General features: G+C 48.9%; 2 protein-coding genes across 8 annotated transcripts; one reads left to right on the top strand and one right to left on the bottom strand.

The window, feature by feature from the left end:
* Positions 1-35,053: 35,053 nt before the first annotated feature.
* SPSB3 (splA/ryanodine receptor domain and SOCS box containing 3) lies at positions 35,054-55,834 on the bottom strand. Of its 5 annotated transcripts, none has more exons than XM_039491916.1 (7): positions 55,703-55,834; positions 44,694-44,842; positions 42,014-42,191; positions 40,569-40,756; positions 37,780-37,897; positions 36,806-36,931; positions 35,054-36,101 (listed from the first exon to the last, which is right to left on the bottom strand). In XM_039491916.1, exons 2-7 carry the CDS (start codon positions 44,820-44,822, stop codon positions 35,749-35,751), a joined length of 1,092 nt encoding a protein of 363 aa, XP_039347850.1. In that variant the 5' UTR covers positions 44,823-44,842; positions 55,703-55,834; the 3' UTR covers positions 35,054-35,748. The 5 variants fall into 5 exon arrangements, with proteins under 5 accessions (XP_039347850.1, XP_039347849.1, XP_039347846.1 ...); XM_039491915.1 differs by lacking the exon at positions 55,703-55,834 and adding an exon at positions 55,479-55,625; XM_039491912.1 differs by lacking the exon at positions 55,703-55,834 and adding an exon at positions 52,359-52,379.
* Positions 55,835-55,844: 10 nt separating this feature from the next.
* On the top strand, positions 55,845-68,234 carry NUBP2 (nucleotide binding protein 2). 3 transcript variants are annotated; one of them, XM_039491918.1, is made up of 7 exons: positions 55,845-55,991; positions 62,116-62,234; positions 63,570-63,768; positions 65,360-65,514; positions 65,817-65,927; positions 66,408-66,477; positions 67,208-68,234. In XM_039491918.1, exons 1-7 carry the CDS (start codon positions 55,976-55,978, stop codon positions 67,351-67,353), a joined length of 816 nt encoding a protein of 271 aa, XP_039347852.1. In that variant the 5' UTR covers positions 55,845-55,975; the 3' UTR covers positions 67,354-68,234. The 3 variants fall into 3 exon arrangements, with proteins under 3 accessions (XP_039347852.1, XP_039347854.1, XP_039347853.1); XM_039491920.1 differs by lacking the exon at positions 55,845-55,991 and adding an exon at positions 60,311-60,329; XM_039491919.1 differs by lacking the exon at positions 55,845-55,991 and adding an exon at positions 60,470-60,540.
* The last annotated feature ends 1,559 nt before the right edge of the window (positions 68,235-69,793 follow it).

Here is a 69,793-nt window from a genome sequence, read left to right as displayed (position 1 = left end):
TGCTAAGGGTGCAGTCCACACCATCCTCCAGATCGTTAATGAAGATATTGAACAAAACCGGCCCCAGCACCAACCCTTGGGGCACTCCACTTGATACTGGCTGCCAACTTGACATGGAACCATTGATCACTACCCGTTGAGCCCAACCATCTAGCCAGTTTTCTATCCACATTACCGTCCATTCATCCAGCCCATACTTCTTTAACTTGCTGGCAAGAATACTGTGGGAGACTGTATCAAAAGCTTTGCTAAAGTCAAGAAATAGCACAATCACTGCTTTCCCCTCATCCACAGAGCCGGTTATCTCATCATAGAAGGCAATTAGATTAGTCAGGCATGACTTGCCCTTGGTGAATCCATGCTGACTGTTCCTGATCACTTTCCCCTCCTTTAAGTGGTTCAGAATTGATTCCTTGAGGACCTGCTCCATGATTTTTCCAGGGACTGAGGTGAGACTGACTGGCCTGTAGTTTCCTGGATCTTCCTTCTTCCCTTTTTTAAAGATGGGCACTACATTAGCTTTTTTCCAGTCATCCGGGACCTCCCCTGATTGCCATGATTTTTCAAAGATAATGGCCAATGGCTCTGCAATCTCATCGGCCAACTCCTTTAGCACCCTCGGATGCAGTGCATACAGCCCCATGGACTTGTGCTCGTCCAGCTTTTCTAAATAGTCCCGAACTACTTCTTTCTCCACAGAGAGCTGGTCACCTCCTCCCCATACCGTGCTGCAGAGTGCAGCTATCTGGGAGCTGAATGGTTCACTCTTAGCTCTGAAGTTTATTATAGTTGGCATTATGGAGGGTGTGACGGTGCCACCCATAAGGCTTTATGGAAATAGGCTTATGAATATATATATATAACTAGAACGTGTTTTATGCTACATATGCCATGTAACATATTTCTGTAAAGGTCATGATCTACTGAATGCATGTATGTATGCATGTATCATTTTTGTATTCAAAGTTATGAATATTGGCTGCATAGTTGTTTGATTCTAAGTAGGCTGTAGTGAAGCAGTTGGTCAGCTTCCTGAGAAAAGACTATTCTCCGTAAGTGCCCAATCAAGAAACACTTGAGCCAACAATGAACTTGGAGACACCAATCCACATCTGGGCTTTCCCAGGAATGTGGCTTGGCTGGTAAGGAACAAAGGACATGTGACTTGCCCAGGTGACTCTGGACTTTGCAGAGGAGAGAGGAGGGGGCCTTCACCCACAAGAGAAAGTCTATTTAAGCCCAGGGGAGATCCATCCAGGGGCGGCGAGTTATATGGGCCCGTGGGGCCCAGGCCCCACCAATAATCCAGGAGCTGGGCTCAGCCCCACCAATGTTTGGGCCCCAGGCCCTGTGCTGGGGTCCCCTTTAACCCGCTCCTCACACTCACGCAGCCGGCGCGGCAGCTCCCGGGAGGGGCCTCAGCGACTGGACTCCAGCCCATTGGCTGGGAACCCCAGCCAATGGGAGCTGCCGGGGGCGGTGCCGGAGCTGCCTGGCCGCGCCTCCACAGCAGGGAGGGGGAGCGAGCCACAGGCAGCGGCTGAGCCCTGGGCATTGTGAGCAGCAGCCAGACACAGACGGTGAGCTGTGGGGGCAGACAGACAGACAGACAGACACACACACACACGGTTGGTGGGGACAAACACACACAGCCAGGGGGTTGGGGGACAGACACACACGGGGGGGGGGACGGACAGACAGACACAGCCTGTGAGCTGTGGGGGCAGCCAGACACACACACACACAGCCGGGGAGGGGAGGGTTGGTGGGGACAAACACACACAGCTTGGGGGTTGTGGGACAGACACACACAGCGGGGAGCAGACAGACAGACACAGCCGGGGGGGGGGGGTTGGTGGGGACAAACAGACGGACACAGCCGGGGGAGATGTGGGGACAGACAGATGGAGTCGTGGGTGGGGAAAGGAGCAGCAATGGGCACCCCGGGGCTGGTATAAAATACACAGGATGGGGGGGGCTTCCTGAGGGGACTATAGCAACACCCCCCCGCAGAGCAGACCCAGGTTGCAGCTGGCTCCGCCCATCACAGCCCCCTGCCCCACAGAGACCCACACAACCCTCTGCCCCCTCGAGAGACTCCCAATGACCCCTGTGCCCCTGTCACTCCTCTCCAAAGAGCCCTCCCCTTTGTGCCAGCCCACTCCCCTCCCCCACTGCCTCCCCTCCTCCAAAGCTCCCTACAATCTCCCCTTTTGCCTTCCTCCCCCCAGCCCAGCCCATTCCATTGGCCGGGAGGCTCCCAGTCTAGTAGCTAGCAGGGCCCATGGGAGCTGCACCTGAGGCAGGGACAGCCCCATCCCCAGTGAGGCTATGGTGAGGGGTGGCAGCAGGGGAGGCCATACGTGATGGCAACCTCCCCCCTCGGTACCCACCATAGGGGAGCCGAGTGGGCCTTCTGGACCTGAGAGGGACCCTAGGAGCATGTGCAGTGAACTGCGGGGGAGAGGAGGGGTCCCTCCCCTGGAGCTTGCTGCTGCCAGGGAGGGTGGAGGGGAGTCCTCTTTGGCCCTAGCCCTGGGGCAGCCTGTCTGCACCCCAAGTTCCTTATCCCTAGCCCTGCCCCAGAGTACTCACCTGACCGGAAAAACGCAACTTAAATTTGGTGGTCAGTTTAGAGTATCATAGAATATCAGGGTTGGAAGGGGCCTCAGGAGGTCATAAGGTCCAACCCCCTGCTCAAAGCAGGACCAATTCCCAACTAAATCATCCCAGCCAGGGCTTTGTCAAGCCGGGCCTTAAAAACCTCTAAGGAAGGAGATTCCACCACCTCCCTACGTAACCCATTCCAGTGTTTCACCACCCTCCTAGTGAAAAAGTTTCTCTTAATATCCAACCTAAACCTCCCCCACTGCAACTTGAGATCATTACTCCTTGTTCTGTCCTCTGCTACCACTGAGAACAGTCTAGATCCATCCTCTTTGTAACCCCCTATCAGGTAGTTGAAAGCAGCTATCAAATCCTCCCTTATTCTTCTCTTCTGCAGACTAAACCATCCCAGTTCCCTCAGCCTCTCCTCAGAAGTCATGTGCTCCAGCCCCCTAATCATTTTTGTTGCCCTCCACTGGATTTTCCAATTTTTCCACATCCTTCTTGCAATGTGGGGCCCAAAATTGCACGTAGTACTCTAGATGAGGCCTCACCAATGTTGAATAGAGGAGAATGATCATGTCCCTCAATCTGCTGGCAATGCCCCTACTTATACAGCCCAAAATGATGTTAGCCTTCTTGACAAAGGCCAGAGGAGGGAGTGTTAGTGCCTGTGTGGACTTCTGAGAAGTGCATGGGGTGGAAGGAGATGCTGGGATGCTCTGGAACCACTCCTTCAAAGCCAGTCAGGACTCTGGGGGAGCCTCCTCTCTGAGCAGACTGTCTCCAGGGCAAGAAGCTTACACCTTCCTGGGTCTGACCTCAGAGCATTCAGCATGCCCTTCCACACCATGCACTTTCCGCAGTGAGTCCGCCCAGGCGGGGTCCTGGGGCAGCCAGAGGTCCCTGCACCCCAATTCGGCAGTCAGATGTGACTCTCAGCCAGACTGTAAAACAGAAGGTTTATTAGATGATGGGAACACAGTTTAAACAGAGCTTGTTGGTACAGAAAGAGAACCCTCGGTCAGGTCCATCTTATGGGTGGGGAGCCCAGAACCAAGTTCTGAGTCTCTCCCCATTTCCCCAGCCAGCTCCAAACTGACACTCCCTCCTCTGGCCTCTGTCTCTCTTCCAGACAAGGAGGCCACCTGATCTCTTTGTCCCCAACACCTTCAGTTGGCATCTTGCAGGGGAAACTGAGGCACCCACACAGTATTCAGAGAAAATATTAAGAACATTCCCACTTCATCACAACAGGTACAACAAAATATAATACTGTATATTGAAGTAGGCAAGTGCTGCTTCTGACTTTCCACTTTTAATTGACCCTTGTAATCTTGTGGCACTGACGCGTTGTAGCTTCATTTTATATCGGCTTACAAGGCGGGAGCGGGGGGGGGGCACCACCATTTTGGGCCCCACCAAAAATTATACAAACCTGCCGCCTATGGACCCATCCATTTTGTCTTCAGCTGGCTAAAGAAAGCCTCTCCACCCCCAAAGATACCTGAAAGAAACTGGAACAAAGAACAGTGACTGCAAGGGGTGTGAGTGATTGCTGGACCCAGACTAAAAGGAGATTAGTCTGTAAAAGGAAGCATTCTGGAACTGGTGAGGATTTTATCAGTATTCAGTTGGATTAGACATAGACTGGCGTGTTTTATTTTATTTCACTTGGTAATTCACTTTGTTCTGTCTGTTACTACTTGGAACCACTTAAATCCTACTTTCTGTATTTAATAAAATCACTTTTTACTTATTAATTAACCCAGAGTATGTATTAATACCTGGTGGGGGGGCACAAACAGCTGTGTATATCTCTCTATCAGTGTTATAGAGGGCGAACAATTTATGAGTTTACCCTGTATAAGCTTTATACAGGGTAAAACGGATTTACTTGGGTTTTAGACCCCATTGGGAGTTGGGCATCTGAATGTTAAAGACAAGAACGCTTCTGTAAGCTGCTTTCAGTTAAGTCTGCAGCTTCGGGGCAAGAAATTGAGACCCTGGGTCTGTGTTGCAGCAGACAGGTGTGTCTGGCTCAGCAACACAGGGTGCTGGGGTCCTGAGTTGGCAGGGAAAGCAGAGGCAGAGGTAGTCTTGGCACATCACGTGGCAGCTCCCAAGGCAGGTTCTGTGATCCAGAAGCAGAACTGCTTCCTAGCCATTCGGTCCCTAGTCTGTAACAGTGAATGGGATTCTTCCGTCCTAAGTGCAGGGCTCTGCACTTGTCCTTGTTGAACCTCATCAGGTTTCTTTTGGCCCAATCCTCTAATTTGTCTAGGTCCCTCTGTATCCTATCCCTACCCTCCAGCATATCTACCACTTCTCCCAGTTTAGTGTCATCTGCAAACTTGCTGAGAGTGCAGTCCACGCCATCCTCCAGATCATTAATAAAGATATTGAACAAAACCGGCCCCAGGACCAACCCTTGGGGCACTCTGCTTGATACTGGCTGCCAACTAGACATCGAGCTGTTGATCACTACCCATTGAGCCTGATGATCTAGCCAGCTTTCTATCCACCTTATAGTCCATTCATCCAGCCCATACTTCTTTAACTTCATGGCAGGAATACTGTGGGAGACCGTATCAAAAGCTTTGCTAAAGTCAAGGAATAACACATCCACTGCTATCCCCTCATCCACAGACCCAATTATCTCCTCATAGAAGGCAATTAGTTTAGTGAGGCATGACTTGCCCTTGGTGAGTCCATGCTGACTGTTCCTGATCACTTTCCTCTCCTCTAAGTGCTTCAGAATCGATTCCTTGAGGACCTGCTCCATGATTTTTCCAGGGACTGAGGTGAGGCTGACTGGCCTGTAGTTACCCAGATCCTCCGCCTTCCCTTTTTTAAAGATGGGCACTACATTAGCCTTTTTTCAGTCATCCGGGACCTCCCCCAATTGCCATGAGTTTTCAAATATAATGGCCAATGGCTCTGCAATCACATCGCCAACTCCTTTAGCACCCTTGGATGCAGCGCATCCGGCCCCATGGACTTGTGCTCGTCCAGTTTTTCTAAATAGTCCCAAACCACTTCTTTCTCCACAGAGGGCTGGTCACCTTTTCCGCATACTGTGCTGCCCTTGTCTGGGAGCTGACCTTGTTTGTGAAGACGGAGGCAAAAAAATCACTAAAAGCAGCAAAGAGTCCTGTGGCACCTTATAGACTAACAGACGTATTGGAGCATGAGCTTTCATGGGTGAATACCCACTTTATTGGATGCATGTAGTGGAAATTTCCAGAGGCAGGTATATATATGCAAGCAGGAATCAGGCTGGAGATACCAAGGTTAGTTCAATCAGGGAGGATGAGGCCCTCTTCTAGCAGTTGAGATGTGAACACCAAGGGAGGAGGAGGAGAAGGACCTCAGAGTATTGGTTGATCACAGGATGACTATGAGCCGCCAATGTGATATGACTGTTAAAAAAGCTAATGCGGTTTTAGGATGCATCAGGCAAGGTATTTCCAGCAAAGATAAGGAGGTGTTAGTACCATTATACAAGGCACTTGTGAGACCTCATCTGGAATACTTTGTGTGGTTCTGGTCTCCCATGTTTAAGAAGGATGAACTCAAACTGGAACAAGTACAGAGAAGGGCTACTAGGATGATCCGAGGAATGGAAAACCTGTCTTATGAAAGGAGACTCAAAGAACTTGGCTTGTTTAGCCTAACCAAAAGGAGGTTGAGGGGGGATATGATTGCTCTTTATAAATATATCAGAGGGATAAATATTAATGAGGGAGAAGAATTATTTAAGCTTAGTACCAATGTGGACACAAGAACAAATGGATATAAACTGGACACTAGGAAGTTTAGACTTGAAATTAGATGAAGGTTTCTAACCATTAGAGGAGTGAAATTCTGGAACAGCCTTCCAAGGGGAGTAGTGGGGGCAAAAGACATATCTGGCTTTAAGACTAAGCTTGATAAGTTTATGGAGGGGATGGTATGATGGAATAGCCTAATCTTGGCAATTAATTTGGCAATTGATCTTTGATTATTAGCAGGTAAGTATGCCCAGTGTTCTGTGATAGGATGTTAGATGGGGTGGGATCTGAGTTACTACAGATAATTCTTTCCTGGGTGCTGGCTGGTGAGTCTTGCCCACATGCTCAGTGTTTAACTGATCACCATATTTGGGGTCGGGAAGGAATTTTCCTCCAGGGCAGACTGGCAGAGGCCCTGGAGGTTTTTCGCCTTCCTCTGCAGCATGGGGCATGGGTCACTTGCTGGAGGATTCTCTGCAGCTTGAGGTCTTCAAACCACAATTTGAGGACTTCAATAACTCAGTCATAGGTTAGGGGTTTGTTACAGGAGTGGGTGGGTGAGATTCTGTGGCCTGCATTGTGCAGGAGGTCAGACTAGAAGATCATAATGGTCCCTTCTGACCTTGAAGTCTATGAGTCTATGAGTAAAAACTGCTTTTATAGTTGGCTAGCCATTCACAAATTGAGTATATTAGCTTTTTCCACATCCTTTGTCACTAGGTTGCCTCCCTCATTCAGTAAAGGGCCCACACTTTCCTTGACTTTCTTCTTGTTGCTAACATACCTGAAGAAACCCTTCTTGTTACTCTTAACATCTCTTGCTAGCTGCAACTCCAAGTGTGATTTGGCCTTCCTGATTTCACTCCTGCATGCCTGAGCAATATTTTTATACTCCTCCCTGGTCATATGTCCAATCTTCCACTTCTTGTAAGCTTCTTTTTTGCATTTAAAATCAGCAAGGATTTCACTGTTAAGCCAAGCTGGTCGCCTGCCATATTTACTATTCTTTCTACACATCGGGATGGTTTGTTCCTGCAACCTCAATAAGGATTCTTTAAAATACAGCCAGCTCTCCTGGACTCCTTTCCCCTCATGTTATTTTCCCAGGGGATTCTGCCCATCAGTTCCCTGAGGGAGTCAAAGTCTGCTTTTCTGAAGTCCAGTGTCCATATTCTGCTGCTCTCCTTTCTTCCTTGTGTCAGGATCCTGAACTCGACCATCTCATGGTCACTGCCTCCCAGGCAGGGGTGGCTCCAGACCCCAGCACGCCAAGTGCATGCTTGGGGCGGCATGCTGTGGGGGGCACTCTGCCAGTCACCGGGAGGGCGACAGGCGGCTCCGGTGGACCTCCCACAGGTGTGCCTGCGGAGGGTCCGCTGGTCCCGCGGCTCCAGTGGACCTCCCGCAGGCGTGCCTGCGGAGGGTCCGGTGGAGCCGCGGGACCAGCGGACCCTCCGCAGGCACGCCTGCGGGAGGTCCACCAGAGCCGTGGGACCAGTGACCGGCAGAGTGCCTCCCGCAGCATGCCACCCTGCTTGGGGCGGAGGAATGTCTAGAGCCGCGCCTGCTCCCAGGTTCCCATCCACTTTTGCTTCCCCTACTAATTCTTCACGGTTTGTGAGGAGCAGGTCTAGAAGAGCTCTGCCCCTAGTTGGTTCCTCCAGCACTTGCACTGGGAAATTGTCCCCTACACTTTCCAAAAACTTCCTGGATTGTCTGTGCACCGCTGTATTGCTCTCCCAGCAGATATCAGGGTGATTAAAGTCTCCCATGAGAACTAGGGCCTGAGATCTAGTAACTTCAGCTAGTTGCCGGAAGAAAGCCTCGTCCACCTCATCCCCCTGGTCTGGTGGTCTATAGCAGACTCCCACCATGACATCACCTTTGTTGCTCACACTTCTAAACTTAATCCAGAGACTCTCAGATTTTTCTGCAGTTTCATACCGGAACTCTGAGCAGTCATACTGCTCTCTTACATACAATGCAACTCCCCCACTTTTTCTGCCCTGCCTGTCCTTCCTGAACAGTTTATATCCATCCATGACAGTACTCCAGAGTTATTCCACCAAGTCTGTTATTCCAATCATATCACAATCATATTAGGCCAGTTCTTGATATAGTGCTCAAAACAGTCCACTACTGAGTTCCATCGCATGTCTTGTGGGCGAGTTAGCTTGGTTCCTCCCACTTTTTTCAGATCAGCTGCTGCAAATGGTTGTTACAGAAATATTTTGCAATTTCAACAACATTAGCCTTTATTTCTGGAACACTGAAGTCTTTGGCTAGGAGGTGCATCAAATAACCACTGCAACTGTATGTTATCAGCTTGGGGCTCTCTTCTAAATAATTTCTTCTCATCTTGGATACATTTGCAGCATTGTCTGTGACCAAGCTGCATACTAGACGTTTGAATTTTTTTTCAGTTTGTTATAGCTTTTACTGCTACTTCTTGTAAGTATTCTGTTGTGTGTGCATTTCCTGACGTATCAATTGTTTCTGTAAGGAAGATATTCCCTTCTTCTGTTCTCACACAAACACATACAACATGATCATTGTGGACATTGCTCCACCCATCAAGACTCAGGTTAACAATTTCACCCTCTAGACCTTTTGCACACTGCTCAATTTCCCTTTCATACACTTTATCCAGCAATTTGCCTGCGACATCTGCTCTGTTGGGTGGACTGTATCCTGGTCTTAATGACTGAACCATGTTAATGAAGTTTAGGTTCTCACTTCATCAATTACCTCTTTTTGTAATCTGCTGGTTCTTATCACAAATTTATCTATGGTCATTTCTGGATGATGGAGAATTTTTTTTCCTTTTTGCTACAGGTGGCTATATGATATACGTGATCAGGGCCATCCCTAGCTATTCTGGGGCCCTATGCAGCCCCCGGGGGGGCAGACCTCCACAGGGGGCTGGCTTAGGGGGATGGGGGGAACCACCCCGCAGCACTCACTGATGGCATGGCTGGGGCCGGGCCACTGCACTTCCCGCCGCCGGTGAGTGCAGGCCCAGCCCTGCTGCACTGCTCATGGGTGAAAAAAGGCAGGGCTGGGGCAAGGAAGGGGCGGGGCATGTGGGGGAAGAGGCAGGGGCTTTGGGGAAGGGGTGGAGTGGGGGCGGGGCTGGGGTTGGGGCTGGGGTGGAGCAGGGGCGGGAAGAGGTGGAGCAGGGATAGGGGCCATGGGTAAGAGCCATGGGGCTGGAGCAGCACGCAGCGGCGCAGGGCACTAGGAAATTTGGTGCCCCAAATTTCGTGGTGCCCTACGCAGCTGCATCCTTTGCGTATGGGTAAGTACAACCCTGTACATGATGTGACTGAAACACTATCACTGGCAGATAACTCTGAAACTATAGAAAATGATGGTGATCTTGAAGGTGGATAGTCTTCAGAATCCTGTATGTTCAGGATGGATTCTTCTAAATAAAATAAGTCAATGCAGTTATTTAATTATTATTACCATACTGCTCATTTAGTATTACTCATTGCATTCACTGACACTCAGTACTACTTTAAAGATGAAATTGTAAAAGGAAGATCTGCCTATTTCAGCTATTTATTTTTTATCACAACTGCATCTAAAATGATAGTACCATAGAGTAACAACTATATTTTTTGCTCAAACATGAGAATTCACGAATAGTCCAGAAGGAAGACAGGCAGTCCTTAAGAAAGAAATATGAAATAAAAAAGTTTACCAACCTGAAGATCCTGCATGTTCAGACATGTTCCTTTCATCATCTTAACGCAGCTTCCTCCTGAGAAGGAACACTTCTCATGATGTTGCTTCATTCAGGAAACAAGGCCTTGCATTTCTTTGTTGCACTGTTTGCATTTTGCATGCATGCCTGTCTTACCCACAGGTAGAGGAACTTCATTAAAATATTCCCAAACTGGGTCTCTTTTACGGTCTGCTGGGTATGGTAGGTCTCAAATTAATGAAGGCTATACTTACAAAGACCTCAAGACTTCTGGACTATGGTGCTCAAACAGTTTCACTTTTGTTTCTATTGCCTGTCCCTCCCTTTCACATTTATCTCCAGACTTCTCCTCCTTGTCCAGATCTATTCCGGCCCCAACAATCTTCATTGAACTTTTTGAAACTTTGCACTTTTAGAGAGGGGTAAGGGATTGACTCTTTGCACACAAATTTGCAGAGGGACAATAGGGTTGAGGTCTGTTATTTCTCACCTCTATATTTTATGTATTTATTTATTTAAACACATTTTTTGCTGTTAACAAGCATGTTATCGCTGGAGACACAAATCCACAGTTTGAGAACTGCAAAACTAAGCATCTCTGATGGTATCTTCTAGACTGAGCACTGAGTCCCATTGGGTAGATAGAAAGATTAACCTAAATAATCTATACAGAAGCCCCTGGAACCCCTTAAGAAGTCCTTAATCCATGAACTATCGGAACTCATTTACAAAATTTATCTTAAATATTACATGAATATATTGTTTCATAATATAGAATTGGAATTTATAATCTCTGTTCCATGATGAGATATCTTTGAGCTATAATGTATCTTAATTAAAACTGTCTTTAAATAGGTTTTTTTCCTCAAAAAACTTTTTATCAAAAATCGATTTAAATTAAATAAATCCGATTTTTTTTAAATCATTGTTTTTTATCCACCCTGGGAATAGCCAAAGCCTGCCTGAGCTTAGTGCACCCACTTGGGCTGAGTAGTGGAAGTTCTGACTCTTGATTTAAACCTGGGACAGACCATTGCTTTAGCGCAGGGGTAGGCAACCTATGGCACGCGTGCCGGAGGCGGCACACGAGCTGATTTTCAGTGGCACTCACACTGCCCGGGTCCTGGTCACCGGTCTGGTTTAAATTAAACTTCTTAAACATTTTATAAACCTTATTTACTTTACATACAACAATAGTTTAGTTATATATTATAAATGTATAGAAAGAGACCTTCTAAAAATGTTAAAATGTATGACTGTGTGGAAGCCAGTAAATAATTAACAAGGTTTTGAAGAGATCTTAATGAATGTTAGTTAGCATGAGTTAGGTTAACTGTGACCCTGGTGACGTGAGGAAGCAAGATAATGTAAGACAGAGTGAATTGTGTGAAAGTTATTACGACCTTGCAATATGCAGTCTTGCAGTCTTGTTTTTCTAGTGAGATAGCAGAAAAGCTTATGTATAAACAAAATGTATTTGTTGCTTTTTACTGTCTGTATTATTGCTAGAAATTGTCTGTAAAAGGTATAAAGGCTTGCTGTAATTGTTTACCAGTTGAGAGACCTGTCCAGGACCCTGTGTCCTATGGCACTCTCTCCCTCCATAGTAATTACTGGAGAAATAATAAAGTATTTAATTTTGCTGCACCCAAACAAAAAGCGAGAACTGAGTTTTCTTCGACAACTGGCACGCAAAGCCTTATATTAGAGTGAATAAATGAAGATTCGGCACACCACTCCTGAAAGGTTGCCAACCCCTGCTTTAGCGCCTTTGGGCAGTCTAGACCCATCGCTTTGTGTGTGTTAGTGTTTGAACACTCAGGGTTGCACTTCAAATATTTGTATGAAGGAAACCTTCAAAGAACACAGCCTGGAGAAGCACAAATGTTTGGAAGTAAAGAGATTTGCAGCTAGTTATTGACGCAGCTCTATATGGCCTTTTATTTATCTACCACTAGGAAGATAAGGCCCCTGCCCTGAGGAGTTGCAGATGCAATAGAAAATGAAAGATTAAGCTGGAGTAGGCAATGCCCAAGAATAGATCAGTGATGGAAGCATAAACAAAAAGATGACCAGGAGGCAGAAACTTGGGACTATGGGAACTGCAGCCAATGGGAGCTGCAGGAGTGGTGTCTACAGACAGGGCAGCGCACAGAACCGCCTGGCCATGCCTACATGTAGGAGCTGGAGGAGGGATGTGCCGCTGCTTCCGGGAGCTGTTTGAGGTAAGTGCCACCCAGAGCCTGCACCTCTGGCCCCTTCCCATGCCCCAAACCCCTGCCCCAGCCCTGATCCCGCTCCTGCCCTCAGAATGCCTCCCAGCCCAGAGTACCCTCCTGCATCCCAAACCTCTCATCTCCAGCCCCACTCCAGAGCCCATACCCCCAGCTGGAGCCCTCACCACCCCCCCTGCACCCCAACCTCCTGCCACAGCTCAGAGCCCCCTCTCGCACCCTGAACTCCTCATTTCTGGCCCCACCTCCGAGCCCTTACCCCCAGGCAGAGCACTTACCCCCTTTTGCCCCCCAACCCAAATTTCGTGAGCATTCATGGCCCACCATACGATTTCCACACGCAGATGTGGCCCTTGGACCAAAACATTTGCCCACCCCTAATGTACAGCCTAGCAGAGGAACACAATCATCTGTACATAATCAAGAGGTGACTCCTGGAGAGGGAGGGCCAGGGGAGAATGTGAGTGAGTGATGTGTGTCACTTCTACTTAGGTATAACCATAATCAGGACAAGCAGTGGACACTGAGACCCGGAGAACAGAGCAGACAGGAGGATCCCAGATTCCAGCCCAGAGCTGTCTACGACACAGCAGGAAATAGAGGAGGTGAAACTAAGGCCTTGGCTACACTTGAGAGTTACAGCACTGGTGGTGGCTTTAGAGTGCTGTAACTCACTCCCCGTCCACACTGGCAAGGCACATACAGCCCTATATCTCCCTGGCTACAGCGCTGCTTGTACTCCACTTTCACAAGAGGAATAAAGACTATAGCACTGCTGATGCAGCGCTGCCCCACCAGTGTGGCCACCAAAAGTGCTGTGATTGGCCTCCAGAAGTATTCGGCAGTATCCCAGAATGCCTGTTCTAGCCACTCTGCTCATCAGTTCGAACTCTACTGCCCTGGCCTCAGGTGACCAACTGTCAGACCCGCCCTCATCAGTGTTTAGAGGGAGGAAACTATGCAGTCTCAGCTGCGCTCCAGCCATAGGAATTACGATACCTTTGGGCAGGTATCAAGGGCCATGATGGAAAGGGGCCATGACCGGGATGCACTGCAGTGCAGGGTTAAAGTGAAGGAGCTGCGGAGTGCTTACTGCAAAGCCCGCGAGGGAAACCGCTGCTCCGGTGCTGCCCCCACGACCTTCCATTTCTACAAAGAGCTGGACGTGATACTTGAGGGTGACCCCACCTCCACTCCGAGGACCACCATGGACACTTCAGAGCTGGGGGGAGGAGGAGGAGGAAAGCGAGAGTGAGGGTACTCGGGTGGGGGGAGACACCCTGGATTCCCTGGAGGCATGCAGCCAGGAGCTCTTCTCGAGCCAGGAGAAAGATAGCCAGTCGCAGCAGCCAGTACTTGGTGGAGGACAAACAGAGGAGCAGGTTCCCGGTAAGCGGCTTTTATTTTCAGGATGGAAATTTTACAGGAGAGGAGGGAGGGTTAGCACTGCATGCATGCATGCCTAGATGCGGAATAGTGCATTGATGTGGTCTATCACGTCGTGGTAATCGGCCTCGGTAATCTCTTCAAAAGTCTCATCCAGAGCATGGGCAATGCACTTGCGCAGGTTTATTGGGAGAGCCACTGTGGTCCTTGTCCCAGTCAGGCTAACGCGTCCACGCCACTGTGCCGCGAGGGGTGGGGGGACCATTGCTGCACACAGGCAAGCTGCATAGGGGCCAGGGCGGAATCCGCATTGCAGTAGAAGACCCTCCTTTGCTTCCCAGGTGACCCTCAGCAGTGAGATATCTTCCAGGATAAACTCCTGTGGAAAATGTTGGGATAGTGTTCAGTGTACATGCATCTGACGAAGTGGGTATTCACCCACGAAAGCTCATGCTCCAAAATGTCTGTTAGTCTATAAGGTGCCACAGGACTCTTTGCTGCTTGTTCAATGTAGGTGCCCCTTGCAGCTGTTGGCTCTCCCCAGGGCACAGAAACCCAGAGGACAGTACAGCCCTGAAACAATCAATCAGTCCCCCTTACTCACCATTTCAGGGCTCCCGGGGGTTATGTGCACTCTCTTTGGGATGGGAAAATTATGCTGTTGTGAAGACTGTATGTGCCCTCCTTAAGTGTGGGGGAATTACTCTGTCTGGTATAAACAATGCTGCCTCTGTTAAGTGTTGCATTTTGCCTTTACAGATGCAACCTTGAGATCTCGGCTGTCCGTGTTATCACCAGCTGATAGACTGCAAAACCTCTGGAAGAGACCACAAAAAAGCAAAGACGACATGCTGCACGAAGTGATGCATCAAAATCTCACAGACAATCAAAAAGCGCAGGTGGAGGGAGAGGATCCGCAAGGAAAACGCAGCGCACCGGAAGCAAAGCACGGAGCGGCTGATAAGCATCCTGGAGCGCCAAGCGGACTCTATCCAGGCACTCGTAGCCATGCAGGTGGAGCACTACCGCCCCCGCCCTCCCCGCCCTCCTTGTCCCAAAGCTCTTTTCCTTGTGCCCCCACGTCAGCTCCAACCGCGCTTCCCCAACATCCGGGTTCTTACCACCACCAGCTGCCTCCAACACCTGTATGCTCACCAACCAGCCCTGAGAACTACGACCCTTACCCTCTGCACTCAACCCCCATCACCATGCAGTATATGCACCCTGAAGTGCAGCACTCATTGCACAGCACTCCAGACAGGACATATGCAAATCTGTGATTGTATAGTTCCCCATCCCACCCCCTTGCCCTTTCAGATTCCCAGAAAGTTGTGTTTCTTTCAATAAAGTAATTTTCTTTTCAATAAATGAATTTTTGGCTTTGAAAACAGTCTTTATTATTGCATAAAGTTAAAGATACCTTAGCCCAGGAAAGAAACAGGCACTGCAAATAAGCTTAGCAAACACAGATTCCTACTAACATTGTAACCACTGCACTTCACTCCCGTGCAGGGCACCAAACATTACTGTTGGTTTTCAGCCTCAAATTCCTCCCTCAAGGCATCCCTAATCCTTGCAGCCGTGTTCTGGGCCTCTCTAGTAGCCCTGCTCTCTGGCTGTGCAAATTCAGCCTCCAGGCATTGAACCTCGGAGGTCCATGCCTGACTGAATCTTTCACCCTTCCATTCACAAATATTATGGAGGGTACAGCACTCGGATATAACAGTGGGGATGCTGTTTTCGCCTAAGTCCAGCTTCCCATACAGAGATCGCCAGCGGCCTTTTAAACGTCCAAAAGCACACTCCACAGTCATTCGGCACCTGCTCAGCCTGTAGTTGAACTGTTCCTTGCTGCTGTCAAGGCTCCCTGTGTACAGTTTCATGAGCCACGGCATTAACGGATAAGCAGGGTCTCCAAGGATCACAATGGGCATTTCGACATCCCCTACTGTGATCTTTCGCTCTGGGAAAAAAGTTCTGGCTTGCAGCTTCCTGAACAGGCCAGTGTTCCGAAAGATGCGTGCATCATGCACCTTTCCAGGCCAGACTGCGTTAATGTCAATGAAACGCCCACAGTGATCCACAAGCGCCTGGAGAACCATAGAGAAATACCCCTTCCGATTAATGTACTCGGATGCTAGATGGGGTGGTACCAGAATAGGAATATGCGTCCCATCTATTGCCCCTCCACAGTTAGGGAAACCAATTTGTGCAAAGCCATCCACAATGTCCTGCACGTTCCCCAGAGTCATGGTTCTTCTTAGCAGGATGCAATTAATGGCCCTGCAAACGTGCATCAACACGATTCCAACGGTCGACTTTCCCACTCCAAACTGGTTCACGATCGATCAGTAGCTGTCTGGAGTTGCCAGCTTCCAGGTTGCAATAGCCACCTGCTTCTCCATCGGCAGGGCAGCTCTCAATCTCGTGTCCTTGCGCTGCAGGGTGGGGGTGAGCTCCTCACACAGTCCCATGAAAGTGGCTTTTCTCATCCGAAAGTTCTGCAGCCACTGCTCGTCATCCCAGACTTGCATGATGATGTAATCCCACCACTCAGTGCTTGTTTCCCGAGCCCAAAAGCAGCGTTCCACGGTGCTGAGCATGTCTGTGAATGCCACAAGCAATTTCGTGTTGTACGCATTACGCGATTCGCTATCATTGTCAGACTCCTCACTGTCACTTTGGATCTTAAGGAATAGCTCAACTGCCAAACGTGTTGTGCTGGCGAGACTCATCAGCATGTTCCTCAGCAGTTCGGGCTCCATTTCCCGCAGACTGAAATGGAACACAGAATCGCGCTGCACAGAAACCGTTGAAAGATGGCTCCAAATGTGGACGGAAACACAGGGATTGCTGGGATGTGAAGCGATGCATCATGGGGCGTTGAGACAGGAACCAGAATGCCCTGCCCCCTCCGCCCCCTTCCCACAACCCATGGCGCCAGAATGGGAAGAGATGCTCTGTGGGATAGCTGCCCATAATGCACCGCTCTCAATGCTGCTGCAAATGCTGCAAATGTGGCCATGACAGTGCGCTGGTAGCTGTCAGTGTGGTCAGACTGCAGCGCTTTCCCTACACAGCTGTACGAAGACAGGTTTAACTCCCAGCGCTGTACAGCTGCAAGTGTAGCCATACCCTGACTACAGGCCTTGACTCTAATGTTGCTTGAGGGCAAGGGAGCTGCAGCTATGGGGAGAGGAGGCACCTGTGGATGAGCACTCAGGCACATTGTATGCTAGGGGAGGTGACAGCTCACCTGAAACAGACATTCTTCTTCCCCTTAGAAAGCCCTTAGGTGTTATCAGCAAAGGGGTTAGGGAGGAACGGGGATACTTAGGAGATTGGTAGTGAGAATTTGGAGCTTCTGAGCCCTAAGACGCTGGCTCAGATCTAGTCCAGGTTGGTGGAGCGCACCCGGCCTCCCCCCAAATGGTATGCAGTGGCCTGTGTGAAAGGAATTGTTGGGCTCAGCCCAATACCTAGTGGCCAGGTGTGGCAGAGTGCTGCTAGTGAGGCTCCAGTCAGGAGGCTTGGACTGGGGCTGGGTAGATAGCCTGATGCTTGCCTGGTAACTGACCACATCTGCCAGTCTTGGTAGCAGGAGCTATAAGGCTGGGAGGAAGTGAGAGCAAAGGGAGGGCAGAGACCAGGAGGGGAAGGTCAGGTTCAGATTCAGAGGGTGGTGGGAGTCTCCTACTCTGTTGCTGGCCAGCCCCCATGGTAGGCCAAGCTGATGTAAAAAGCCTGTATATAGCTGGAAACTGGTGGTGGGGACTTGATCACAAATAAAGAGCACAGCTGTTGCACCAGCCTGAAGTTTCCCTGAGTCTCTGAAAAGAGGGGGAGAAGGGCTGAACCAGAGGGGCACGGCATGCGTCCCGTTACATGTGGGGGCTCATCCGGGATCCAAGGCCACTGCCAGTGCCTGGCTACCCGAAGATGGAGGGAACTGTGCAGTGGCTAGCTAAACAGCAAGAGTAGCTGCAGAAAACCCTGCAGGCCTTCCAGCAGTCCCACCAGGCAGAGCTGTAGGCCCTACTTGCCTTGCAGGCTGAACAACAGAAGACCCTTCAGGACTTCATCCGGGAGCAGGCCAGTGTACAGCAGCAGCTCCTGCACCAGTCAGTGAGTCCCCCTGGAGGTGATCGCAGTCGCGCACTAGGGTTGGGGCTCTATAAGATGGGCTCCACCAATGACCTCGACACCTTCCTGTGTATGTTTGAGTGGGTGGCCGCGAGCACTGGATGGGATAAGGCGACCTGGGCCCTAAGACTGACCCCCTATCTGGCCAGCAAGGCACAGGCTGCCTATATGGCCAGAAGTGACAAACAGGGCAAAGATTACAACGCAGTGAAAGCGGCTGTCCTAGACCGGATGGGACTGTTGGTGGAAAAGTACAGACAGAAGTTTCGGGCAGCCTGGTGGACAGGGGGTTTGTGGCTCCGAGCTTTTGCCCAGAAGCTCACGGACTGGGCCAGGCAGTGGTTGAGGCCGGACACCCAGATGGTCGGAGAGATGATGGACAGGGTGATTCTGGAACAATTTGTGCAAGGCCTCCCAGAAAACATGCGAGTCTGGGTCCTGCATCACCAGCCAAATACGGTAGAGGCCGCTGTCAGAGTGACCAAAGAATATGCAGAGGAAGATGTTCCTCGAAAGGAGAGTTGAACAGGCTGGGACCTGGACTCGGGGAAGAAACCCCAGGAAGCCCCAAGAAAAGAAAGGAGGAGATTAAGGGGGCCCCTAATTGCCCAGGACAGTTGGTCTGCTGGCCATGTGGGCGGCCAGGACATACACGCAGAGAGTGCCCAGAAATGGTGTGTGGGCTAGCTCAGTTTTGCGGTTGGACAAATGGTGGAGGGAGGAAGTAGGGGCGAACGCTGGCCATCATCCTGTGCAGGTGGGGAGGAAGTATTTTTTTCCCCACTGCTTGTTTCCTTTCCTCTGATAGACGTTGTGACGGGTTCAATCACAGAAACCCCCTTGGGACTGTCAACTGATGTGCTGAGACTACCTCTGAGCCTGTTTTCTCTGCCAGTTTGGGCCTTCAGAACCCTGCCTTGTTGAGCCAGACACACCAGTCTGCTCCAACACAGGCCCAGGGTCTGAACCACGCGCCCCAAAGCTGCAGACTTAACTGAAAACAGCTTAAGAAGTGCCCCTGTCTCTAGCACCCAGACACCCAGCTCCCAGTGGGATCCAAACCCCAAATGAATCCGTTTTACTCTGTATAAAGCTTATACAGGATAAACTCATAAATTGTCTGCCCTCTATAACACTGATAGAGAGATATGCACAGCTCCCCAGGTATTACTTACTTACTTTGGGTTAATTAATAAGCAAAATTGATTTTATTAAGTATAAAAAGTAGGATTTAAGTGATTCCAAGTAATAACAGACAGAACAAAGTAAGTTACCAAGCAAAATAAAACAAAACACGCAAGTCTAATCCTAATACATTAAGAAACTGATTACAGATAAAATCTCACCCTCAGAGATGTTCCAATAAGCTTCTTTCACAGACTGGGCTCCTTCCTAGTCTGATCTCAATCCTTTCCCCTGGTGCAGTTCTTGTTAGCTCCAGCTCAGGTGGTAACTAGAGGATTTTTCATGACTGGAACCTCCTTTGTTCTGTTCCACCCCCTTATATAGCTTTGGCACAAGGCAGGAATCTTTTGTCTCGCTGGGTCACCACCCCTCCTTCTAAATGGAAAAGCACCAGGTTTGAGATGGATTTTAGTACCAGGTGACATTGTCCCATGTCCCATGAGACCCCAAGCCTTCATTCTTTCTGGCCTGACTCACAGAAAGGCTTGCAAGTAAACAGGGCCCTTTACAACCAATTGTCCTAGTTGATGGGAGCCATCAAGAGTCCAAACCACCATTAATGGCCCCCACTTTGCATAATTACAATAGAACCTCAGAGTTATAGTTTATATTTCTAGTTTCAGATACAAGAATGATACATTTATGCAAATAGGATGACCACACTCAATAGATTATAAGCTTTCTAATGATACATTACAAGAGACCTTTTGCATGAAGCATATTCCAGTTACATTATATTCACACTCATTAGCAAGTTTTCATAAAATCATAATGAGTGCAATGTCACAGATGTATTTTCCCCTACTCCCCAGCCATGTCTGTAATGGAGCAGAAGTCAGCATTCATCTGTCTTGCTTATGGTGGTCCCTGTCAAAAAGCCAGCATTTGCTAGTGGTGATAGCATGCTTGTATCTAAGACAACCAAAACCTTTCTCCAGTGCTTACAATTGGAGATAGCTATGGTAATTGTTGGCGAATGTTGATTCTGTGATGGCCCTTGCTATACTTCTTTGTACCTGTGCCATGTTATTGAGGTGCAAGGTCAGATAATATGGTGTCTAGGAAGATATTTTGTGACTGGAGCTTGTGACTTTTCCATTACCGCCTCCAGGCCCCAGAGGGGATCAGAGCCCCATTGCACCCTGGACATATACAGAGCAAGAGTCAGTTCCTGCCCCAGCGAGCATACAATCTAAACCAGAGGTGGGCAAACTACGGCCTGCGGGCCACCAGGGCCGGTGCAACCACTAGGCAAACTAGGCGGCCACCTAGGGCGCCAAGATTTGAGGGCGCCAAAAAGTGGTGCCAGCTAAACATGTAACCCTCTTCCTGCCACTGTGTGAGGGGGCGCTGCAGCTTTGATCAGCTCTGGCCGTCAGGACGGGAAGTGATGTCATTCCTCCTCTGGCTGCCGGGGGGGGGGGGGCGCTGTGCTGCTCCGGCTCTGACACAGGGCCCCCACCCCTGCTCAGCCCCGCCCTGCCCCCACTCCCCGGAGCTCTGAAGCAGGGCCAGGCCTGCACTCATCGGCAGGGGGAAGTGCAGAGACCTGGCCCCAGCCACACCACCGGTGAGTGCTGGGGATGGTTCCCCCCTGCCCTCCAAGCCAGCCCTGCACCCCGGAGGCCTGCCCCCCCCCGCTCCCCCCACCCCCCCCACAGAGGCCTGGGGAACCACCACCGCCCCACAGGGGTGCTGCGTAGGGCCCCAGAATAGCTAGGGATGGCCCTACCTACCACCCTGCCCGCAGCCAGCGCCTGCTGCACACCTTGCTCTGCCTGCATCCAGCCCCACACCCCCTGCCCTGCCTGAAGCCAGCCCCACACCCCCTGTCTCCAGCCAGCCCCACATCCCCTGCCCTGCCCGCAGCCAGCCCCACAGTCCTTTGTCTCCAGCCAACCCCACACCTGCTGCCCTGCCTGCAGCTAGCCCCACACCCCCATCTCCAGCCAACCCCTGCCGCACCCCCCCTGCCCGGCCTCCAGCTAGCCCCACACCCCATCTCCAGCTAGCCCCTGCTGCATCCCCTGCCCAAAGCCAGCCAGCCCCACATCCCCTGTCTCCAGCCGACCCCTGCCGCACCCCTCTGCCTGAAGCCAGCCAGCCCCACACTCCACTGTCTCCAGCCAACCCCTGCCGCACCCCCTGCCCTGCCTCAAGCCAGCCCCACACCCCCTGTTTCCAGCCAGCCCTTGCTGCACCCCCTGCCCTGCCCGCAGCCAGCTCCACACCCCCTGTCTCCAGCCAGCACTGCACCCCATCTCCAACCAGCTCCGCATCCCCTGCCCTGTCCGAAGCCAGCCAGCCTCACACCCCAATCTCCAGCCAAGCCCTGCCGCACCCCTGTGCCTGAAGCCAGCTAGCCCCACACTCCCCTGTCTCCAGCCAGCCCCTGCTGCACCCCCCTGCCCAAAGCCAGCCAGCCCGACACCCTGTCAGGTTATTCATTTATTTTAATTAAATATGTAGACTAAATAATTAAATTAATAAATTTTCAAGACAAATCTGTATTAATTCTAACGAACAATGCAGTATTCATTTTTGAAAATTTATAATAAGCGATGCTCTGAGGGGAGGGGTGGGGGCGGGGGGGCGCAAGGTGGAAGTTTCACCTAGGGCACAAAATATCCTTGCACCAGCCCTGTGGGCCACATCTGGCCCACGGGGCTGTCCTGCCCAGCCCCTGAGCTCCTGGCTGACCCCGGCCTCTCCCCTGCTGTCCCCCTTCCCCTGCAGACTCAGCTCGCCGTGCTGGCAGTGCGGTGGCATGGCTGGTTCCAGCCGGGTGGCGTGGCTCAGGGGCAGATTTATAAGTGAACACAGGGTGCCCTGGCACAGGCCCCCCAACAACAGGGGACCCAGGGCTGGGCACTTGGGCAGCTCAGCACCGGCGCACCCCCCACGGGGCTGCACTGCAGGGGCAGGGGAGCAGGCAGGCGGTGCGGGTGGCAGGAGCACGGGGAACGCGGACAGAGGACTCAGGAGGAGCACTGGGCGGCCACGCAGCCGACCAGAGAGAAGCGGCACTTTGAAGGGGAAACTGCCGCTTCTCTCCGGCTGCGTGGCTGCCCCTGCTCCTCCTGCGTCCTCTGCCCATGTTCGCAGGGGCACATTCCAAAAAGGGCTGGGGGTGTGTGGATATGGGGTGAGGTCCCAGGGGGGTGGTTAGGGGGAGAGGGTCCTGGGAGGGGGCGGTCAGGGACAGGAATGGGGGTTGGATATGTGGTGGGGTCCTGGGGCGGTTAGAGGTGGGGATCCCGAGAGGGGTGATCAGGGGACAAGGAGCAGGGGGGGTTGGATGGGTCAGGGGTTCTGAGGGGGGCAGTCAGGGGGCAGGAAGTGGGAGGGGGCAGATAGAGGGTGGGGGGCAGGCTGTTTGGGGAGGCACAGCCTTCCGTACCCGGCCCTCCATACCATTTTGCAACCCCGATGTGGCCTTCAGGCCAAAAAGTTTGCCCACCCCTGATCTAAACAGAGCAGGCAGCCAAAGGGTAGGTGGGGTCTTAACTGCTGACCCACTTCTTGGTGGAAACCATGGCCACAGAATGGGTTTATAAATGTCTTGGTGATCAGGTATGCTCTTCTCTAATGAGAGACTTAGAATCAGAAGGTTCCTCACAAAACCTTGTCATTCCTGGGGCACTTGTCAGAGTCCCTTCAAATGAATTCCAGCCCTGCTGGAATATGCCCTGGAGGGGGTTATGACTCACTGGTTTACTGGGAACTAAGGGGATGAGCAGGTTTTACTGCTGAGCTGTGTAAACAGAGATAATGCACTTAGCCCATCCCTTCCAGCATAAGCTGGTGGAGGCCTTTGTTGTGCCCAGATGTATGTTTTCCTTCCTTGCTCCTCTTTCTCAGGGTCAGAGAGGGGCCTCTGAGAGGCTGACCCCTGCCAGTTGGAAGTCTGAGCAGGGTGAATGCCTTTGGTGAGGTGTGGTGAGGTGCCTGTGTCTGGCATGGACAAGCCTGCTCTCAGCTGCGGATTGCTTTGCTCTGTGTCATAGAATCATAGAATATTAGGGTTGGAAGAGACCTCGGGAGGTCATCTAGTTCAATCCCCTGCTCAAAGTAGGACCAATACCAACTAAATCAGCCCCGCCAGGGCTTTGTCAAGCCAAGCTTTAAAAATCTCTAAGGATGGAGATTCCACCACCTCCCTAGGTAATGCATTCCAGTGCTTCACCACCCTTCTAGTGAAATAGTGTTTCCTAATATCCAACCTAGACCTCCCCCATTGCAACTTGAAACCATTGCTGCTTGTTCTGTCATCTGCCACCACTGAGAACAGCCTAGCTCCATCTTCTTTGGAACCCGCCCCCTTTAGGTAGTTGAAGGCTGCTATCAAATCCCTCCTCACTCTTCTCTTCTGCAGACTAAATAACCCGTTCCCTCAGCCTCTCCTTGTAAATCATGTGCCCCAGCCCCCTAATCATTTTCGTTGCCCTCCGCTGAACTCTCTCCAATTTGTCCACATCCCTTCTGTAGTGTGGGGCCTGAAACTGGACACAATACTCCAAGTGTGGCCTCACCAGTGCTGAATAAAGGGGAATAATCACTTCCCTCGATCAGCTGGCAATGCTTCTACTAATACAGCCCAATATGCCATTGGCCTTCTTGGCAACAAGAGCACATTGCTGACTCATATCCAGCTTCTCATCCACTGTAATCCCTAGGTCCTTTTCTGCAGAACTGCTCCTTAGCCACTCAGTCCCCAGCCAGTAGCAGTGCAAGGGATTCTTCCTTCCTAAGTGCAGGACTCTGCACTTGTCCTCGTTGAACCTCATCAGATTTCTTTTGGCCCAATCCTCCAACTTGTCTAGGTCACTCTGGACCCTATTTCTACCCTCCAGCATATCTACCTCTCCCCACAGCTTAGTGTCATCTGCGAACTTGCTGAGGGTGTAATTCATCCCGTCATCCAGATCATTAATAAAGATGTTGAACAAAACTGGCCTCAGGACCGACCCCTGGGGCACTCTGCTTGATACTGGCTGCGAACTAGACATCAAGCCATTGATCACTACCCTTTGAGCCTGACGATCTAGCCAGATTTCTATCCACCTTATAGTCCATTCATCCAATTCATACTTCTTTAACTTGCTGGCAAGAATACTGTGGGAGACAATATCAAAAGCTTTGCTAAAGTCAAGATATATCACATCCACCGCTTTCCCCATATCCACAGAGTCAGTTATCTCACAGAAGGCAATCAGGTTGGTCAGGCATGACTTGCCCTTGATGAATCCATGTTGACTGTTCCTGGTCACCTTCCTCTCCTCCAAGTTTAACAGTGAAACAATGTAACAGTGACTTAGTGAAATCCTTGCTGATCTTAAACACAAAAAAGAAGCTTGCAAGAAGTGGAAGATTGGACAAATGACCAGGGAGGAGTATAAAAATATTGCTCAGGCATGTAGGAGTGAAATCAGGAAGGCCAAATCACACTTGGAGTTGCAACTAGCAAGGGATGTTAAGAGTAAGAAGAAGGGTTTCTACAGGTATGTTAGCAACCAAAAGAAGGTCAGGGAAAGTGTGGGCCCCTTACTGAATGGGGGAGGCAAACTAGTGACAGAGGATGTGGAAAAAGCTAATGTACTTGTTAGGGGGCTTATTCCTTCACCCTCTCACTTCCCTGGTCCTTCTCGCATGAACAGAGAGTAACAATACCCGAAGTCCAAAGGCGCAAACAATTCGATGTTTATTGGGGTGAACTTCCAGCAAGCATGATTCCAGTTTCCTTCCTTAGTGTCCCCCTTCCCAGCTCTGACACCACAGAGCCTTGCCTGTGTCCCTGTTCCTGTTCCCATCCCCTGTTCCCATTCTCCCCTTTAGCAAGACATGATTTTAATACCCCCATCCCCAGTCCCTGTTCCCATTCCCCCCCCCTTCCTGATTGACTGCAGACTATATAGTAAAACTTGAATTCTGCTTAGCTATACCTTAACCAATCATTTTACTGAAATTTAACTAACCAATCCTAACATATTGTAACATGATTATTTAACCAATTATACCCCACCACCTTAATTGGTTTACACCCAACAAAATTAATTATACAGTAGACAGAAACAATTACAGAACCAGACAGAGACCATGCAAATAAACATACAAAACAATACAGAAGTGAGGATTTCACAACTACATCTATACAGACATAAGGATTTTCCAGCTGTGTCTATTGATAAGTGAGTTCTTGCCAGACAGGATGCTATTAAACTAAGTTTCCTTTTACATCTTCTAGGCTCTACCCCTTCTCTGGAGGTAATAGGTATATCAGGACAGGATTGTATTCCTAATAGCCCAATAGCACCTTATTTCAATGTGACTAGTTTGGAATGTGAGGATGTGACCATACACTTCCCAGCTTATGGCTTCCTAACTACATCTTAGCTGAAGGTCTTAGCCTGTCACAGTAAGAGAAGGCCATTACACAGACAGTGATCTTGATTCTTTCTTTTATACCTCTATAACTAGCTAAGTGATAAGAATACACCTAAATTCTTAAAGTATAGGCCTTTGCAGACAGGCCTGAATGTCTATATGCTAACACTTGTATCCGAAGAAGTGGGTATTCACCCATGAAAGCTCATGCTGCAAAACGTCTGTTAGTCTATAAGGTGCCACAGGATTCTTTGTTGCTTTTATATGCTAACAGTAATCAATGCTTTTTTTTGCCTCTGTCTTCATGAACAAGGTCAGCTCCAAGACTATTGCACTGGGCAGCACAGTATGGGGAGGAGGTGACCAGCCCTCTGTGGAGAAAGACGTGGTTCAGGACTATTTAGAAAAGCTGGATGAGCACAAGTCCAAGGGGCCGGATGCCCTGCATCTGAGGGTGCTAAAGGAGTTGGCGGATGTGATTGCAGAGTCATTGGCCATTATCTTTGAAAACTCATGGCGATCAGGTAAAGCCCCGGATGACTGGAAAAAGGCTAATGTAGTGCCCATCTTTAAAAAAGAGAAGGAGGAAGATCCGGGGAACTACAGGCCAGTCAGCCTCACCTCAGTCCCTGGAAAAATTATGGAGCAGGTCCTCAAGTAATCTATTTTGAAGTACTTAGAGGAGAGGAAAATGATTAGGAACAATCAGCATGGATTCACCAAGGGCAAGTCATGCCTCACTAAACTAATTGTCTTCTATCATGAGATAACTGGGTCTGTGGATGAGAGGAAAGCAGTGGACGTGTTGTTCCTTGACTTTAGCAAACTTTTGATACGGTCTCCCACAGTATTCTTGCCATGAAGTTAAAGAAGTATGGGCTGGATGAATGGACTATAAGGTGGATAGAAAACTGGCTAGATCATCGGGCTCAACGGGTAGTGATCAACAGCTCCATGTCTACTTGGCAGCCGGTATCAAGCGGAGTGCCCCAAGGGCTGGTCCTGGGGCTGGTTTTGTTCAATATCTTCATTAATGATCTGGATGATGGGATTAATTAATTGCACCCTCAGCAAGTTTGCAGATGACATTAAACTGGGAGGAGTGGTAGATACGCTGGAGGGTAGGGATAGGATACAAAGGGACCAATACAAATTAGAGGATTGGGCCAAAAGAAATATGATGAGGTTCAACAAGGACAAGTACAGAGTCCTGCACTTAGGATGGAAGTTACAGACTAGGGACTGAGTGGCTAAGCAGCAGTTCTGCAGAAAAGGACCTAGGGGTTACAGTGGATGAGAAGCTGGATATGAGTCAACAGTGTGCCCTTGTTGCCAAGAAGGCTAATGGCATTTTGGGCTGTATAAGTAGGAGCGTTGCCTGCAGATCGAGAGATGTGATCATTCCCCTCTATTCAGCATTGGTGAGGCTCATCTGGAGTACTGTGCCCAGTTTTGGGCCCCACACTAAAAGAAGGATGTGGAAAAATTGGAAAGAGTCCAGTGGAGGGCAACAAAAATGATTAGGGGGCTGGAGCTCATGATTTATGAGGAGAGGCTGAAGGAACTGGGATTATTTTGTCTGCAGAAAAAAAGAATGAGGGGGATTCAACTTTGAGGGGATGCTTTCAGCTTCCTGAAAGGGGGTTCCAAAGAGGATGGATCTAGACTGTTCTCAGTTGTAACAGATAGCAGAACAAGGAGTAAGGGTCTGAAGTTGCAGTGGGGGAGGTTTAGGTTGGATATTAGGAAAAAAAATTCACTTGGAGGGTGGTGAAGCACTGGAATGGGTTACCTAGGGAGGTGGTGGAATCTCCTTCCTTAGAGGTTTTTAAGGTCAGGCTTGACAAAGCACTGGCTGGGATGATTTAGTTGGGGATTGGTCCTACTTTGAGCAGGAGGTTGGACTAGATGACCTCCTGAGGTCCCTTCCAACCATGATATTCTATGATTATAAGTGCTTCAAAATGGAATCCTTGAGGACCTGCTTCATGATTTTGCCAGGGACTGAAGTGAGGCTGTATGTCCCTGGGTTCTCTTTCTTCTCTTTTTTAAATATGGGCACTATATTTGCCTATTCCCAATCGTCTGGGACTTCCCCCGAGCACCACAAGTTTTCAAAGATAATGGCCAATGGCTCTGCAATCATATCAGCCAACTCCCTCAGTCCCCTTGGATGCATTAGATCTGGACCCATGGACTTTTGCATGTCCAACTTTTCTAAATAGTCCTTAATCTGTTCTTTCACCACTGATGGCTGCTCACCTCCTCCTCCTCCTCCCCATACTGTGTTGCCCAGTGCAGCAGTCTGAGAGCTGACCTTGTCTGTGACTGGCCCTGTATGGTTATTCGGCTCTTTCCCCTCCCCCATTGCCATTCACACTCTCAGTACACTGTGCACTGCCATCTAGGAATAACAGTGTTTGTGGGATAAGAGGTGTAGGCTGAGAAATAAGATCCGGTGAGGAATGTTAGGTGACAGTAGGACATGCCATCTTAGCAACAGGAGAGAGGTGACCTTTCTGAAGATGGAGAGGGATGTAAGCTAATGGAGGAAAAATACTGGTTCTGGAGGAACAGAGGTGGACTAGCCAGAAACCCTATTACAGAGGCTGCAGGTAAGATGTGATCTCCCAAACATGCACCACTGCATGTCCTATCCTTGCATCTGGCTTCCTGCAGGAAACAGCTGGAGACCCAACTATTCTCCTTCTGCATTGATGGGGGCTGGTCCAGTGGCATATGTGTTGAGAAGGATGGGTTTGGGACTGCAACAGGCGTGGAAAAGACAAATCCAACAGTTTAACAGAGTCAGCCCTGTTGCGGCAGCAGCAGCCATAGCAGCAGCATACCCTTTCCCCAAACCTACTGCTTCAGGTCAGCCCTTGAGCCACTCAGCAACATAAGAACATATATAAGAATGGCCATACTGGGTCAGATCAAAGGTCCATCTAGCCCAGTATCCTGTCTTCAGACAGTGGCCAATGCCAGGTGCCTCAGAGGGAATGAACAGAACAGGTAATCATCAAGTGATCCATCCCCCATCGCCCATTCCCAGCTTCTGGTGAACAGAGGCTAGGGACACCATCCCTGCCCATTCTTGTGTTATGAGGGGTAAATAACACTTCCTTAATTACTTTCTCCACACCAGTCATGATTTTATAGACCTCTATTATATCCCCCTTAGTTGTCTCTTTTCCAAGCTGAAAAGTCCCAGTCTTATTAATCTGTCCTCATATGGAAGCTGTTCCATACCCCTAATCATTTTAGTCACCCTTTTCTGAACCTTTTCCAATTCCAGTACACCTCTACCTTGATATAACGCTGTCCTTGGGAGCCAAAAAATCTTACCGCATTATAGGCGAAATCGGTTTATATCGAACTTGCTTTGATCCACCGGAGTGCATAGCCCCGCCCCTGGGAGCACAGCTTTACTGTGTTATATCGGGTCACATTATATCGGGGTAGAGGTGTATATCTTTTCTGAGATGGGGCTACCATATCTGCATGCAGTATTCAAGATGTGGGCGTACCATGGATTTATATAGAGGGAATATGATATTTTCTGTCTTATTATCTATCCCTTCCCTAATGGTTCCCAACATTCTGTTACCATTTTTGACTGCCACTGCACATTGAGTGGATGTTTTCAGAGAACTGTCCACAATGACTCCAAGATCTACTCCCTTCCTGTAGAAAAGCCCTGTCTGATGGAATGGGACCATCATCAATGGACAAGCTGCCCTTGTATAAAATATCTGTAGCTGCCTGCAAATAACAGGGTTTCATGGTCACACGAGGGAGACATTTCAGTAATTTCTACTATAAGATCTATTAGCTTGTCTAGTCCCCCCTGTGGCCCAGCTAGCCCAGGGCTCCCTTGCCTTTTGTCTAGTCCCCCACTTTGGCCTGGCTTGCTCAGGGAATCTTCCTGTGGTACATCCAATGCCTTTGTCTGGGCTGATTTTAAATGACTTAATCCCAAGCAAAGGAGATAGCAGGAATCAATATAGGCCTGTCAGACAGTCCGGGGAGTTGTGGAGGAGGAGAAGATAGCAGTAGAATTAGTGGATGTTTCCCTCACTGGTAAAATGCATGGTGTGAAATGTTAGGCTTCTGCTTAACACTTCTGTGGTTATTTTTGGTGGGAGACAAACACTTTCTACCAGGAAATACGGTTTCCTCGGCAGTTCAGAACTAATCACACACAAGCTTTGTCCCTTTGCCACCCAGTGAGGCAGAGCTTACAAATAAAAGCCTCACTAGTCCTTTGGCCAAATGCATACTCCCTCTCCCCTGCTCAGATCGCCATGGTTAGCATTCCCTCCATGGAGAGGTACCCATTTCCTTGGGAACAGGGAGGATCGAATACACATCAGTTGTGTGGGGGGGGGGGGCTGGGAGTGATTTGTGAGCAGAAATTCTTACTTCTGACTTTATCCTCTTAACCCAGCATGGCAGAAGAAGCACTGCACCTTCAGCTCCAGGTGGATCTAAGTCCTGTGCTGGAGATCGAATTTTAGTTGTATGGTGTCCACACCAATTTGTTCTCCTGTTTCTTCTAAGGCCTATCAATAGTGCAGCACAGACTCCTCCTGCTGAGTGACATTTGGGTAAAAGCAGAGGATAGCTTGGACCAGACTTATCCTGCTGAGTCTCTCTCTTCTTGACATCCACTAATCAAGACCTTGTTTTGGACTTAAGTGTGTAGTGGATTTTGGGAAATGATGGGGTTAGTCTGTCCAGATATACCAATCTCCTAGAGCTAGAAGGGACCTTGAAAGGTCATTGAGTCCAGCCCCCTGCCTTCACTAGCAGGACCAATTTTTGCCCTAGATCCCTAAGTGGCCTCCTCAAGGATTGAACTCACAACCCTGGGTTTAGCAGGCCAATGCTCAAACCACTGAGCTATCCCTCCCCTCTGGAGGGAGGATAATTGACCTGGAGCAGCTGTCATTTAATTATCTAGCAGGGCCTGAGCTATCATTAGCTTAGCAGTGCTGCTCTGAGTCCAGCCTCTTGAGGCAGTGGATTCTGCTTCAGAATGGAGACTTGTACTTCAAGACATTTCTCATTACAGATGCTTGCTCAGCCCCATGGCTCCAGTGTTGCTATTTAAATACCCTTCCTTGTGCATCCATGGGCAGAGCAGAGTAAAAGCTGGCAGTCTCAGAACACTACAGTGGAGCCAGGAGTACAGTGATCTCTCCCTGGGCAGCATGAGATCATCTCCTTTGCTGTGGGATATGCATGAGGGTTAGTCGTACTCCTGTGTCAGCCATGCAGCAAGACCTTGGCAGGCTTAGCCTCCCTTGACTGCTTTTATAGACCTGATTTGTAACCTCCCTGCTCCCCACAGGTCCTTGTGGGAGATGGTCTGGTTAGGCTCCTGCCTCCCAGCACCACCACCCTGGCTGTTGTCTCCTGAGTGTGGTAGAACTACTTTAAAGGGGAGGGGGCGGAATTAACCAGTGGTCTTGACTACCTGCTGGCCTAGAGGGGAGTAGCTTAGCTGTGAGAGAGCATACCGACTAAAATAATCTGCACTTGGATAGCTGGGCTCCCCAGCCCAGCTAATGCCAGACTAGCTAGAGAAAACTCTTGAACAAAAAGGGAGTGTGTATTATTCTCTCACTTCCCACCCAGAGATGTTAAGGACAACAGCTTTAAAAATGGCCTCTCGCTGCGTTCCCAAACTTTGACCACTAATGTTTGAATTTTGATAGGTACTTGGTACTCCCAGCTTCCCTTGACTCTAGGAACTGTGGGTTTTGAATGCTTCTGAAAATAAGGCCCTAGCTCTTTAAGTTTGGGTCTCTGTGTTGAAATGAGAATCCTCTCTTGCTTCAGTGGGTCTCCAGGTAGCATTGCTCACTTATTTGGAGGAGGGAAACTAGGAAGGGACAGCAGATGAATAAAAATCCTTGTTTTCAGTGGCTGTTCCATGGGGATACATTCTTCCAATAAACTAATTTAAGTAAACAAGCCAGCCAGGTCATTGTGTTGCCAGAGAAATTCCTTGTTCAACCACAGTAATGAGGTGTCCTAATACAGAAGAGCAAGTGGTTAAGCTTCTCATCTAACAGATGTTCCAGGTCCTGTGACTGGAAAAGCAAGTCCAGTTCTCATAATGATTTCATCACATTGGATGGTATTGGGCTCATCTCAGAGAATGCATGTAGCTAGTGTGGAAGTTTTAGAGGAGCATCACTGTATCATCTCTCCCAGTGAGAGTATTTCCAAATAGACACGTGGCTACTTCCTGCGTTTCCTCTCACAGCTGTTCTTAGAATGTTAAAGTGCATGCTGTAGTGCTTTCCCGACAGGGTTTGGCTATACTTGCAGCTGTACAGTGCTGGGAGTTAAAGCTGTCTTTGTAGAGCTGTGTAGGGAAAGCGCTGCAGTGTGGCCACACTGACAGCTACCAGCGCTGCAGTGTGGCCACATTTGCAGCATTTGCAGCGGTGTTGGGAGTGGTGCATTATGGGCAGGTATCCCAGCATTCAAGTGGCTGCAACATGCTTTTCAAAAGAGGTGGGTGGAGTGGAGTGTGACAGGGAAAGGTAATAATTGGAGATATACCAATCTCCTAGAGCTGGAAGGGATCTTGAAAGGTCATTGAGTCCAGCCCCCTGCCTTCACTAGCAGGACCAATTTTTGCCCCAGATCCCTAAGTGGCCTCCTCAAGGATTGAACTCACAACCCTGGGTTTAGCAGGCTAATGCTTAAACCACTGAGCTATCCCTCCCCTGGGAGCATGTGGGAGAGAGAGAGAGTAGATTTTTGGAGCTGACACTGTGTCAGCTCCCTACCTTACAAGTTCCGACCCCTTCCCCCACCCCTCTCTCATTCACTAAATGCCCTCTTTGTTTTTTTCCTCACAGACAAGATAAGCAGCTGCTCCGAAACAGACCCTCCCCCTCCCTCCCGCATGCCGTACTGCTTCTCTCCTCAAGAAAACATTCCAAAGGGATCCCTCTGCCTGCCTCTGCTCGAGCAAACAGTAGCTGTTTTTGTTTTTTAGATAAGCAGCTCCAGGAGCCCCGAGTTCACAACAAAACAAACAGAGGCATCACAACAAAACAAAGAGTGTTATCTTTACTTAAAAAGCATTATGGGAAGTTCTGGAGGTCAGTTACAGCGTAGTAAGATGAATCACTGTTTACAGTGGCACTCCAGCACTGCAGCACCAGCGCTGTTCTCTTTATTCCTCTTGTCGAGGTGGAGTACAACCAGCGCTGTAGCCAGGGAGATACAGCGCTGTATGTGCCTTGCCAGTGTGGACGGGGAGTAAGTTACAGTGCTGTAAAGCCACCACCAGCGCTGTAACTCTCAAGTGTAGCCAAGCCCTTAGTTCAGCAGCTGATATTGAAAGCTGAAGGTCTCAGCCTCCACCATATGCATGTAAACTCCTTCACTTCAGTGATAGCTCCAGTTCAGACAAGAGTCTTCCAAATCACTTGCATCTAGCTACTTCAGGGGTAAGATTAGAGCTCTGCAAGAGGAAGAACCTTAACCAGAAGTCATTTGCTAACTCAGCCCCCTCTGAGGAGAGGCTGGAAGTGAGAGGGAGTTCATTTCCTGCTGCCATTCAATACTCCTGAGGTGCAAGATTGTGGATAATGAAGCTGGCAGGCTCCATAGCTCTCACAGACAGGCATGAGAGGAAGGAGCATGCAAGTCTTTCTGGTGCTGTACCTCCTTATGTTTGGTAGGAGCAGGAAGAGTTCACTTGCACCAGCCTTGTGGCAGGTATGATGTTACTTTGTTACAGGGAGCATAAGTAATAGATAGCTGAAGAGAACCACTTACCAGTTCTATTTCAATCTAGCACCCTAATTGAGACCAGCTTTGTTATCTTAGTACCCTGAGCCAGTCAGTCCTTACAACTCTAGGCATATTACTGTTACAGGACATGTCTGGTATTTTACCATGTGTATCTGTTACATGTTCAATACCTGCTCCCACCACTTTGTGTCCTGACTTGCTAGTTACCAAGACTGTGCCTACAGTTACAAGGTAACAGGATACTTTTTTCTCAGTGATGTTTAAAGTCTTATAGATCAGGGTCACTTCTGAGCTGGGAAACAGGTTCTTCCCTGACTGAAGGTCAGCGAGAGCAGTTTCAGGCCCCAGATGGATTATTTTCTGCCGAAGGATCCAGCCCCTTATTTCTTTCTGAAACCCAGGAGAGGAATAGACTTTCTGGCTTGCTACAGTCAACATGCAAGTCTTGCATGATCATTATGCAAAATAACTGCTGATAAAGCTGTGTTGAGTTTCAAATCAGGTGCCTGGCACCAGGCCTGTCACAGTAATAGATCATGTGAGAGCTGTGTGGATACCACTGTATGACTTACTAGGAGCCCTGCATTACTCATCCATTCTTTGGGGCAATAAAACCAGAGTCTCAGTTATTAATTTGATTAACAAAGGAGGTAGCAAGTCAGACCCCACCTTTATCCTCTCCTTACATAAAAGGTGCACCTATTTAACCATGTAACTGCCATAGTGTATCAGGCCTGAGCTCCATCTAATCCAGTATCCTGACAATGGCCAGTATTAGATGCTTCAGAGGAAGAACTCCACAAGGCAGCTGTGGGATAATCTGCCCCCCACCATGTCTATGACATTACACCCCATATTCTTCATAAAAATAGTTATAATATGAATATGGCATAACTAAGATATTTTATGCAAGATGGGTCATATATCATTGGAAAGGTTATGATTTGCTGGTTATCCAATTTGTATGCATGTATCATTTCTGTATCTGAAGTTTGTTACATAGTCAATATTCCTATCACAACTGTGTGTGTACTTGGGGAATATTCACCAGACAGTATGCAATCAGCCTGAATGGCTCATTAGGAAGAATAAGACGACTTTGAAGATACTAATCTCCTGCTTTCCTGCAAAGCTTCCTGGGTTGCTGCTTTGACACTACAGGGTCAGGTGATTGTGTCACGTGGTACTAGACTTGGACTTTTAATATTTTTCCACTAAGAGGGTGTGGGGGGTCTGACTGAGAAACAAAAGATTCCCCACCATATGTAAATTCTATTTAAGGCTGGAGAGAGAGTTAATCATGGTCGCTGGTTCTTCACTGAATCCCTGCACAGGAGGACTGCTGTAAACACCTAAGACTGATCAGGGGAGAAGGACTAGGACCCAGGCTCAGAAAGGTCAGCCTCTGAAGGGTATACCTGGAGATTTAAGCTGCCAACAGTGCAGTTTACCTTCAAGAAACTCTGCAACCTGCATAAAACAATATTTACAGTGAGAAATTACTATTTTATTAAGCCTAGTTTGCGTGTTCTGTTTTATTTGCTCAGTGATCTGCTTTGATATGTTTGCTAGCATTTATAATCCCTTAAAATTTACCTTTTCTAGTTAATAAAGGGGCTTGAGAGGCCCCTGACAGCAACACAGTGCAAGGGAAACCCAGGCTGATAGGACAGGCGGCCTCAGTGGGACCCCAGCACATACAGTGGCATACCGAAAGGGGGGTACAACCTGTCACAGTCTCCTCCTGGTCTCTATTAGAGATTGGCTTAAACCCTGAAGCATGAGGTTTAATAGCCCTTTCAAGACTCATTATGATACTGTCAATATTCTTGAGAGCCACACTTTAGTTCATACCTTCACAGGCAGTTAAACAGTATGTTTATTACCATTTAATAGTCTTTGATACAGGAAAAGCAGCAGTAGCCAACATGCAAAGCAATTAAAGAAGTCACAGGACTCAAATGAGATCATTTACAATCAGCTCTAGCAAGTAACTGCTCATTCACTACAATGCCAACAGTAAAGCATATAGATGCAATTTTAAGAGCCCTTCTCTAAACTCTGCTGTTCTAGATCACATCCCAGTGACCCGATGCCTTCATTGCAGGCATAACAGTTAGGAGAGAGATGGAGTGGTAACTGATTGTCTTTTGATGGGAGTCAAGTAATTTATTGCACCATAAAGCCTGCTAGAAGAGACGCACATTCTGAAGCCAGGAAGCCGGTTTGAAAGCTTGCATCTCTGCTGGAACAGTCTATGCCCTAGAGATCAGCTAGTGATGGTGGCAGTGAGTAGGAGATGAAGCTAGGAAATTTTGCTGCAGGTTATCTGGGCTGCCTATTTCAAAGAAGTCACTCTCCTCAGTTGGGATAGGTATTCAATGCAAGTGGCTGATGCTTGTAGCTTAAAAGATTTCAAGAGGGTAGAAGTCTTTGCAAACTTGATTAGAAGTTGGTGTCCCGACGAACAGGTGTCTGGCCTGGATCACCCTCAGAGATAATGAAGGAAACCACCCCCCAAGGCAGTTTGTTTGAAAATAACTTATGTCCTCCTGCACCTCTTCCTTTGGCATGCCTCTGCATCCGAGCCACAGGTGCTATCTGAGTCACTTCCCGACAAGGAGGAAGAAGAGGTGGAAGGCTTCAATGTACTACAGTTCATACTCAGCACCCAGCCTAGTTTGTTGTGTAGAACTTGCTTAAGTCCTGGTGGCAATGGCAGCACTTCCAGCGTATCCACATAGTTGGGCAACAGCTGGCGGAGGCGATAACAGCAGAGGTACTGGAGGGACGTGTAGCTGGTGCATGAGCGGATCACCTTCATGCTGCTTTTGGCTGCAGTGGAACACACCATGGGGTAGAATTTCTTGTTCTGCAGTTTGGTAGCTGCAACTCCTGGGAGGATATACAGTCAAGGAGGCTGGTGTTAGTCATAGGCAAGGGCACAATTAGGTAATTGCCTATAATGCAGGGATACAGTTCCTAGGATGCCCTGTGATCTGAACTGTCACCCCTTCTCCCACCTAAATGTGGGGTCTACAAACTTATGGATAGAGATCTGGAAAGCAGGAGTTTTTTTAAGTCAGGCCTGTTGAAGGAGTAAATAGGTGTTTTAGAGATACTCTGCTTTATGCACTTAATCTTCCTATAGTTTGCCATTTAAGGAAGCCCACTAACTATCCCCATCTCCAAACAGTCAGATGGCACTGAGACTTCCAAGAGGCAGCAACAATCTGAAGACCCACCCAAAGGGTCAATGTTCCATAATTCATACACCCCTCCCTCCCTGCATGTTTTGACTCATCACTTTGTTGTGCTTAAGCAGGGGTTCTCAAACTGGGGGTCAGGACCCCTCAGGGGGTTGCAAGGTTATTACAGGGAGGGTCGTGAGCTGTGAGCCTCCACCGCAAACCGCACTTTGCCTCCAGCATTTATAATATAGTGTTAAATATATTAAAAAAGAGTGCTTATAGTTGATAAGGGGGGGTCTCAACTCTGAGGCTTGCTATGTGAAAGGGATCACCTGTACAAAAGTTTGAGAACCACTGTGCTTAAGGGTGGGTTTGGCTGGATGAAGGCCACCTTGTCCCAACTCTTACCTATGCATTTCCTGTTTTTGAAGAAAGTGAGAGTTCCATGCCATGTGTCCAAATGAACCCCAATGATGGAGCCTTGGCCAAACCTTGAGGAGAAGTTCATTTTATCTCCCCTGTGATGGAGTAATCCTTAGACAGACAGACAGCAGATTAAGAAGCAATCCTATACTCTTTAGATCCATCTCATCTTCCACAATCTCTTCCTAGTTTGTACAGACTGAAGGAGTCAGCCATTTAATTAAAAAACCCTGGATTTCCCCATGACCACCATTTGCTGCCCTCGATCCCAGAGCATGTGAAGGGTCTTTAGCAGCTCAGAAGACAGTCAATGGTGGAATACACTCTTGCCTCTAGATCCATGGTCAAGTATAGGCCAAACGTGTTAAAGTCTGAAAGTTATTGCCCCTCTGTGGTGTGACAGCCTAAGTGAAATGAGCTAGGTGTTCTCACCAAGGCGGTGGGGAGGGAGCCTCATTGGCAGCCTCAGCCATGGAGCAAATACAGAAAAACAGAGATTGGACTTCCTTCACTCCTTTTTTAGGTTGAGGCACTTTGGCGGTGGCAGCGGGGGGGGGGGGGGCAGTTTATGCTGTTATCTACAGAGGAGATGGGGCATGGACAAAGTTCAGCCTCTAGGTCAGTCTATGTATCCAGTTAAGGGAGTTACTTCACTGTATTAAAAAAAAAAATAAAAAACCCCGACTTTAAATGACAGAGGCAATCCTGATGGGAAAACAGGAACACTGGCAATATGCATGGATTCTCTCCACTGCCCAAATGAAAGGCTGGCTGTGGGCAGCAGTTTCAGTCCAAGTCCATTAGGGATATCAGAGCAGATTGACAGCCCAGGTCCCCATTTCAGTCTTATTCCCATCCCTCAGAGCACTTCCACAATTGCTAAGATTAGGTTTCTTCATATCCATGAGCCTTCCCCATGAACTCTAAAGGCAGCAGTCCCCCTCCCTATCCTGCATTACCTGTGTATGAGAGTCCCCAGCTGTCTTCATCCTTGCCCAGCAGACTACAGAATGTGTGGCGGTACTTGTCGAGATTCACATCTGAAGTCCCAATTCCCACCATCTGGACGGAGGTAGCCCATACCAAAGAAGAAAACAAGATCTTTGTTTCTGCCATGGAACCACTCAGGGCATTACGCACAGCATAGCAGTAAGACGCAATACAGGAGTGTGATGCTCTGTATCTTGGGGAAACATCTTACACTCCCATGTTCATCTTTATAAAATGATTGTGTGGTATCCAATGCAAAGTTTGTCATGTTGGGTGTCTTTGGCAGACTCATGATGCACTGAGCATTGCTCTTATAGTAATGTTATAGGTTATAACTTCATGTATGGCGGTACGAGGCTGAAAATGTGCCCTCATGGCTTAAAATAAGCCCAGGTAAAAACTCTCCAAGAGCAGAGAGGCAGTTCACACCTCATCAGGGCAGGTATGGGACAAACCCAGCCCAGCCTCACAGGAACAAAGGATGCTGGCCTAGGCAGCAACAAAAGAATCTGTTAGACTCTCGAGTGAGTCACCCCCCTTCCCTTGGTCAGTCTGGGACTGCGATGAGGTAATGCTCACCTGACTCTGAAGGGGGCAAAGCCAAGAGGGAAGAAAGGACATGATAAAAGGGAGAGACATTTGCCATGCTCTTCCTCCCTCTCTCTTCCAACTTCATCTACAGACACCACACCAAGCGACTGAAGCACTGATCAAAGGGGAGAGCCTGGCTGAAGAGCAACCAGCCAGCCTGTGGTGAGAAGCATCTAAGTTTGTAAGGGCACTGAAAGTGTTGAGATCAGCTTAGAACGCGTTTTGCTTTTATTTCATTTGACCAAATCTGACTTGTTATGCTTTGACTTATAATCACTTAAAATCTACCCTTATAGTTAATAAATCTGTTTCTTTATTCTACCTGAAGCAGTGCGTTTGGTTTGAAGTGTGTCAGAGACTCCTCTTGGGATAACAAGCCTGGTGCATATCAATTTTTTTGTTAAACTGACCAAATCATATAAGCTTGCAGCATCCAGTGGGCATAACTAGACACTGCAAGACAGAGGTTCCTAGGGTTGTGTCTGGGACCAGAAATATTGGCTAGTGTCATTCGCTTGTAAGTAGCTGGGAGCAGCTTACATGCCAGAGGCTATGTGCGAACAGCCCAGGAGTGGGGGTTCTCACAGCAGAGTAGGGTAAGTCTGGCTCCCAGAGTCAAGGATTGGAGTGACCTAGCAGATCACTGGTCCAGACAACACCAGAGGGGAACGTCACAAGGAGTTGCACCTTTGGGTCTCTCCCTCTGCTACTTTTATTAGTATGTCCCAGTAGGCTCCATCGGACTTTCTGGGCAAGTTACTGCGTTCTAGGAGTTTGCCCACCTCTTTTTGCAGACAAAAATAGTAAACCAGGAGATGGTCACATCAAAAGCCAGCATTACAACTCCAAAGGGGGACTGGAAAATGGTGATTGTTAGCTAAATACAGTAACTCCTCACTTAACGTCCTCCCGCTTAACAGTGTTTCAAAGTTACATCGCTGCTCAATTAGGGAACATGCTCTTTTAAAGTTGTACAATGCTTCCTTATAATGTCATTTGGCTGCCTGCTCTGTCCACTGCTTGTAAGATTCTGCAGAAGAGCAGAGACTTTACAAGGGAGCATTGCACAAGTTCCTCTTCTCCGCCTCCTCTCCCTCCCTCCCAGCGCTTCCCCCACTGCGTCTCCCACTCCTCCCACTCCCTCCCTCCCAGAAAGTCCTAAGCATGAAGCGCTGGGAGGGAGGGGGAGGAGCAGAGAAGCGCCACATCTCTGCTCCAGCCCCTCCCTCCCAGAAAGTCTTAGATCTTTCGGGGGGAGGGGAAAGGAGCGAGGATGCGGCATGCTCCGGAGAGGAGGTGGAGTTGGGGTGGGAAGAGGTGGGCCTGGAGTGGAGTGGGGACGGGAAGAGGTGGGCCTGCAGCATCCCCCAGCAAAGTCGGCACCTGTTCTTCTCCAGGGAAGCTGCTGCTGCGAAGGTGCTTCCTAGTGTCCTTGCCTGCAGTGGGCTGTGCCTGTGTGAGGTAAGCCTGGGTCACTTCCCAACCACAAATTTCCTTGGAACCTAACTCCCCGCATTTACATTAAATCTTATGGGAAAATTAGATTAATTTAACATCATTTCACTTAAAGGTGCATTTTTCAGGAACATAACTACGTTAAGTGAGGTGTTACTGTAGTAACTTCTTTATCTACATGCTCCAGTGCTGTTCCAGCATTCATCACACATTAGGAACTAGTCAGAAAAAGGTGCATCTCTGACTGGACAGGAATCTGGCATTTCTCTGCATTCTGTCACTTCAAGCACTGTGCGACAGGGCCCATCTCTCTATTTTGTCATGTTGAGACAACCACTGCTGACCTACAAATAATAATGTAACAAAAGGCATGAAAGAGAGCCAGGAGATGTAGGTCCTATACATGACCTCCACTGACTCTGTGAGATCTCAAGTAAGTCACTTAACTTCTCTGCTTCAGTCTAATTGAAATTCTTGGGCTCAATATAGGGGTATTGTGGTGAAATTTAATGGCCTGTGCCACACAGGTCAGAGCAGATGATCTAATGGTCCCTTCAGACATTAAACGGTTAGTTTCCCTGTCTGGTAGCTGAGGAGGATTCCAATTTTCGTGAAGTACTTTGAGAGCTATTGATGAGGCATGTACTGTTCTGTTAAAAGCTCGTCTATCTCTGTGCACCTACTTGTTCCTAAACAGCTTGTCTCAACATACCATGTCAGTGCCATAGACTGGAGAGGTCATCTTGATCTCCCAGAAGTGCTGCCCCTCTGCCAGCTCCTTGTTCCCACGGATAGCAGCAGTGCCACAGCTGTACTCTGTGTGGAAGTTCACCTTGCGGTTGTCACAGGTCAGGAGGGTTGCAGTCGATTTGTTCAGGTCATCCCACACCCACTCAAAGTCTGTTCAGAAGACAACAACATCTTTAGGAGATGGGGCTATACGAGATCGCACCAACCCAGAAACAGAACATTTTATCAGCCTTTAAGATTTTTTAAATACCAAGCTGGGTTAGTTGAACAGTCAGCTTGTATTCTGACTGGGGATGTCATGCCAGCGTGGTCCATCCTTAACCACGTCTGTCACCATCAACAAACAATGGTTCTCGTTTGGGGGTAACACCAGAGCTCAGATATGAAAGCAACTTGTCTTACAACTGCAGTTACCCAACACTGTCGCATACATAACTGCTGTCAGTTAGCATGTGAGGTTGGGATGGAATCCAGGCCATGAATGAGACAGAGTAATGTTGCCTTCAGTGTTTATTATAAACAGCAATGTCAATCTGAAAGACAAGCAAGAAACGACCCAGATGACGTCTAAGCTGGGAAAATGAGAACTTAAGAGACTTCTAGAGCATTCTTGATTTTTGGAGAATCCCATTTTTTTCCCCCTTAGGCTCATGAAATTACAGCCAGAGAATAAGCAGTGTGCTGGCTTCTCATTCCTCACCTATGAACACCCCCACCATCTGGCCAGGCCCAGATTTTATCTAGCTCTCCTAATGCACAATAAGCCTGATCTTCAATACTCCTTAATTCAGTACAATTAGCAAACTGGTCAAGTAGTGAGCTGAGTTTGATCCTCATTACATGTCCACTGCCCCACAGTCCAGACTACAGGTGTATGAACAGCAATGTGCACTGGATTACATTAATGTGAAGTAGGAACCATTCTGTTTGTACCTGCAGCATCCACATGGGGGAGTTACAGCACATTGGTGTGCACTGCTACTCACACGCCAGAAGTTCATGGCGGGGTAGTGCAGACATGCTCTGGGATGTAAACATGAAGGTCAATTTCACTTGTGTCCTAAGCCAGATTTGAAACCAGGCCCCCACAGGTGAGATCTGGTGCATTAACATCTTTAAAGTTTAGCCTGTGAATCATACAGGATTTAATATACTGGTTATCTTCCCAGTTTCCCTACAGGGTATGTCATAAGAACAAAATAGCACCCCATGCAGGAATAGCACAGATTATATTTTCCCCATTAAGAATGCAGTGGTGATCCCCCTCCCCATGCTTCTCTACAGATGAGCAAGGGGCACCATCATCTTCATAACATGAGGGGAACCTGAAACATACAGGCAAAGAGAAAGCAGCACAGTTCAAACCCTAGAGGAATAGCAAAAGCAGTTTAAGAGCTGCTTACTTACACTCATCCTCTTCACCGCACTGGCAGTCCTTGACGTGATGGATAGTGTGCAGACTGGAGCAGTAGGGAGTCTCATTCTGGTTCTCACAGTTGCAGTAGGACTCTCCTGTCACAGGGATGGCACTGGGGATGGAGGGCGAGAGGGAAGGAAACTCTGGCTCAGAGTCAGAGTCACTGTGCTGCCATGGAAAAGCAAAGGGACACCATCAGAAAGCTAAAATTTGAGGGCCATCCCATAGCTCCAGCAGTGCTTTACAAAGCCATGGCTTGACACTCCTTGTATTGCAGCAATACCCAAAGGTCCCAGCGGGCACATGCCCAAAAGAGCCCACACAGATGAGTGGATGGGGAAGGATGCAAAGTTCAAGCAAAGTGAAGGAGGCGGACAACAAGCACATTGCATTCCTGGTCTTGATTTTACAAAGGGAAAGCGAGGTTGGGCAGCGGAGGGATTGACGTGGAAAAAGGGGCTAGGATGCTACCAACAGTAGTACCGCAAGCAAGGGGGGAAAATGTACAGTGCTTTTCAGGAGTGAGGGAATGGTGGCTTCAAGCAGTAACTGCTGCCGCTCCTCATGTGGAGGAGACGACAACACTCCATGTTGGTGGCTGTCCTAGGGGACAGGTGATTGGAAGGCCTCACATACTTTCATTAAAAAGCTTTTGCTTACTGTGGTGTATGGGCACATAAGACATTTAGTTACAAAAGCACCTAAACATTATTACCCCTATATGCTAGCAGATCAAACAGCTGAACCTAAACTTGTATTTCAAGGTGCAGGGCCAGACTCTAATCTCAATGACTAGTAAATTACTCTAGATTTACACTGGTGTTAGATAATTATCCCAGTGTTTCCTATGTATTCCTGCTCCATTGTCCAGATTGAATGTCATACTTAAAGGCTGCAAGGACACTTGGAGATATTTGGACTTTGTACAACAATGGCTCATTTGTGCATAGCCCACCCAAGTGCTCTCCTCTCTTCAGCAAATTGTTTTGATGTTCAGGCCAAACATCTAGAAAGACACATTTCTGCCCTTTATTTTCCTCTTCTTTCCCCTCCACAGAAGTGACCTTGCAAGGGAGTTTAGCCTGTATAACAGGGGTCTCAAACACGCGGCCTGCGGGGTTATTTTCTGTGGTCCGCGAGCTCCTCGCGGCTTCCCCGCCCTCCCCCAGTGTTTACCTAGAGCAGCTCCGGCCTGATGTGCACCGGAGGAAGGGCAGGCTCCCTGCCTGTCCTGCCCTGCGCCGCTCTGGGAAGCAGACGGAACATGGGGAATGGGGGTAAAGGGGTCTGTGTGTTGCTTTTGCTTCAGGCAGCGCCCCCAGCAGCTCCCATTGGCCACGGTTCCCCATTCCTGGCCAATGGGAGCTGCTGGGGGCGGTGCCTGAAGCAACAGCAACACACAGACCCCTGTGCCCCTCCTCCCCCAGGTTCCAGCTGCTTCCCAGAGTGGCGTGGGGGCGGGGCGGGGCAGGCAGGGAGCCTGCCCTGCCCCCAGTGTGCACCAGGCCAGAGCCCGCCCCCCCAAACCCTTCCTGCAGCTGAACCCCTTACCACACCCCACACCGCTCCTGCACCCCAACCCCCTGACGTACCCCGCCTGCCCCCCAACCCCCTGCCCTGAACCCCCGCCGCACCCCACACCCTGACCCCCTGCCGCACCCCGACCCCCTGCCCTGAGCCCTTGCCACACCCCACACCCCTCCTGCCCCCCAAACCCCTGCCGCACCCCACGTGCAGCCCAACCCCCTGCTGCACCCAAAACCCCTGCCCTGAGCCGCACCCCACACCCTGACCCCCTGCCGTGAGCCCCCTGCCGCACCCCTTTTGCGGCCCAATCCCCTACCCTGAGCCCCTGCCGCAGCCCACACCCCTCCTGCACCTGAACCCCCGCCCTGAGCCTCCTGCCGCACCCCTCTTGCAGCCCAACCGCCTGCCCTAAGCCCCCTGCCGCACCCCAACCCCCTGCCCTGAGCCCTCTGCCACACCCCCACCCCAACCCCCTGCTGCACCCCTCACCCCAACTCCCTGCCCTGAGCCCCCGCCACACCCCTCCTGCAGCCCCTGGGGGCAGGGAGGGGGCAGAGTTAGGGTGGGGATTTCGGGGAAGGGGTTGGAATGGGGAGCAGGAAAGGGGTGGGAAGAGGCGGGGCAGGGGGGAGGTGTCAGTAATGCAGCCCTCGGGCCAATGTACTAGCTCCCACATGGCCCTTGTGGTCATTTGAGTTTGAGATCCCTGCTGTATAACTAGGAGTTGGGGGAAAGCAAGCTATTTTAATGTATCCCTTCTTACATGGTTCTATTTCTTTTCCTGCTTCATTCCCACCTTCCAACTCTTCTACATCAATTTATACCAGGTGAGCCAAATTCAGAGGTGGTGTGTTAAGGGGACTTGTAAGTTACAGGCTGGTAACTGGGTGAGAGTCCAAGTTCTCATAACATACACCGGGGGCAGAAAGTAATTTGCATCAGCTTAGATGCCCTATAAGCTTAGGCTACTAGCCTCTTGTCCAAATATGGCCCATTGTGCATGCTATTGCCACACTGGGCACCTAGCCCTCAAGCCACTAGTCACCTGCATTCTGGGAGGAAAAAAGGTTTCCTCAATGGGTGTTTAAAATATCCTCTTCTAAAGCATGTTTTAACTTTGGAAGCCTTAATATTCCAACCTACCTGCCCATCAGAGTCATAGCCCCACCCATGGGCTCCAGAGGCCAAAGCTACCGCCCGTGCATCTGCTTCCCGGCGTACCCCACTCAGGACAAAGTGCCAGGCCCTGCTGTTGCGTGTGCGTCGTGCCATGGTGTTTTGAGAGAGATAATCTGCAAAATGGAAAGGGAAGAAAATAAGATTACCCAGAGCAGCACAGTCAACTGGAAAGGATCTATTTGTGCACCACCTCCTTCCAGTGATAGGTTTCCCCAACTCCTTACAGCTGTCATCAAGCTCCAACCCCCTCTCCTGGCCACCTTGTGAATAGGTTTGGGATCGCCCAGGTCAGGTCAAACCTGGACCTTCACCATGACCTTATGGAACCATGCCTCACAAACTACTCTCTGGCTAGACTAGCAAGACACACACCTTTCATAGCATGGTCAATGCTATACCTGTTGGACAGCAGGGGTTGCTGCTGAGCAATACAAGCATAAACCTACCCTCAGGAGCCAAGCTCACCACCTCTGCAGAGCTCCCAGCCCAAATTAGCTGAAAGAAATACCAGGATCTACTTCACTTTGAACTGGGTTACCAGAAATACTCCTAGAAGCACAAAGGGGAGGTGGTGCCACCCTGCACTGGCATACAAGGGAGAACTGCTACTGCACGAACCACCCAACACCCTCACCTTTGTCCTGAAAAGAGATGAAGATCAACAATAATTGACATGCAGGCACCTGTGGGTCCAGTAACTACACTGTGCATAGCCAAGTTCTGATGCTAAACTATAATGGGAAGAGAAGATAGACCAACTTCTTGCTGTGCAGGGACAATGATCTTTTCAAGTATCAGAGGGGTAGCCGTGTTAGTCTGGATCTGTAAAAGCAGCAAACAGTCCTGGGGCACCTTATAGACTAACAGACGTATTGGAGCACGAGCTTTCGTGAGTGAATACCCACTTCGTTGGATGCAAATGATCTTTTCATCAGCTTGTCCTGAACAAAACTTCTTGTGTGTTTCTGAATCCTAGCCAGCTGCATCTCAGAGACCAGGTTTGGGGAGGTTCTATTTCCCCTAGAGAGACCAGAACAAGTTTCTAGCCATTACATCAACTCCTCACATAGGCCTGGTCTACACTATACGTTTAAACCGATTTTAGCAGCGTTAAACCGATTTAACGCCGCACCCGTCCACACTACGAGGCCCTTTATATCGATATAAAGGCCTCTTTAAACCGGTTTCTGTACTCCTCCCCGACGAGAGGAGTAGCGCTAATATCGGTATTACCATATCGGATTAGGGTTAGTGTGGCCGCAAATCGACGGTATTGGCCTCCGGGCGGTATCCCACAGTGCACCACTGTGACCGCTCTGGACAGCAATCTGAACTCGGATGCACTGGCCAGGTACACAGGAAAAGCCCCACGAACTTTTGAATTTTATTTCCTGCTTGCCCAGTGTGGAGAGCTCATCAGCACAGGTGACCACGGAGTCTCCTGAGAATCGAAAAAGAGCTCCAGCATGGGCTGCACGGGAGGTACTGGATCTGATCACTATATGGGGAGAGGATTCAGTGCTAACAGAACTGCGTTCCAAAAGACTAAATGAAAAAGTATTTGAAAGAATTTCCAAGGCTGTGATGGAAAAAGGCCATAGCAGGGACTCAGTGCAGTGCAGAGTGAAAGTTAAGGAGCTCAGACAAGCCTACCTGAAAACCAAAGAAGCAAACGGAAGGTCCGGTGCAGGGCCAAAAACATGCCGCTTCTACGCTGAGCTGCATGCAATTTTAGGGGGCTGCGCCACAACTACCCCACCCCTGTCCGTGGATTCCGAGGTGGGGGTTGTAATCTCAGCCATGGCTGAGGATTATGCGGACGGGGAAGATGACGATGAAGAAGGTGAGGAGGACAACCTTGCAGAGAGCACACAGCACTCCGTTAGCCCCAACAGCCAGGAGCTTTTTCTGACCCAGACGGAATTACCCTCCCAGCCCTCCCAAGCTACTATCCCAGACAATGAAGCCATGGAAGGGACCTCTGGTGAGTGTACCTTTGTAAATATAAAACATGGTTTAAAAGCAAGCGTTTTTTAATGATTGATTTGCCCTGAGGACTTGGGATGCATTCGCGGCCAGTAAAGTTACTTAGAAAAAAGTTTGTTAACATGTCTGGGGATTGAGCAAAAATCCTCCAGGGACATCTCCATGAAGCGCTCCTGGAGGTACTCCAAAAACCTTTGCAGAAGGTTTCTGGGCAAGGCAGCCTTGTTCTGTCCACCATGGTAGGACACTTTACCACGCCATGCATGTAGCGAGTAATCGGATATCATTGCATGACAAAGCATAGCTGCGTATGGTCCTGGTGATTGCTGGCATTCAAGAAACATCCGTTCTTTCTCTCTGTGTTATCCTCAGCAGAGTGATATCGTTCAGGGTAACCTGGTTGAAAACCAGGAATTTAATTAAGAGATGCCCATTTTCCTACTGGGTTCGTGGCCTGCTGCTTAAAAAAAATCCTTCCTTGCACCAAGCGGGGGGAGGGGAGGAGTGAAATAGCGATGAACTTTTTCGCGTTTGGCTAGCAGAGATCTTCCCAGCTACTAGCCACGCGGTGGGGGGGCCGAAGGGGGGTGATTAGCAGTGAGCTTTCATGATACCAGCCATGCGGTGGGGGCGAGGGGTAAAGCACTGTATATATGAAGGCTGCAGAAGCCGAAAGACAATGGCTTACCATGGCTGCATGCAAGCTGAATTCTGATGCCCGGACCTGCGTCTGTGAGATCTGTAACACCAGAGCCGCAGGCACTCAATATTAAGATGCAAAATGCGACCTTGTAGTGAAATCACATGTGCTATGTAAGGTGAATAGTGCTGTTCACTGTGAAAGAGTATACCCATAGTTCTGTAAAATGTATCTTTTTAAATACTTCTCTCCCTTTTTTCCCTCCCTCATGCAGCTGCAAATTTTTCAAGCCGTCACGAAGACTATCTCAGATAAGGCGGCGGAAAAAAAAAAAGACGCGAGAAGAAATATTTTCCAAAATCATGGAAGTGACCCGCAATGAAAGAGCGCATCTGAATGAGTGGAAGGACGTGGTAGCAAAGTACAGGAAAGATGCCAGTGACCGTGAGGACAGGAGGGACCAACGTAAGGATAGGAGGGACAGGAGAGACGCTCAAGATGAGAGGTGGCGGCAGGAAGATCAGCGGTGGTGGCAGGAAGATCAGCGGTGGCGGGATGCAACTCTGGGACTGCTGCGTGATCAAATTGACATGCTCCGGCGTCTGGTGGAGCTTCAGGAACGGCAGCATGATCACAGAGTGCCGCTGCAGCCCCTGTATAACCACCCTCCCCCCTCACCATGTTCCTTAGCCTCCTCACCCAGACGTGTAAGAACGCGTGGGGGGAGGCTCCGTGCACCCGCCCACTCCACCCCCGTGGACAGCCCAACCAAAAGGCTGTAATTAATGTGAAATTTTTAGTGTCCTTTTCCTCCCCTCCTATCCTCCTCCCAAACCACACCCGGGCTACCTTCTCAGTTCTCTCCCTCTTTTTATAATGAATTAATAAAGAATACATGATTTTTAAACGATAGTGACTTTATTTCCTTAAGCAAGCTGTAATCGAAGGGGAGGGTGGGTTGCTTACAGGGAATGAGTCAATCAAGGGGGGTGGGGGTTCATCAAGGGGAAACAAACAGCAGTCACACCCTACCCTGGCCAGTGATGAAGCTTGTTTTCAAAGCTTCTCTGATGCGCACCGCTTCCTGGTGTGCTCTTCTAATCTCCCTGGTGTCTGGCTGCGCGTAATCAGTGGCTAGGTGATTTGCCTCAGCCTCCCACCCCGCCATAAAGGTCTCCCCCTTACTCTCAGAGATTGTGGAGAACACAGCAAGCAGCAATAACAAAGGGGACATTGGTTTGGCTGAGGTCTGAGCGAGTCAGGAATGTGCGCCAGCGCGCCTTTAAACGGCCAAAGGCACATTCTACCACCATTCTGCACTTGCTCAGCCTGTAGTTGAACAGCTCCTGACCACTGTCCAGGCTGCCTGTGTATGGCTTCATAAGCCATGGCATCAAGGGGTAGGCTGGGTCCCCCAGGATAACGACAGGCATTTCAACATCCCCAACTGTTATTTTCTGGTCTGGGAAGTAATTCCCTTGCTGCAGCCGTTTAAACAGAGCAGTGCTTCTGAAGACGCGAGCGTCATGAACCCTTCCCGGCCATCCCACGTGGATGTTGGTGAAACGTCCCTTGTGATCCACCAGTGCTTGCAGCACCATTGAAAAGTACCCCTTGCGGTTTACGTACTGGGTGCCCTGGTACTCCGGTGCCAAGATAGGGATATGGGTCCCATCTACCGCCTCCCCACAGTTAGGGAATCCCATTGCAGCAAAGCCATCCACTATGGCCTGCACGTTTCCCAGAGTCACCACCTTTCGTAGCAGCAGCTTAATGATTGCTTTGGCTACTTGCATCACAGCAGCCCCCACAGTTGATTTGCCCACTCCAAATTGATTCCCGACTGACCGGTAGCTGTCTGGCGTTGCAAGCTTCCACAGGGCTATTGCCACTCGCTTCTCCACTGTGAGGGCTGCTCTCATCTTGGTATTCTGGCGTTTCAGGGCAGGGGAAGGCAAGTCAAAGTTCCATGAAAGTGCCCTTACGCATGCGAAAGTTTCGCAGCCACTGCGAATTGTCCCACACCTGCAAAACTATGCGGTCCCACCAGTCAGTGCTTGTTTCCCGGGCCCAAAATCGGCGTTCAATGGCTAGAACCTGCCCCATTACCATCAGGATCTCCTAAGCGCAGGGGGCCGCTGTTTGAGAGAATTCTGTGTCCATGTCCTCATCACTCTCATCGCCGCGCTGCCGTAGCTGCCTCCTCCTCGCCTGGCTTTGCAGGTCCTGGTTCAGCATAGACTGCACAAGAATGCGCGAAGTGTTTAAAATGTCCACGATTGCGGTATTGAGCTGAGCAGGGTCCATGCTTACCGTGCTATGGCGTCTGCACAGTTCACCCAGGAAAAAAGGCGCGAAACGGTTGTCTGCTGCTTTCACGGAGGGAGGGGTGAGGCTGTACCCAGAACCACCCGCGACAATGATTTTTGCCCCATCAGGCACTGGTACCTCACCCCAGAATTCCAAGGGGTGGGGGAGACTGCAGGAACTATGGGATAGCTACCCACAGTGCAACGCTCCAGAAATCCACGCTAGCCTCAGACCATGGACGCACACCGCCGAATTAATGTGCGTTGTGTGGCCGCATGCACTCGACTTTATACAATCTGTTTTACAAAACCAGTTTCTGTAAAATCGAAATAATCCCGTAGTGTAGACGTACCCATAAGGAAACAGAAGAGCCAATTCTTGCTGCTCAATCCTCTCCTTTCCCCCCTAGAATCTCCTTTTAGTAAGTCATACACAAAAACCCCCCTCCCTCCTCCTCAGAGCTTTCCATTAGGGTTCCACACATCTTCCAAACATCCCTTAAACCAGGGTTTCTCAAACTGGGGGTCGGGACCCCTCAACGGGTCGTGAGGTTATTACATGGGGGGTTGCCAGCTGTCAGCCTCCACCCCAAACCCCGTGTTTCCTCCAGCATTTATAATGAGGTGTTAAATATATAAAAATGTGTTTTTAATTTATAAGGGGAGGGTCGCACTCAGAGGCTTGCTATGTGAAAGGGGTCACCAGTACAAAAGTTTGAGAACCACTGCCTTAAACTCGTGTGCAAATCCCTCTAATTCTGAAAATGCCAAGTTCCCTCAGAGCAAACATGCTAGAGAGCGCCTTGCCCCACACAGCCCCGCTGTTGAGGGGTCTTCCTGGCCTATGCAGCTCTTAATTATTTTTGCTAATGAAATAAAAAGGCACTGGCCTAAGCCTGACACTTTATCATTCACTGTACTCTCCCATACCAATTCTAAGAGAAAAAGATCCATCTCTTAGCCTCTTTAAACAGATCTGTGGACAGGGTGCTGCCTGTATACTGTACTGCCACAGACTCCTCAGTTTTGAGTTAGAGGAAAGGCGGAAAGAAGAATAAGTGGTATTTACCAGCATTTTATGCAACACACACATCTGAGATTCATGTGATTTTCTGTTCTTCCCTATGACCCATTTCTACCTCCCTGTGGGATGCCCAGAGATTTGGTTCAGAGCACTGCTGACAGTGAGGGAACTGAAAACTATTGGTCTAGATAATAGTTAGTCCTGACATGAGTTCAGGGGACTGGAGTAGATGACCTTGCAAAGTCCCTTCCAGTCCTGCAATTCTGTGAGTCTATTCCCAGCCCACCCCTTCTGAAATGAATCAGTGTGTCTGTGTCTCATTCTATTCCTAAAGCAGGAAAGAAAGTGCTGAATCACACACCAGCCCTACCCCTGGAGACCCTGCGGAAACCCTTATGGTATAATACCAGCTTCCTACTCTTTCCACACACACCTGATTTAGGAGCAGCTCATATGGATTTGGAATCTGTGGCCAGAGTTCTAAATGGGAGGGGACACAGAGGTCAATGTTTTAATTCCTGAAAATCACTTCTAAGTGTAAATACCAGTCTGTTAACCCCTTAATTGCTGCCAGAACATATGCATGGGTCTCAGCAGAAGTTATCTGTGGAACATCACAAGATGCACAGATATGTTCATTTATGGCAGGTGGGGGAAGATACCATAGATAGTGCCAGTACTGCCTCACCAGTATGAAGACCTCTGTTTCCTTGACACTTTTCAATAGATTTTATATCGGATTTGGAGACTGTGCTGGTTTCATTAACAAACTGTCTTCTTTTAGCAGTGGATAAAGATAAAATGCCCATACCAATTATTTTAGCAGCAAAGAGTCTTGTGGCACCTTATAGACTAACAGACGTTTTGGAGCATGAGCTTTCGTGGGTGAATATCCACTTCGTCGGATGCATGATTTTAGATTCATCAGCAGCAGCCTTTGATACCACCAACCCCTGTAAGGATAGGCAGTCAGGCTCCAGTTGCTCCATTTGCCTGACAGGACCCAGATGACAGTACAGAGATTGCTCCTTCACTCCAAGGGCTCTCATGCTGGCTCCAAAGGATACTAATCTTGTAGCCCACCAGTTCAATCTGTACATTACCCTGTTAGTGAAGACAGTAAAATGTAGTACCACCAAGCTCTAAGGCCTGGTCTACACTTAAAAATTAGATCGACCTAGCTATGTCACTCAGAGCTGTGAAGAATTTTGCACCCCATGCAAAGTAGTTAGGTTGACTTAACCCCCTGTGTAGATACAGATAGGTCAATGGAAGAATTCTTCCATCAACACAGCTGTGGAGAGGTGGATCAGTTACATTGATGGAAAAATCTCTTCCATTGACGTAGGAAGCTGTGCTGCTGTAGGGGAGACATACAGTAAGTCTCCACTTTTCAGATCTGGATGGTGCAGTTCTGCTTTACCAGGGTCCAGCCAAGACTGGGGGCCAAAGATGAAAGAACTGGCTGAAGCTTAATTGGGATAAGACCAATAACAGTGATAAAATGGGGTGGGAGAAGTCAAAGAAAACAGGAGAGTTCATTTTTGGTGCTCAGGGAAAAAATAATAATAATAAAAAAAAATGTATCCCTCAACCAAAAGGGTAGTCTCATTATCAATAATTACTTGAACTATCTGCCACTCAAGTTTGCTATATTCTAGGAGTCTTACTTGGTGGCTGCTGCTGGGAGTTTCTTTTCATCTGTGCTTGGCCAGAGGTTGTGACTTTTCCCATCAGCCATGAGATCTCAGTGCAGGGCACACACCTTTGTCACCAGCTGAATGACTAATGGGGTTGCACCAATAAACTAAACTTTGGCAGACACATTCTGCACTATTTGGTTCCCAGTATCTCTTGCATGGACCATATCCCTAAGGTTCAGAGGCCAGCCTGGCTCCTTAATGCACTCTGGGTGCAGTTTGACATGGGTTGGGTCCTGGATATTTTACACAATTCTCACTTTGCTTTAATCCAGCAGCTGAGATCGGCTGGGACAATTGAGCCAGTAGTCCTTGTGATAATGCTTTCTGGAGCATGGGGTTCTTGAAGTGGAAACTGGCTTCCTTCCCTTGGGCTGAGGAGGCTGCATTTGATTGCCTTTCGGGGACTTTGCTAGACTTCCTCTTACCCAGGATTTCGCAGACAGGGAAAGCAGAGGTGGGCAAGAGGGAGGGTTTCTTAGTGTCTTGCCCCGCACTCCAGTTAACATTACAGAAGAACAGACCCGGCAAGAAAAGTACCTTAGAAAGCGGCATAAAAGAACACATACCCCGGGGAGGAGTAGGAACATAGAAACGGAGATTGACTCAATCTGTACCTCTAGACTGACACCCAATCAGGTTCCTTCGAAGGAGGGGAGAAAGAAGAGAATGTCCATATCCAAATGTGATTTACTTCTAGCCCAGGGAGACTGCAGGCAGCAGGAAGTACAAGAGTCAGACAAAGCCTAATTATTGACAAACAACCCCAAGAATCAGCTTAGTCTTTATTCAGCAGCTGACACTTGAGAACCATTCTCCTTCCTTTCCATAAGTTATAATTGGATCTAACCTGTGATGGGGAAGGGAGAGCAAGTCTCAGTCAGTGAGCAAAGATTAAAGGCCCAAACCTGCTGATGCTGAGGTCAAGAAGTTTTGCCAGTGGTTCATGTGGATACAGGATTGGACCCCAAATAGATTAATGGAAAACCTGCACCCAGGTTACTTGTCAAGCATCAGCAGAATGCCAAGTTGTTGAAACACTACTACATAGGAAGAGCAGATCAGAGATCTCCAGGGGAGAATGGAAAAGATTCATTATTGGTGCCCAAGCTGATAAGAGAGTAAAGTGTTAACTTGACACAAAAAAAGCTAGTCTGATCTTACATATCAGAAGTGAAACCTGTTTGAAGGCAGAGCCTGTGAGAAGGAGAAGAAAGATACTAGGGTAGGGCTAGAGGGCCAATAATGCAGAGGCAAGGATTTAGCCCATAGGTGAGAGAGAACTGTGGAGGTAATACACCCCAAAGAGGTACACAATGTTACTGGAGTGGGGTGATACTCCACAGGGAAGGGCAAAATTTTACTTCCAGTGGAAGAGACTAAAAATAGTACTTGTAAAGATACTGGGCAATTCAATATATTTTAAGCCACTGTATAAAGCATTAAAAGCCATAGTCATAAAAAGAGATAAATAGGAACAATTTGAGGCATCTCAGAAGCAGAAGTGAACAGTAAACAGCACAAGAGAGGTAAAGGTTAATACAGACTCAAGAGTGGCTATACTCAGTCATCTAGGAGGTAGGAAGAAAGGTTTAGACACATTTTTAAAAGTCACGCACAAAGGACTGAGAGTGATTTCAGGGAGGAGAAAGTCCCATGGCTGAGGGCCCATCACAGCACAGGTCCATTCTCACACTGACCCAAGACAGTGGGATCATCACAAGCCAGGCACGCATGATCACAGATATCTGGGGCAGTACGAGATCTGAGGAAGTCTAGAATGAAGCTTTAGCTGATTGCATGCAATGTGCCAAGGCCCAGCAGTACCAGTTTCAGGTCTATGTGGCACTTGATTGGCAGTTAACAAAAGATGATAGGATCAATATAATATGATGATGGTTGCTCAGAGCAGCAAGCAAATTATCTCCTGCAATCTGCTCAGCAAGTAAATGACAGAGCTACCCTGTCAGGAAGGAATTAGAATAACTGAGCTCATAGTCAGGAAGACAGGTGATGCTGCTGCTGCGAGGTCAGCATGGAATAAAGAAAGCAGCAGCCTGCACAACTACAAGAGCCATATTCAAGTCACACTCAACACACTGTGAGGGCAAAGAGTGATGCCATGCTGCGAAGTACCTCTGAGAAAGTTGCCCAAATGTGCAGGGACACTAAGGAAGAATGAGCAGCTCAATAACAATGACCCCTTCTACCTAGCTACACAGATTCTGTTCCCTCAGGATGCAAACAAGATAGCCATGGGGCTGCAGCTAGCAGAATCAGCCATTTGTCCAGGCCAGGGCTCTAACTGCAGAATTCCTGGGGCACAAGAGGGGGAGGGTGGTGTCACTAGTGTGCAACTGGCACTCAAGCCTGTGGGTTTTAAGAGTGACTTTGCCTAGAGCTCTCAGGTACAGACCAGCACCACAGACGGCAATTCTGCACTCCCGAGGTTCTTACACCAGACTCATCTCCATGGTATCCAAGGCAGCATGTCAATCCCTCAGTGATGACACAGAGGCCAGCAGTACAGATTGGCTCCTGTCTGCTAGAGATGGCTAGGACCAGACCCGTTCCAGACACCACCCCACTCCCTTATGCTTAAGGAAGCCCAGCCTGGCCAGAGAACACGACTGACCCCAATACAAACCCAGTAGGCATTCAGAGAACCAGGGACTGAGCCCATACTAGAATCTACCCTGGCTATGCCAGGCGAGGGGAATAGGGGTGGCTAGCGAGCAGTATGCGGCTCCCCTCGTCCCACACAGGACAAAGCCTGACCCCACAGAGGGGAACAGGTTTTAAAGGCTACAGATCCACACTCCTTCCTTAAGCACACACACAAATGTATTGCTCCTCCCACAGATAGCAGCCCTTTAACAGAGCACGGATCCCCCGCCCAGAAACAGGCTGCGGGCTCACTCTCCCTGCACAGATTCCCCTCCTCCCCGCCACCCAGGGACCGGCCGCAGGCTTATCTCCCGCGGCATAGATCCCCCTCCCCAGCCCGGGGACAGGTCGCAAATGCATCGTCCCCCCGCGCTCTTCACAGATTCCCCCGCCCCGGAAAGGCCGCAGCCTCATCCCGCCTACCTCTTAACTGCTCCGCAGCGGCTACCGCGACCCCGTCTCTCTTTCTGACCTACTTTTCCCCTCCCAAGATATAAACAATCCACGCTCCGCACCGCCCCTTCCGCGCCCATTGGCCGCGGCTTCTCCGGGAGACGGGGCCTCTCCTCATCCGACATTCTCAGTTGGACCGTGCTCCCCTCACTCACAGATCAGGGGGCGGGGATAAAATCATTAATTTCTCATACCATTGGTCACTTGGGCTGTCAGTCCTCAGAGGGCTGCGCCATGGAGGAAAGTTTCTAACGCAGCCACCGAGGCTCTTACAGCATGATCACGTAACAGGCACGAATCACAGAGGCCATTGGCTGAGAGGAACGTCAGTCAGCTAGGTCAGGTCGGGGCCAAAATTAGTTCACGGGGCAGGATGACAGCCAGAGCTCGGCTTCCCATTGGCCGCGGCGCTCCTCTGCGCGTGACCCCGGGGCAGGCGGAAGTGCAGGAGCAGTGCTTGAGGCAGCATGGAGGCTGTAGGGGGTGAGTAGTGCACGGACAGAAGGATCGAGGCTACTCTGCGGGGGATTGTAGGGAGGGCTCCCGCGGCGGCGTCCCAACTCCCCTCCCTAGCTGTGCTGCGACGAAGCGCGCGAGCCTCGCCAGGCTGGGAAAGCCCCGCGCCGTGGGGACTGCGAGGCTCAGCCGCTCACGATGGCCCCTGGTCTCTGCCCGACACTATGCGCGGGGAGCGATGGGCTCCCGGGAGCCGCCCCCAACGCAAGGGGCGTCGCTGAACAGCTGCTGCTTGGACCGTGTCTCTGGGGCACCCAGCGGCCACATGCGTGACTCGGAGCCGCTACTGACCAGGCCTGCCGTGCTCTCCTCCGCCAGCCATGGGTGGGGCGGGCTTTGGCCACGCTGGGACTGGGGGTGGCTCCCAGCCGGGGTCCATCGCTTCCCCGTGACAGCGAGTTTGGTCCCCAGTATAGTTACAACAGAGCCTTTCAGAGCAGATTGTGCCTAGCTGTATCTTGGGGACAACTATATCGTAGTCTAACACAGTAGGTGTTTGGGTTTTTGTAGTGTAGACAGTACCTAAAACAGCACAGCACCAGTTCCCATGTGGAAGGCTATCTTTCTCAACCCTACCACATGGACTTTGCTGAAACTGCCAAGAATTTGTGGTGTGACATAACCTAGCTCAGTCCTACTCCTGCTACATTTTCTCTTCTCCTGTGACCAGCAACTTGGGGTTAAATCCACAAAAGGGTTTAGATGTTGCAACATTGAGCATTGCAGTACCTAACCTTTAGGTGTCCTGTTGCCCAGTGGAATCCTCAGCCCAGAGTTAGGTGCCTAGCTATGGGGAAAGTTAGGCACCTAAGACTAGGACTGACAGAATGGGGCTTAGCATGCTAAACTTGAAACTGAATAAATAAACCAATCAAAAATGCCAAGCAAAGGGGTGGGATGTAAACAAAACATCAATAGGTACCTACTGTGGTCCAGAGGGAGGCACAGATCTCCAGTTGGGATTCACAGCTGTCTTCCTGCTCCTGGATTTAGGCACCTAAGGGCTAGTCTACACTAGAAAATTAGAAGGATCCAGCTACGTTCCCGAGGGGTGTCAAAAATCCACATTCCTGAGTGATGTAGTTAAACTAGCCTAAGTCCCTATGTAGACAGGTTGACGGAAGAAATAGATTACATATGCTGGATTGCGTACTCTAGAAAGGAGGTGGATTACATATGCTGATGGGAGAACCCCTTTCGTCGGTGTAGGTAGCGTCTACAATATAGCATTATGGCTGTATCGCTGCAGCATTTCAAGTATAGATAAGCTCTAAGTCAGGTCAGCCCCCGTCTCTGTTTTGCTCAGGTGTACTTGCATGAGAGATGGAGACTGATAGTAGCCCCATCATAACCAATAGCCCAGAGGTTAGGGCACTCACTTGGAAGGTGGAGGACCCATTTTCAAATCCCTGTTCTGATGGACTTGGGCATCCATCCCTGGGGTGGATTGACCCCCATGCTACTGTGTGTTTTGGGGTGGGTCTCTCTCAGTCTCTCTGGTTGGAACTGTTCCATTTTGTATAAATCATTAAATGTTCATTGGAGCAGGAACGAATTTGGGGCTCCCACATCCTGGGTGAGTGACCTAACCACTAGGTTGTAGAATCAATCTCTTTCTGGCCCAGTGAATAGTTAATTAGCCATACAAAGTGGTCCAGTTCCAACAGGAGTGGCTGTGGGAGACCTGCCCCAGAACACCCCATCACATGCAGATGGGCACTTTCCTGGAATATGAGTGATCCCAATTCAGGTCCTTGCCATTTCCCACGTGAGAGTCCTGACCACTGGGTTATCGGGCATTCTTCTGCATGCCCCCCACCTGTCTCTTGTGTGAGGGCTTCAGAGAACACCTGCTGGATCAGGCCCTGCAAGTGAGATGGGAGGGAAGGGCACCTAGCTTGTGAATTACATTGGGGCTTATGATAAGATGATCTCTTGAGGTCCCTTCCAGCCCTAATAATCTATGATTCTATAAATGAAGGGGGGTGGGGGGGAATAGCTCCCTTTTATGGACAGCCAGTTAGCTATTAAATCTCTCTTGGTAGCTGTTTTCTATTTGCTTTATCTGTCATTCATTCATTCATGCCCGTCACCCCAACCGGGGTATGGGCCGCCAACCACAGATCTCCAGAGTCTTCTATCCTGGGCCATTCGCTCTAGCTGGTTCCAGGTATAGCCCATTTTTTTGCTATCAACCTGAAGGTCGCGTCGCCAGGTATTTCTTGGGCGGCCTCTTTTCCGCTTGCCTTGGGGGTTCCACCGCAGTGCCTGTCTGGTGATGTTGGTTGGCTGCTTGCGTAGTGTATGTCCTATCCAGCCCCACCTTCTCCTTCTAATTTCTTCCTCTGCTGGGAGTTGACGGGTCCTCTCCAAGAGGTGGATGTTACTGATGGTGTCTGGCCAGCGGATCTGGAGAATCCTTCTGAGGCAGCTATTAATGCGTCCATCTTGTCTCGCTAATGCCTAGTAGGGTCAGGTTGTTGCTCCTCATCTCTGCTGCAACCTGCGCCGTCTTTCCTGACTCGTACATGGTCCTCACGTTCCATGTGCCGATGGTAATCCTCCTGGTTGTAAGAAGGGTGATCGGCTTAGTGGCTTCCTCGCGGCTTTCACCACCCAGCGTCATGCGTCTTCGAGTTGAAGACCCTTCTTTTTCCAGGCTAAAAGTCTCTGTTAACTCTATTGTTGGCGTTTCTGTAGCAAGCTGATTTTTACGGGGTGGAGTTGCTAGCCCCACGCCCAACCCTCCTCCTTTACCCTGACTTGGGACAGGCAGATGGCCCCAAAGGACCTCTCTGGTGGAGTTGCTTTATCTGTAAAGGGTTAAAAAGTTTGACTGCATGCATAGGTAAAAAGAAGTGAGTGGACACCTGGCTAAAAGAGCTAATGAGAAGGCTAGAGCTTTTTAAAATTGAAACAAGATTCCCCTTTTGTCTGTCTGTGGTGGGTCTCGTGGAGAGCAGGAACAGGGCTGGACTATGCTGTAAAAGCTTGCGCCAGGTATGAAAAATCATTAAATCATACCTAGAAACTACTCACTTGAAACCCCAGATATGCAAGTAGATCAGGAAATGTCTAGGAAGATGTGATTAGGTTTATCTTTCTTATTTCTTTATGGCTTGTGGACTTCTCTGTGCTAACCCCCAAATGCTTTTGTTTTGCATGTAACCATTAAGCTGGACCTCAAGAAAACTATTCTTGATGCTTAATTATGTTTGCTCTTTTAAAATCTAGCAATAGCCTAAGTTCCAGATGTATTTTTTTTCTTTTTGTTTTTAATAAAATTTACCTTTTCTAAGAACAGGATTAGGATTTTTGTTGTTTAATTAGCTGGTGGCAACAGCTGATTTCCTTTGGTTTTCTTTCTCAGCTCTTCCTCGAGGGGGGCTTGAGGATACCCCAGAGGAAGGAATTCCCAAGTGTGCCTTTCTGGGTTCTCAAAAAGGGGGTTTTGCACTTGGGTGGTGGTAGCATCTACCCATCCAAAGTCAGAGAAAAGTCTTAACCTTGGGAGTTTAATGCAAGCCTGGAGTGGCCAGTATTAATTTTTAGAATCCTTGCGGGCCCCCACCTTCTGCACTCGAAGTGCCAGAATGGGGAATCAGCTTTGACAGAACTTAAGCATGACCTAGGGCACTGAGCAGCTTGGCGATGTCAGGACCACAGTGGTTTTGTGTGCTTCCCCCAGGAGGGATGTAGGCACCTATGGGATTAGACAGCAGCTGAATAGAGGGTTTGAGGATCTGAGTCCTCCCATTCATATGTTAGCTTTAGGTACCTAAAATGGCAGTTATGTCCTTTTGTGGATCTTTGGAACTCTCTGCTTTCTCTCATCCTTGGCCCCTTTGAGAGAACAATAACAATGCTACCCCTGTAAATGCCACCTAATATGCTCCCCAACAATATGACAATCAGACAATCAATCTGTATACAACCAAAGAGGTTTTAAAAATTATGGGAGAGAGAGAACCTACATAAAAGGATGTTAGATATTAAACACCTGTGGAAATGTCTTGCGATTTCTTCCTTTCATTACAAAGGAGAAAGAGAGCAGAGATCTGTGCTATGTGTTACCTTTGATTGAGTTCCTGATTACTTCTCCCATGGTAAAAGCAGGCTCCATCTCAGGATGAAGTCTGTTTTTCTCACTCAGCTTGTTCTTCAGTAAAATGGAGTCTTCCTCTTCCTTGATTGCTATTTTATATTCCCTAAAACACTGGAAAACCCCTCCGAAGCAGGAGACCACATCTTCCTCTCAAGTGCTGCTTCTGATGGTTCAGATTCAGGGAACAGAACCAGTGTGAGGTACACCCCACTTTGATATGTGAAGCTTCGGGAAATTCCTTGATGACTCAATGTTAACTATTCCTAGCTATTCCTGTTTTTTTCTGGACTTAATAAGCATTGTGTTTACCTTTATGTCTGAGTCCTTAGGGGTTCCAGGATGTGTTACTGACCATTCAGGAATGTGAGGAGCCATTGGAATTCAAATAGTCCTCTGTTATCTCTGAGTCAGGTGAGGGAGTTCTCCACTGGACACCTGGTCCCACTAGTGCAGAAGTACAGATAATGATTTAGCTATAATTAGGGCCTTAGAAAAAATCTTCAGGAAGTTGTGCCAGATTTGCAAATCACAGCAGAGGGTGCTGATCTTAACTTTGTTTATGAAACACTTAAAGTAACAATCCATAACAAAACATACCTAAAACAAAATTAGGTGACACTCTTGCTGTAAAATCAGGTTACTCTCATTGATCCCTTGCTTCTTTCCCCTGCTCCCACATAACAATCCAGATTTGATTTTTAGCAGTAAAGGCCTTTGCTGGAACACAAGATCCCAGAGATGAATTCTATCTGCCTTTGGAAAGATGGGTTTATTGAAAACCTGTGGTATATAAGCTTTGTTTCTGGTGGTTCATGAGACATTAGTCCTTAAAATTGTCAGTGATCTTTGGTCCTGGAGGTACAGCAAGTTCCAGCCCTCTGATAAATATAGCATGTGAGTTCAGAAACTAACCAAGGTCCCTAATTTGCCATGAGGCAGCGTCATTTGCCCTGAGCTCCAGAACCTTGTAACAATACCCATCCTCCTCCTCCCTCATGCATAAAGCTGGTCCCTTTGGGTCAAAGTTGAATTCCATTGGTGAGGAATCTCGCACTGCCACTTATCTGTGCTGTGACTCAATACAGAACTTCAGTCTTGGGATGGTTCAAAGGTGTAATCCTCCCCCCCACTTGGTGTCATTACAGGAGTGAAATGAGTGTGTTAATGCAGGTCTGCTGGGGCTTTCAAGGGATTTATCTCGATTTTGAATTTTTCTTGCGTTCAGAGCTGTGTAGTTCTTGTCTCTAGACGGATCTTTAGATCACAGATTTCGGATTTTCTCCCACCTCTGCCAGTACCCCTTGAGGCCCTCTAGCTATACTCCATTTAAAGAATCTCAGAAGAATGTGTTCACAGCCCTTCCCTGGGGACTGAAAGCACACTGTATATGAGTCATAAACAGAAATTGTTTAGACCAGAGCAAACACTGACTGTGCAGCAAGCAAACTGAAGAAAATTTAAAACAAGAAACTGACACATCCAGAAAAACAAGATCTACACAGCACAGAAAGGAGGAAACTCCTAGGGGACTGGACGGCTGAGGAGAGGGAAGGCCCAGAGCTTTTCAAATTGCAATCTGGCCCAGAGCAGTAGTGACAAAAGCATTTAAGCATGTGCTTAAGTCCCACTGAGGTCAGTTTAAGTGCTTTGCTGAATCAGAGCTAAAGTCCTTACCACCCACTGGCTGTATGTTGAGCTGATGAGTCACAGCTGTGTTCCTAGTGGATAATTGTCTACTCAAAATCAACCACATTTTGACTCAGGTTGCCCCACTATTTTTAAACACTCTGCAACACCTTAGCCAAAATGTCTTTTCTGTACGTTACATGGTGATAGCTCCTTTAGTGGGAATGATGTCCTAGCTGTGAAATGTGAGGATTCACTCAGCTGGCAGCCTATGGCATTGCTATTCATACATCCTTAGTGCAGCATGATGCTGTGTAGAGGCGCAGGGATGCCTCAGTGTTGTTCTGTTGTCCTTCACAGAGAGAGGTAACCTGGCTGGGGTTGGACACGTCCTTCTAGTGCTCTCAGGAAAAGGAGGCGTGGGAAAAAGCACCATCTCCACCGAGCTGGCTTTGGCTTTACGGCATGTTGGGAAGAAGGTGAGCAAGCTTCCATGTGGCAGTCATGAGTGTATTCTCCTTCCCCATGTGCACCCAAGATTCTAGTCTGGGGTTTTACGCTCATAATCTAGGTATTAAGCATCTTGTAGCATTTTTTATTTAGTCATTAAGATCCTGCTGAGATTGAGCAAAAGTTATTTTTACTACAAGATTTCTGATTTTTATGCATTTATTTGACCAAAAAAGCTGCAGTGTGCAGCTTTAAGGTCCTCCGATAAAGATAATATATATGTGCAAAATATTATGAAAGCGCTGTGCAAAACTTGTTCATTATAATTGTCCACCTTATGCTAATAGGGAAATAGGCACAGAGTGGAGAAGTGACTTGTCTAAAGTCACACAATGAGACAGTGGAAGAACCGGGAGTAGATAGCTCAGTCGTTTGAGCATTGGCCTGCTAAACCCAGGGTTGTGAGTTCAGTCCTTGAGGGGGGCCATTTAGGGATCTGGGGCAAAAATCTGTCTGGGGATTGGTCCTGCTTTGAGCAGGGGGTTGGACTAGGTGACCTCCTGAGGTCCCTTCCAACCCTGATATTCTATTTAAAAAAAAAAAAAACAAAAAAACCCCTCAGGTTCCTTGACACCTGGACCTCAATGGAATTGCTAGGCTATGTTGCCTCCCTTTCCTAAGTAATGTCTCCCCTGGGCTTGGCGGGCTTTAATATACTATGCTCTGTGTTAAAAGCTACTGGGATATTCTTACTTGCTGTGTGGATGGAGACCATGAGGATTGGGTCCTTGACCTTTGCTGTTATTGCTCTCCAAGGCCTCCTGTTGTCTTGCCTGTCCTGTTTCAGGGGAGCTGTTGTGTGAGCAATGCCGAGTTATAGGGCATGAGTATGAGTAGGAAAAAGAAAGGGGAGGCAAAATCCCTCTAAAAGTTTCTAGGGGTCTGAGAGGACATTGGGCTTTGCCTATGGAGAAGGGAGGGACAGCCACTCAGCACAACAATAGTGGTAGTGGGGAATTGTGGCTGAGGACACAGGGCAAACAAAATGCCCCAAAGGCTCTCTAAAGTCCTGCAGAGCAGATGGGCCATGGTTTTTAAGGTCTCATTTGAAAGATCTCTGTCCAGAAGTTCAGTGACAACACACTGATCTCCCTTGGAAAGGGGAAAGGCTGTGTGAACTCATCTGGGATTTGAACATGTGGTTCCTGTGTATTTCAAATATGATGTGTAGGCTTCTAAGCCATCCTTTCCATAAGGTCTGGGCTGTAGAAATCAGTGAAGAGTTATGTTTTGCCACTGTGGTGGCCCTCTGTGCTGTCTTAGTGTAAGGGATTGTCTGAATGGTTCCCCGTATTCACTGGCAGGTGGGAATTCTGGATGTGGACCTATGTGGCCCCAGCATCCCTCAAATGCTCAAAGTCCAGGGCAAGGGCGTGCACCAGTGTGACAGTGGCTGGGTGCCTGTCTTCGTCGACCAGGACAAAAGCATCTCTCTCATGTCGATTGGCTTCTTGCTGGAGAAGCCAGATGATGCTGTGGTTTGGAGAGGACCCAAGAAAAACGGTACAGAATGCTTTTACTCTTGGTAGTGACCTTACAGCAATGGTGCCCAAACTTTTCCTGTTGTGCCCCCTCTCCATTACTGCACAGCCAAGGCTTCCATCCCCAGTGAAGGAGCTTGGGCTGAAGCAGAGCTGGGGGCAGAACTTGGTGGGAGACGCGGGGACAAAGCTGGGGCAAGAGGTGGAACTGGCCTGGGGGCAGGGTGGAGCTGCAGCTGGGACCAGAGCTGGGCTGGGGGCAGAGCAGGGGGCAGAGCAGGGGGCAGAGTAAAGTTGTGGCTGGGGGTGGAACAGGGCTCCAGGCCCGGCTTGGAGGGGCACACCCCACAGTTTGGGGACCACTGTCCTACAGCAAGGGCACCTCCTGCAAAGATGAAACTCGTTGAAACACCTGCTTGCCTTACTTACAGGCTGGTCTCATCTTGCATATGGCTCATTATCCCCTTGTGCTTAGGCATGGGTTGCAGTCTGTAGTTCTTGCCACATTTGAGCAGGCGAACTAGAGCTGGATAACAGACTAGATGTAGGTAGCCGTTGACCTCTAAGTTGTTGCTTTCAGTCTAGGCCTGGTCATCATCTGAAGCTCCCATTCCCTTTCTGGCTTCTTCCCCTGGCTCCCAGCTGGGATCGGGGTCCGAAGCCGCCCTGGGCTTTTTATCTCAACTCCCTGCCAGGAGCATGGCTCCTGCCGTGAAATTGACAAGACAGCCGATGTAAGGGACACAGTGTCTACAGCAGTGGTCCCCAACGTTTTTCGTCTGGCAGGCGCCAGACAAAGAGCCATGGAGGATCGTGGCGGCAGACGAGCATCTGCCAAAATGCCGCTGACAAGCGGCAACGTCAATAGGTGTCACCGCCGAAATACTGCTGACAAGCAACGTCATCCAGAGGCGTCGCCGCCGAAATGCCACTGATTTTTGGCGGCATTTTGGCGGCAACGCCTCTGGATGATGCTGCTTGTCGGCAGCATTTTGGCGGATGCTCGTCCGCCGGCTGGTACGTGGGCACACTTAGACGCCCTGGCGGGCGCCATGGCACCCGCGGGCACCGCGTTGGGGACCCCTGGTCTACAGAGACACTGCGTTGCCCTAACTACACTGATATAAGCCTTATGCCTCTCGTGGAGGTGAAGCTATTATGTCGGTGTAATGGGGCTCTTACATCTGCAGGAGCACGGCTGTAGTGTGAAAATTAGGTTGACATAAGCTGCCTTATGTTGATCTAACTGTGTAGTGTAAATCAGCCCTGGGGAATGAGATGGTAGATCTGTCCTGTGCTCTCTGGACAGGTGTCTATAATGATCGCTATTGTTGGCGCACAGAACAGAATCTTGATGGCCTTGGAGACTGAACTATCCCCTTGCCACCTATATGCATTCCCTGTAGGGCAGGATAGAGACCCTGAGGGAAGATGGCACTGCCACTGCTTCTGTTGATGCAGGGCTTCTCTTCCTACTGAAGTCTATTCTTTTGCACCTGTCTGTTTACACAATGTGGTGATCTGATATCTAACAACTGCTGCTACCACACTGTTGAGATTACAGACCACACCTCAACTGAAAGCAAAGATTTTCCTCCATTTTGTTTTGGCAGCTTTGATAAAGCAATTTATCTCCGACGTGACCTGGGGAGATCTTGACTTCCTCATTGTGGATACGCCTCCGGGGACCTCGGATGAGCACATCTCTACGGTAGAATCCCTTCGCCCATATAAGCCTCTCGGGGCAGTCCTGGTCACGACACCACAGGTATGTGATGCTTGCTGGGGCAGATGTTTCCACACCCTGCCCTGGGTCATGCCAAACTAATTTTTTATCAACCCCATTATGCCTTTAGGTTTGTTTTTACATGACCCTGTATGAGTGTCAGTGTCTCTCTATGGCTATTAGTTCTGCATTTCTACTCCCTTCATCCCTCCAATCTGTGTCTGTGTACCCTGCCTTAATCTCAAGGATTGGCAGCACTGGATGAATGGGCAGAAAGGCAGACATTCACCTCTCTGATTTTGCTGGCCCTTTATCACTGATACCCCGTGACTCTGTGCCCACAGGCGGTGTCTATAGGGGATGTCAGGCGAGAGCTGACGTTCTGTAAGAAGACAGGATTGCAAGTGATCGGGATTGTAGAGAACATGAGTGGTTTCGTCTGCCCGCACTGTTTGGTGAGCCCTTTAAAACTGACCCATAGCTGAGCACTCCCCTGCCTCAATCTGCTACATTGTGCTTGAGGCCTGGGTTTGAATTGACTTTTCTTAACTGTGGTCCCTTGGCTGCTGAGAGACCAGGGAATGCCATGAAGGTAATGTGGTAGGTCTCTGGAGGCGAGTGGCTAGCTGTACCACTTTGTGGACCCTGCCCTCCTTCATTGGCTGGCTGTTGGGGTAGGTTCAGGAGAGGCAACTCTTTTGTCTTCCTAGTGGGTGATGAGGGATAAGAATGTCTTTGAGGAAGTGCATGAATTGGGGGGATCAGCAGCTCCCAGAGGCAAATGAGTGTTGCTTGTTCAGATAACGGTATCATTCTCTGCATTAAATGTATCCAGATAAACAGTCGTGTTGCCCATCTGTGATGCCCAGCGGTCTGCAGAACTTCCGCTTCGGGAAGTTCGTGGTGACTAAATGCTGTTTCTTCTGCTCTTCCAGGAGTGCACAAACCTCTTTTCCAAAGGGGGTGGTGAAGAGCTGGCCAGGTATGCTGGAGTCCCATTCCTAGGTGAGTGCCTTTTGACTACAGAGCCCTCCCTAGAGGGAGGGGTAGATCAAAAGAGCAAATGGTTGGTGAGTGGTGAGAACACAGTGCCACAAGGAGCATGGAATGAGGTCCAGAAATCAAACTGCAAGCTAAGGAGGGGCATCTCCAGTTGAGGTCCGAAGAGAGTCTGGTTTGGGAGAGGAGCATAGAGCTGCCAAAAGGATGTGGTCATTGTATGTCTGGCCAGTAGAGAACAGAGGCAGAGAACCTGACAGTCCAGTCTGGTTTTGGATATGGTGGGAGATTTGGAGCGATCCTAGTTGCCTGCCGTCAGGTAACGGCAAACACAGGCAGCACCACTGAGAGTCCAGCAGAGCTCCTGTGAGAGAAATGAGGAATTTATTTAAACTTCCTTAATTATTTATTCCTCCCCCTAATCAAGGAGCAATAGTCTTGACAATGATGCCAGGGTAAATCTCTGCTGATTGTGGTGCTAGAAGCACTTATAGCTCCTTTCTACCCAGAAAATGTCTGGTATGGTGCCGCATGTCTAGAACGTTGTCTTGCAGGTGAGCAGTAAGGAGGTTAATAATGCTCAGTCCTGTCTGTCTTATCGTTCTGTCTCTCTTCGGTTGATGTGGGTGTCTCACTCCCACCTTTCTGTCTCTCCGACTTGCATGTGTATACTCTCATCTTTGTAACTTGTCCCAGTGGTCTCACAGTCATTCTCTCCCTTTGTCCTCCCACACAGGGTGTGTTCCCCTTGATCCCCAGCTCACTCAGAGCTTGGAGGAAGGCAGAGATTTCATCCAGGAGTTTCCCAAGAGCTCTGCCTTCCCTGCCCTTGCTCACATCGCCCAGCAGATCTTGGACAGGACATCCCCTCAGGGCTCCTGAGCGTGTTTCTAAGGCTGGACTCTCGTTGACCACATCTTTGCAGCACTGTCAGTCGTGGACCAAGCCAATGGGCAATGGGGAATGTCAAAGCTATTTTAAAGCATTTTTCAGGGGAAAGGGTGTCCTTAGGACCAGTTTGCAGAGATCTGGGAAAGGGAAGTGATACTGTCACTACTAAAGCCTTGAAGAGACCTTGCTAGAGCTTACCATTGCTCTCTAAGGGGGAGTGTGCATTTGCAACACCATTTGCCTTCTGAATAGATGAGCACTATGGCTGTCCTGGAATGGGTTACTGGGGGCACAGGTGGTGCAGCTTTTTCTAGTCACACAGAGAATATTTAATCTGCCCATGAACTCCTGCTACGTTAGTACACTGCGAAGATGGCCCCCCTCATGCTGTGGTGCTCCTGCTCATTTCTGCAGTATTCTTGGCGCTGTAAATTGTGTGTAGCTATTGGTCTCTGCGGCAAATATTGGTAGTGGTCCAGGACAGGAAACCCTTCCCTTATTGAACTGAATAGCACCAGTAATCTCCACCCCCAACTCCTGCTGCTGCTACCTTCCCCAAATTGCTTCTGTAGTGCTGCACACATGGTACTTCCTAGTTCGCAGTGACTGCTGTTGGTGTCATGCCAGATCCTCTGACCCTAGATCCTAGCTGAGCCATCTCACTCTGAAGCCATAAGTATTTGGTACAGAATATGCCTATGAAGGCATGTGTGATGACATAAAGTCTCTACAAGAGCTCTGAAGTCTGTTTACTGAGTCTGTATCTTATCATGCCTAACCTAAGGAACACACTGTCTTTTGGCTCCCTGGAAGGTGTCAGGGCTCAGGAATATTTGTAAAGGCTACAGACATTAAATAATGTGTTCTTACCATCTAAATGTCTTGTTGCATTTTGTGTTGGTTTTTTTTGTGGAGGGGGGTTTGTCCTCTTCCCCCCAACTGAATCCTGCTTTCCTTCCTACACTCTTCCGAATCTGTCTGTATTTGGTAGCAAATAATGGTTCCCCTCTGTTGGCCACTTTTTTAAGATTAAGGAAGTGCTACATTGGCCTTTATGGCTAGAGAAGGTGGTCCTCTCTAAATCAAGTCTAGCATCACTTCTGTCACAGGGCTGGTCTACACTAAGGGGAAAAATCGATATAAGATACGCAACTTCAGCTACGTGAATAACGTAGCTGAAGTCGAAGTATCTTATATCGATAACTTACCCGTCCTCACGGCGCGGGATCGATGTCCGGGGCTCTCCATGTCGACGCCGCCACCGCCGTTCGGGGCGGTGGAGTTACGGAATCGATAGAAGCGCGTTCGGGGATCGATATATCGCGTCTAGATGAGACGCGATATATCGATCCCTGAAAAATCGATCGCTACCCGCCGATACGGCGGGTAGTGTAGACGTAGCCACAGTCTCAGGATGCATCTGGGCTACCCGATCAAAACCGTCATTGGTCTAAGTGCAAGGGCGGTCTTGAGTCATTGCCTCCATAGAATCTCTGAACAGCATCCTCCTCTCCCTGTCAGGATGGATGTTCCAGAGGCCGGTGACTACCCATTGTAGTGCTCCTGGGAGCGAAATGATGGGTGTGCAGGTGTGGAACTCATATAATTGATCCCAGCTTGCCTTCTCACTAGAAGTGCTGCAAAGGCAAGCAGCAAGCTCTGTTGTGCCTTGTGGATTAGGCTTCCCTTTGTGACAGCCAATGAAATCAGTATTGAGGGGCTCTGAAGGGAGCCATTCCCCCTCCCCCAGCAGGGGTGGGAATTGCTCTGATGAGAAGCCAGTAAAGGGTCACAGGAAATGGACTGCATTGAGGTGTATACTGAGCATCAGTGGATAGATTTCCATGATAAGTATGTTCCCTTGAGGATATTTAGAGTAAGAATCTGAGGGGGCAGGGGAGGAAGCTGCTGTCAAATGCTGGTGACTGTCAGAGGTTGTTTCTCAGGGCTTGTCTACACAAACATTTAGTTCGCAGCAAGCTAGGGTGTGAATCAAAGCCTTGCAGCAGGACTGGGATCCCACAGGACCCACTGCCATAATAGGGCAAAATAGCACTGCCAAAATATGCTTTGTTGGTGGGATAGGGTCGGCAAAAAAGCCAGACTGTGGTAAGTTGCAGGAAAACACTTTAAAACTTTTAATACTTAAATGTAAGCAAGGGATAGAAAGAGATTTGATGTCTATTATTATAACAGGAGATAGTCTTTTTTTACATGGTTTAAGCAAGATTTATTCTATTTTTTTAGTGGTAAAAATGTCTCAATTCTGTTTGTTTATATATATATTAGGGCTGTCGATCTAATCACAATCAACTCACACGATTAACTCAAAAAATTAATCGCGATTAATCACACAGTTAAGCAATAGAATACCAATTGAAATTTATTAAATATTTTGAATGTTTTTCTACATTTTCAAATATATTGATTT

This window comes from Mauremys reevesii, linkage group 10 (assembly GCF_016161935.1).
Source record: "Mauremys reevesii isolate NIE-2019 linkage group 10, ASM1616193v1, whole genome shotgun sequence".
In the NCBI taxonomy this organism is placed as follows: Eukaryota; Metazoa; Chordata; order Testudines; family Geoemydidae; genus Mauremys; species Mauremys reevesii.
Note: the sequence above shows the minus strand (reverse complement) of the source record. Positions and strands in the feature narration are given on the sequence as shown.

Excerpts from the sequence above, each read along its gene's own strand:
- SPSB3 (XM_039491916.1), bottom strand. The coding sequence starts at position 44,822 with ATGGCACGACGCACACGCAACAGCAGGGCCTGGCACTTTGTCCTGAGT. Across the intron at positions 37,898-40,568 it reads CAGTCTATGGCACTGACATG|GCTACCTCCGTCCAGATGGT; the intron begins GTATGTTGAGAC and ends TCTTTGGTATGG. Across the intron at positions 36,932-37,779 it reads CTGGGGACTCTCATACACAG|GATTACTCCATCACAGGGGA; the intron begins GTAATGCAGGAT and ends TGTCTGTCTAAG.
- NUBP2 (XM_039491918.1), top strand. Across the intron at positions 65,928-66,407 it reads TCGTCTGCCCGCACTGTTTG|GAGTGCACAAACCTCTTTTC; the intron begins GTGAGCCCTTTA and ends CTGCTCTTCCAG. Across the intron at positions 66,478-67,207 it reads TGCTGGAGTCCCATTCCTAG|GGTGTGTTCCCCTTGATCCC; the intron begins GTGAGTGCCTTT and ends CCTCCCACACAG.